Source organism: Camarhynchus parvulus, chromosome 8 (genome assembly GCF_901933205.1).
Source record: "Camarhynchus parvulus chromosome 8, STF_HiC, whole genome shotgun sequence".
Taxonomy (NCBI): domain Eukaryota; kingdom Metazoa; phylum Chordata; class Aves; order Passeriformes; family Thraupidae; genus Camarhynchus; species Camarhynchus parvulus.
In genome coordinates this window covers 18245985-18318073 of record NC_044578.1, presented here as the reverse complement: position 1 = coordinate 18318073, position 72089 = coordinate 18245985, and the positions used below count along the sequence as shown (strand labels likewise).

The 72089-nt window shown below is 39.3% G+C and overlaps 1 protein-coding gene across 1 annotated transcript; it reads left to right on the top strand.

Annotated features, from left to right (window-relative positions):
* Positions 1–26372: 26372 nt before the first annotated feature.
* Positions 26373–71706, top strand: PLPPR5 (phospholipid phosphatase related 5). Its single transcript, XM_030953162.1, has 6 exons — positions 26373–26663; positions 47878–48010; positions 50238–50488; positions 59277–59453; positions 60943–61062; positions 69515–71706. Exons 1-6 carry the CDS (start codon positions 26433–26435, stop codon positions 69545–69547), a joined length of 945 nt encoding a protein of 314 aa, XP_030809022.1. The 5' UTR covers positions 26373–26432; the 3' UTR covers positions 69548–71706.
* The last annotated feature ends 383 nt before the right edge of the window (positions 71707–72089 follow it).

Sequence of the window (72089 nt, the reverse complement as noted above, 5' to 3'; positions counted from 1 at the left end):
GCATGTTTTTTAAGAGCATCTTTAATAAGAGAGAGAACAAGTATTTCACTCTGTTCATCCAAGCAGAACGAGCTATGATATGTCGCTAATGCAGAGTGCATGGGCACATAAACCCAAGCATGCTTCCTGCTCTACTGTCTGCTCTTATCTGTGTGGTGGATTTTGCACAGAAACAAAAAGCACATGAGCCATTTTATTTCAGCTCTGCAGCTCCTCGTGCAGGAGCATCACAGATCTTCTTTTTCTGCTGGGAAAAAGATGATCTCCATACAATTGTATAAAGAGAAAGCACGCAGCTTATTTATTCATTCAAGTTCACAAATAGCTTAACCCTGGAGTGCAGCCAGGTTTGTGTTGGCCGCTGTCCGGCCAGCCCGAGCGGTGTCCGCGGGCCGTGTGCGGCTGCGGGGCTGGAGCCCTCTGCCGAGCGCGGCGCTGCCTGTCCTGGCCGGCTCTGTTCCCCCTCCTCCTCCTCCTCATGCCTTTTCACAGTGCAAGAACGCGCCAGCAGTGTTTTTATCCATCTTCCCCACTGTTGGTCAGGGGGATCCGTGCGTGGGGCGGGCTGAGGGCGAGGCTGAGCAAAGGGAGCCCGGACCGGGCTGCCCGAAGCGCGGTGGGCCCAGGCTGGGCTGGGGGCGAGCATGGGTGGGGAGCGTTGCCTGGGACACAACGAGGGGGACCCCAAGGCGGCCCACGTCCACCTCGAGCCCTGGCAGTCGAACAGGAATTCTGCTACGGGAGGTAGAAGTCTCCTGTCTTTTGAGCATAATTGATTAATAAAAATCAATCACCAGTGATTTGCATTGCTCCTTACTTAGCTGTGAGGGACTGTCAGTCATGTGTGCATAATCCTGTTTCAGTTGGCACCAACAATTCCTGCTGGGATTTTCCACTGCATCGACACAGTGCATTCAGAAGTGACTATGCATCAAACTTGCTCAGTCAAAAAACAGACTCGAATATTTGGCTTTTTTTTTTCATTTTCCCAGTAAGTTCATATAATGTAGAAGCAGTCACATGCTGTTAGAGCTTTTCATGCTTATCCCATTATTCCTCTTACTCCTGGCAGCAGCTGTGTGTGGGCAGACGGCCACTGAGAGCAGCCTCTCACCATGCTGCTCATCGTCCTGACTCTCCCCAGGCCAGTGCTCTGCCATGCTCTGCCTTTGCCTTTCATTGCCTTTTTAAAGTACTTTGGGCACCTTATTTTCCTACAACACAAGCATTTAATGTCATTAAAAACGTGTCAGGTAGTTTGTTTACATGAATGCCTAATGCATATGGATACTTCCTAAAGACTCTTGTTACTTTGTCCTAGGTTCTATTAACATTGATTTAACAGGAATAACAAGCAACTGATGTTGCTAAGGATGGCAATAATTTTTAATATTTTTAATTACCTAAAATTATCTATCCTCTGCAAGAAATGAACCAGAGATTGAAATACGCAGTGAAACATTTTTTAATGCATTGGGGAATTGAATATATTATAAGAACTCACATAGATGAAGTGCTGATTAGTGTTTAGGAAGACTAATTATAGCTAAAGATTGCTCTGCAGAGCAGAGGTTGATATGCAGCCTTGCTGTGTCTTCAGAAATCTTAGAGTGCAGGACATACAACAGACTACCTTTTTTAAATTTGGTACACATGTATTTGTACAGCTTAAAAAACACTTTTTGTATGCAGCGAGTGAGGAATTGGTATGTAAATAAGTAGCCAAAGCATCACACAGCTGTAGCAAAACTGGATACAACTTCTCTGGAAAAATGGAGTCTGATTTCTAAGGGTGTTCATCTAACAGGATGAAACTGTGCAAAGCTTGCAGGATGTAAACAGGAATGTTTCTGCTGATTTCAAGGGCTTTGTGAGTGGGGAATAAAGTGTACCAGAAGGGAATATATGGAGTGTTTTTAAAAAATTCTGTATTTTTATAGTTTTTTCAAGTAGGTTTTTCTACTAATATACAGTTCCAAACTCACAAAGGATTTTTGGATTTTAACAGAAGATGCTTTCTGCAGTAGAGCTGTTCAATTGTATATATGATGCTTTTTCATACTGAACTTGACATATATTTGCATGCACTATAGCACCAAGAATGTCTAAGCCTTGGGGCATAAATAGATCAACTACTCAGAATAGGAAGAAGTTTTTCCTTCTACAAAACAATACATTATTAGAGTTAAATGTTTTCTGGAGCAACAGTGGTTGTTCAGAAAAGTTATAAATCTAGATAGGTCTTTAGTCATTTTGTACATAGTTCTAAATTGCTATTGACAGCGAAAATTGAAAGAAATGTTGCAAATGTTGATCCACAAAATAGTTTCTTCCTTTGCACAAAATGTTCCATTGAAGACAGTTGGATAAATCTCTGAAGTATTATGATTTGGTTCAGAATATTAGTTTTATAAAAATGTAGGATACTAAATAACTGTTCAGTAATATTTATCAGTAAAAGATGGTAAAGCATATTTCATTTTCCAGCCACCAAAAATTCCCTTTCATAAAGCCTTTTTCTCTGAAAATAGAAAAGGAAACAGCAAATCCAGTAAATGCCTCAGTGGCCAAAGCATTTCTGCTGAAGTCCCAGATTTATATTGATATAGTGCTAGATGGCTGTAATGCCCTTCTGCCTAACACAGTCCCTCCCTCACTCCAAGCTAGATAGCCAGCATGGGATCCAATGAGACAGTTTAAAAAGGAAGAGCTTAAACAGCCAATAAAGTGACCAAAAATCAGCCAAATGGACATACTCCTTCTGGTGAGGATTTTATTTTTGTCTGGTTAGTAGGATAACCAAACCAGATGTACCATTTCCAGAGTTCTAGAATATAATGCTTCCCAGATTGCAGCAGGTGAAGTGAGAATTTTATTTGTGTCTCGGGTGAATGTTAAAACAACTACTTTCCTGTCTTTCTGCACATTAAGACCAAAATTCCAATTGATTTCAACAACAAAAGTAAGGTCATTAGTCCTTTCTTTCTAACAATGACAAAAAGAGATTAAAAACTGCCCTTATCAAGAACCATTAACTTCTCTTCCAGAACCTTTCAAATATCAGAATTCAAGTTGTCCTTCAATTGTCAGTGCCAGATTTCAGTGTGAGGTAGTCACTGACTGTTCAATTATTACTACTGCTGCCTACCTTGATAAAAGTGTATTCATAATACACTTTTTTTAAAGACGTGCAGTAAGATGTTAATTTATCTTTCCATCTATCTCTTCTACTGTTTTTGTTGCAATAGCTTCTGGATCTCAGGAACAGACTATACTAATGCTATACTAATGGTATTTAAAACAAAACTAGAAAATAACTCTGACTGTGGCAGTGGGGTGCATTTTCACTCTTTTTTATTATGTGGCATTTAGCATTTATTCATTTCGTTTAGGGAAGTTAGCTAGAAACCAAGTAAAAATATAACTCATAGCTGTAGCTAAACTGAAGATGGATCATGGCTATACCCATAGTTTTCAACCCTGTATGTGTGAAATTATGAGCTGTATGCTTAATTGTGTAGAAGTCATTTTAGGCTGCATCCCTCTTTGCCCACAGAGTGGTTCTCCCAGAGTATGCTAAATCTTTCAGTGGTTCATTCAAATGCATAGATGTCATTGCACAATTTCAAGTACTGCCATTGTCCCACTAGTCTTTGTTAGCTGCCTACAAGCCTTGTATTTTCTAGGGAGTGACTTGAGGTAAGAACAGTTACATGGACATTTTCTGATCTCACAACAAAGACCCAGCAGGCAGTTGTGGTGGTCACATGATTTTGACACTACTCACTAGAACTGCTTTTACACACTGATTTGCCCCCCTAGATTCTGCTTCATCCACAGTAGCCCTCCTTATTTCTTTAGCATCTGTCACATCTTTAATTGTGAAATGTCATTTCACTTTATTTACATTTATGTCCCTATTCAGGTGACCAAGTTCTTTTGGATGCTGGTATCCTCATCACAACTGCTATTTCAACAAGCTTTCCCTCTAGAGGTTCTTTTCCTTTATGCAAATACTTTTCAGGTGTTGCCTACTGTTGGGGTTTTTTAAACTACTTTATCTTAAAAGTCAGATTTTAGCAGCTGTGTCACTGCCTCACTTGATGATACTACTTAATATTATCTTCTGTGCCTGCTTAAAATCCCTTCCTTAAAATGTCTCTTATCGTAAAAAAGTCCTCTATTGAGTGACCAAGCAACCTAAACCCTGCCTTCTAAGATTAGACATTGAGTCACCTTGCAGTTTATTTAATACCATATTTCATGTATGTTCCTTCTCTGGGGTCTGGAAGAATTACATTAAAGACAAAAGAAGGCAGTCTTTCCTGGCTGGTAGCTCTTTGATCCTGTTCTTGATGAAACTTTGCAGTGACATTTATCAGCATGAAGCAGGATTAATGATTGATTCTTTTCTCCCATGATAACTTTTTGTAGCTCAGGACAAGTATTCTTTGCTCCTGCCACACCATCTTTGCTTTCCTCCAGATCAGCTTTGCTGACTTGCTCATGGATTCTTCAATGAAAATCCCCAGTCATTCACACATACCTGGTTTTTGTGCTGTAAATCTGCTTCTCCCCTTATCCTCTCTCTGCTATTTCTCTATCCCTAATTTTTGTCCTTTTCCTGTCTCTTTTATGATTTTCTGTTTAAGGCAATTCAGTGTCCTCATGACCCTGCTTAATTTCATTGCCCCTTGCTCTTATGGAGCTAGCTGCTCTTCTTTGCCTCTTGGTGTGCCTGCCAGTTTCTACTTTTTATTTCTGCACCTTGATAGCACAGTGAGCTGTCTTTTCTCTATCTTGTGTTCATCGCATGAATGGCTCCTTTTCTTTTCCATGTCTCTGTGTTTCAGATCATCATTTTCTTCAGGCATCTACAGCTCTTGAATCTTCCATGATGTGTTGTCATTTCTCCTCCTTCATGTCCTTAAAATCCCCTTTAAATACTTGATTCTATGTACCCATGGCAACAGCCACTTCAGATTCTATGACCAAAGCAAGCACTGAATTAATTCTGCAGTGCTTTTCTTGTTTACCACATCACATAAAAATGGGAGAGCTGATTTTTCTTATCTGATGACTCATAACTCTCCAGTAGAACTGATGTTTAAGCCCTTTTCTTCAGAGCTGAGTGAACAACTCCCAAAGAACAAGTAATTCAGTGAAAGTAACCTTTTTTTCTTTTTTTTTCTAGTTACCATGAAACAGAATCTATTGGAGTTTTACAAAGAGTAAATACTGAATGGTTATTTAGGGTGTTGAGCTTAGGAGTATTCTCCCACAAACCTTTAGAGAAGAAAGTCAGTGATGGGCACCACATACCTGGTATAGTGAGGGAAGAAATAGGATAGGACCAGCTTGGTTAGCAGCCATCTGTCACTCCCACAGACACTGCCTCTCGTGAATGAGTGACTGAACACATGTGAAACAATGCAGTAGGTTCAGTCTGAGGGGATGGCTTTGCAAATCCTTGCCAAATGCTAGTAGGAAGCTGCAAGCATCCCTCAGTCATAAGGACAGAGGGATAAGCTCATCACAGCACACTGAAGGATAGAGAGCACTGGCTAACATGTTAGAGCTGCCCAGCTGTTACACACATCATGTGCACGTTATCAATGGGAAAATCAGCAGTGAAATGAAGAAGTGGCTGTGATACACAGAAGGATGCTTGATTAAGCAGGTGTGTAGGTGTATACAGAGTTGATTGAACTTGTGAGATAACATTCAGGTGTGGTTTCTCATGGCAATAGTACTAGAAAGGACCTGCTTATCTGATTATACAGATTTTGAAGACTAGTTCTTTTAGCAAAAGTCTCTCCTGTAAATAAGATCCATCTTGACCATCTGTTGCCAGATGGAAGTGTTCTACTTCTGAATCACTGGCTGCAGTGACATATTTAGACAATGAACCTTTCATGGTTAGATACAAAGTGCAAACACAGATTGAGGTTCTATTTTCTGTTTACTTGGCCTAAAGTTATAGTATGGCTATATACTCCTGTGAACATGCTGTTAGATAGTTGATAGAAAACCCAGAAGTCCACACCCACCCTTAGTGATGTATCACAGTTGCTTGAATAAAAAGTACATAATTTATACCAAAAAAATGTAAAGACAACAAAGAGGTCCTATTACACTTTTATTTTGATATCTTTAAATTTGTTTGAGGAGTCTGAATGATTCAGTATATGTGATGGCCAGTGTAGGCAGTGTTTTGGTGTTCAGGCAGGCCTGGAACACAGCTCAACTCATATACCTTCACTTATAGGTCTGTACTTAAACCTCCCTGATGAAAACAAAATCGTGTTCTTCCTTTTTTTTTCTGTAACTTATTTCCCGTGACTTTTTGGGGGGTTTTTGTTTATTTTTAGTGAACAGAGAGTAGGAACTGGGAAGTTTACAATTATGCAGTAAAATTTTAAATGATTGCTGTTTTAATGAAGTACAAAGATGATTATTGTGGTTAACTTCTTTGAAGCTTAATTGTGACTTTTTGCACACATTATTATGCACAAATTAGGTTTTATGTGGAAGTTGAGAACTATCAGTGAATTTTATTACAGCAGAAATAATGCCAGGTTTTAGTCTTACATTAGCTGAGTCTATTTGGCCTGAAGGAAATAGAATGAAAAAGTGGAATCTGAAGAAATAGCATATAGAGATTTATACATCCCAGCCTCCATCAAGCTCTTCTAAATGGGGAAAAATTGATAAATTATTATGCAGCAGTGTCATAGAGACTCTCATGCTGCTGACATTGTGCACCACTTTGATCTTGGAAAAGAAGAATGATAGCTGCTCCCATCTGCAGTAGCATCACATCTTGTTGGCAATACAGAATTTGTTTAGATAGTCACATGGGGAAAGTACTTAATGTATTTTAGGATACAGTTGAAAGAAAAACAGCAGCTGAAGACTGGGAAGGAAACCATTGCAGTGTATTCATCCCAGCTCCCCAAAAACCACCATCAGAAATTCTGCAGATCAGCAGTTCAAGACAACTGGAGATCAGTGATTCTCAAGTACAAATTGTTTTTGATATACATGTGATTGTGGTGACTCTATGCTTCTTCTTTGTACTTATCGCTGAACACTAGTGGAATTGACTTTTTCTGAAAAAAATATTTGGAAATAGTGAGTTTCACAAGCTGACATATGAGCTAACTTTTAATTAATACAAGGTGGAATTGATCCTTGCAACAAAACCAATAATGTGTGATATTTATGTCTACTCATAACTAATCAACATTACTCAAAATTTGAATATTGGGCAATTAAGAGGTTAAAAAAATTAGGACAGAAATTTCAATTCTGAGTAAATTTAGGGAAACTACAGCATGGCCTCACTCTGCTAGTTTTGTTCTAATAATACTGTTGATGAGACAGAAAAAGTGCATTAATCAACTGGATAAGTTTTGTCGGCAGCTGTCTGACAGCTGATTCCAGATGATGACAGGCAGGTCAGTGTCCATTACTGACAGTGGGCCAGCTCAACATCCACTGTTGGATAGTGGCTGTGACTGATTACTCCTGGAGCTGAGATAAGGAACGCCCAAACTGGAAATAACAGAGAAAGTGTGCCTGGCCAGAAGGTACTTCAGTGACTCTAAACACAGCTGGGCACTGAGTGAGGCAGTGAACTGTGGGACAGAAGATTCTTATCAAATGTAGGTACAACCATGGATACATCCATCAAGCCTGACTCACCCACCGCCTCCACAGCACTCCAGCCGTGCCTGTGAGCAACTCTTGGCAGCAGTAATTCTAGTGTCATCAGCGTGTAATTAAAACAAATCCCTTGAAATCTGCATGATTCATTTGTGAATTATTTATTCAGAGCTTTTGGAACTGAAGACTTGGTTTCATTGGGTTTAAAACCCAACATAAATACCCCATTGCATGGCTGGTGTCATTCATACCTCCCTGGCCATTGCTAATGCACAGAGAACTGCAGCTGATTTGGCCTTGCTTTGTAAATCCTCCCCTGACTGGAGAGCAAGCTGCAGATTAAGACATAACATTCCATATATTTGAATATTTTGATTCTAAATCAGAGAGCAAAATGAAGACAAAAAGCCGTTCCATGATCTATATTATTCCAGACAGTTACACTGCACTAGCTATTCTAGTGAATTTCTGCAGAGATTCCCACAGTCAGCTGCCTGTGTGGGAAGGTGTCTGTGTAGATGCCTTCTGAGTGGCAAGGGCTTCCTGTTATTATGGTAGAGAGTTGCTGTCACATCCATGGTGGATGGGATTTTAATCTCAGCACAAGAATTTTGCTCTTTCACTCCAATGGGCTCTTTTTTATGTACAAAGCTATAGGATTAAGATTTGCCTTGATTTCACAACTGGAGTAATTTTGTGGAATTCTTTTATTGGGTAATCCGACATTAATTTTCCTGCTTGCAAAACAAGTGCATTCTTCCCTCATCTTAACAGAAAAATGACCTTGTTATTTCTGATACTGCAGCTTGTTGGGCAAAACTTAATCCTGTCGCTACAAACATAATCCCATGAATCCTCTTCTTTCTGATAACACTTTTTACTGTCTGAACTCCTGTGGGAGCTTTTGATTTGGTGTTTGACAGGCTTCCAGAGGTCCTTCTCATGTTAATCTTCAGATAATGAGTAATCTAAGAAAGAGAGGGATATAGTTTCTCTAGTTCCTAGCTTTCACCTTTCATGATAATAAGAGTGTCACTCTATGCTGTTACAACTGTTTTACAGTTTTTGAAAAACTAATTTTATTTAATTTCAAGACAGGAGAGCACAGTTTAGCTCTCAGTATCATCACAAATGATACACCCATCAGAAGGTGAGCAAAGAATGAAGAAACAAAACATTTGTGCAACATACATGGAAGCCACGGGGGAAAATACTCTGTTGGTATATATTGCACTGCTTCCAATCTGCTGGTGACATTTCCCCCCATATTTCATTTACCCTTGACATAGATGTTGCTGTGTGTTGGCAATGACTGACAGCCTGACAGATGTTACAGGGACCTTGTTGCCTGTGTATTAATACACTTGTGAGGTGGAAGGTTATTTCAAGGAAGTGGCAAAGAGAGTAAATGCCCTGGGCTTCAGAGGGAAAGAGCATCTGAGTTCATTACTAAGGTTCACCAGTTAGTGGCAGTCATGAATTTTCAGGTAGCAAAAGCAGCCAAGTGTGTCATTCCCTGCTCTAATCAGGGTGATTTGCAACTGTTCTCTCTCATGTGTCTCTCAGCTGACAGCAACCTGTTCTTGCACATTTTGTATATCATTGGTTTCACACTTTAGTTTTGAAAATACATTAAATACTGACTCCATCTGTATGATCTTTATCCAAGTTATCTTAAATACTAATTCTCCCCCAGCATCTTTACCATCAGTATGTGCTGTGTTTCTTCTGTTTCTTTTTCCTGTTATGTATATTAGAGATAAGCTCTTTCTCCTATTGGAGAGAAATGCCTCTCATGTGTTTCTCTGGAAGACCTAAAGCCTGAAGGGATCATCAGTCTTAAGTTTTCATTTTACAGTATTTTTGTAAGAGAAAAATAATTTGGAAATGTCATATATTTGGCTGAGAACAAACTCCCTAGCATTTTACATAATAGACATTAGTGTACAAAATTCTCTGTTTTATCAGTCCTATCCGCAGATGAGTTCTTTGATATTCTGTAGTTTGGTTTGATATTCAGGTTACATTACACACCAGACTCATCTCTGTTCTGTCAGTTATTCAAAGAATGCCTTTGCTGTTCACAGAGTTAGCTTCCCACTGCTCTGTCTGTCCTCTGTCCTTACACCCTGGGATCAAAACTAATATGCATGTCAGGAAAAAGAGACTTTCAGTTACTGCAGCACCAAGCTTAAAATGTAAGAGAAATCCTCTTGGAGAAAGAGAAATCAAAGTGTGAATATGTGGAATAACTTGATGAACTCTGTTCCTCCAAAGATTGTTCTGAATATACATTTCAGTATTTCCACCATGAATATGGTTCAGTATTTTTCTCTGATCATTTTTTTCAGCCTTAGCAAAGCTAAAACATCAGCTAAGGCTGATTTTTGTCAGCTTTAGATCATGTAATAATTCTTTCTGATATAAAAATGAACACTTGTTGTCTGTGAAAGCCTGAGTAGTGTTTGAAAAAGAACCTGTCCCTGGACATATGCATGGAACTGAGTGGTAGCTGGAACACAGATGAAAATCAAAAGGAAGATCTTCACTAACAGCAGTTTTCATAAGTAGAGTATCAATTACTGTAAAAATTAACTTTACATTTTTTCTCACCCCAATGACATTCAGGAGGAACAAGAGGCATGAAATGTAAGCAGTAAGTCTGAAACTCTTCAGGTGTGCACAGCAATCTAATTCTTGTGTAGCTGGGTGTCAGGGCTGTGCCTTTGTGCTCACCAGTCTGCCACCACCAGCTGCTGCAGCACATCTCAATCCAGCCAACTGCAGAGACAAAGTCGTGGACAATTTAAACAATGAGCTGACATGAGATAAAGTGGTTGGAGGAATTCTCAACCACCGTCTCAGCAAAGTGGTTCACTAATTAGTACAGGAACTGTCTTAGAGGGAATTTTGGACTGTCCTGAAGGCTTCCCCAGGCACCTCCTGCAATGCCCACAACAATTTATGTGCTTCAATGTGTTGATTATCATCTGGGCAGGAAACTCCATTTCAGAACTAAGGATATTTGAGTTAATTTTTCTGGCTGTGAAATGCAGTATTAAATAAATCCCTTGAAGTCATATTCAAACTATGAGCACAAGTACTTCCTCCTCTGTTTCCTAGTAAATTGGAAGTGATTAAAATCTAGGCATCTTTTTGCATTGAAAGTTGTTCAAAGTTTCCCAGAGCATTCTAAGAGGATGTGTCCTTGTGCATCTGAAGTACCTGAGTCAGTAGATATGCCTAGAAATTGCCCATAGAATTGACTCCCAGATCCTACCCAGAGCAGTGGCTATATTTTGTTAAAAATATTCTGCTGTTGTGGCCCTGGTCTTGCTGCCCAATTTCCACCCCCCTTACAGGAGCTGAGAGTTGGTTGTTTAGGGGTTACAGTCATAGTGCCAGGTAATGGTTGGACTTGATGTCTTAAAGATCTCTTCCAAACTTAATGATTCTATGGTCCTATGAAAACTCTGCCCTAGAAACACTAGTGCAATTGTCTCATGTTGAGGAGAGGTATAAATTGAGTTTTGATCCAAATGGCATCAGAAACACTGACAGCAGGCTTGCATCAACTGTACTAAGTGAGGATGTTCAGCCTACAGCTGCCAAGTGTGAAGCTCACCCCGGGCTCCCATGCTGCTGTTGTTCAGAGCTGCTGCCGCTCAGCCAAATGCTCTTGTCCAGAGCTCCTCCTGGAGGTGTATGCTTGCTGTCTCTTCCCAAACCAGCACAGCTGGGATTATGATGCTCTAGCCTGGCAGCGAGGCAGATGGGTGATGACGTGTGCCAGGGGTAGGCTTGTCTGGAGAGGGATCCTGTAGGTTGTTGTTAGGCATGCCCCCAGAAGAGCAGCTCGTGGGAGACAGGCTGCCCAGTGCATACAGCAGGGTACTGCCAGAGAAAATGTTTCATAGGCTGCCTAGTAACTACTTACAGAAAAAGACTTCATAGCACTAAAACAGAGCTAAGCTAGCTCCTTATCCAGAGATATTTATAGGGATGCTTGTAACATTTCAGCTATGCTCCCACAGATGGTTTCTTGATGTCTCATTCAGGCTCACTCATCTCTCTCCAAACTCATTGCAGCAACCTCTGGAAAGGCAATTGCATGTATTATGTGTGTTTATCCTGTGTAAAGAGTGTTCCAGGCTCTGACCAGTGCCTACCTCAATGCTGTGGAAAAAAAAATCTGTGATACATCTCAGGCTCTAGAGCTCATCCCCATTTGAGTGCACTGAGAGCTTTTGACACTGGCCAACACACATCTACAGTACTTACACAAAATTAACAAGAACACATTGCTCCTTTGGTGCTATTCTGGAGAAGATGGATCTTAGACCCTTTTTATTCTTGAGCTAATGGCTGAAGAGCTGACACATATTGGTCCTTAATTCTCAGAGCTTGTTCCCTTTTCTTCAACGTATTGTTAGCACTTAATAAATAATAAATAAGTGCTATGTTGGTGTCTCTTTAATGAACTGAGCCTATAGTCCCAATGTGCAGTAGCTGTGCATGCACATCTCCATGTGCAGTATTAATGGTTCTATTATGTAACTGTATAATGGAGTGTCAAGGAGTCTCTGGGACTCTTGCCTGAGAGAGGATTTGAAAGGATATGAACAGCAGAGTTTGGCCCTGGATTCATAAAAGTGAATTGATCAACAGTAGACCAGCATTTTCTATTTACTTGATAAATAAGTTCAGCCTCTAACAATCTGAGAGAAATTTCAAGAACATATGCCATATTTGCTTGCTTATGAAGCACTTTTTTTCATTGCTTTGGATAAACACAAACTGAATGCAGATAATTGCAGCTGTGTTTTATAGCACCAAAGACAGGGCTAAAAATGCCCAGAGTGGCAGGGTCACAGCTAAAGTTCTCCCAGCTCCCAGTGAGACCTGTCTGGTACATGCCTAAGTCTCACAGAATTGAGCAATCGCTCTGCTTCACATTGCAACTGACTCCCTTGTGAGAGGAGGGATGCACAATGTCAGGCTCCTCCAGCCACCTTAATGAAGGGAGCAGAGCATTGCTGGGAGCCAGGCTGTACACACAGAGCATTTTGGTTTTTTGATATTGCTGGGAAGCATCTGCTTTCTCTTCTATTTAGCCGGCTGACTCCTGGACTGCTGAGCCCCAAGCCCTGCGTGAAATATGCACATGCACAGGCAGGGCATGAGAGGGAGAAAGAGTCAGCTGCAGTTTACTAAAGCATCAGAGGAAGAAAAGGAATCAAAGATGAATTGATTCCTTCAGTCAAGGAGGGAGGCCATGGAAGAGAGAGAAGGAGATGCAAGATGCTGAAAAATGTGCTACATGCAAGAAATGGAATGAGGGAAAGGGAGTATGTGGAAAGATTAAAGATTAACTCGAGGGAGAACACAGGGACATCAGAAGGAGAGAGCATAAAAAATGGGTGAATAGTGAGACATAAATGAAGACTAGTGAGGGGAACAGCTCGGAAAAACCAGAAGAGAGCTAATGGACTATTTCAGTATCTTTTGGGAAGAGCCTAGAGGGAAGCTTTTAAAGCAGAGTTTTAAAAATTAAATAATCAGAGAAATAGTGGTTATATTGGTTATACAGGGTGTTTTAAAGGAAGAGAGCAATCTAGAGGGACTACCCAGCATTTAGAAGTTTTCTAATTCTTGAAGATTATAACTTCTCCAGAGATTTTAGTCAATTTACTATATCAGTCATGGGCTGTTTCCTAGTATCATTATATTACATCCACAGTACTTTTTCCTATAGCAGAGATTAGCAGTGAAAGTTTTTCTTTCAGGCAGTTATTGTGGTTTTTTTTAGTTTCAAGTTTAACAACAGATCCTGATTTTCTTGCAAGGGAATAGGAAAGTGGTGCAGTAGGTGAGAATAGGTGCAGTTAGGTGCAGTGCTGAGAATAAGGATTCTGTGGATCCTTAAGAACCAAAGATTCACTGTACTGAGGCTGTGCAACACAACTTCACAGCTTGGCACTTCCTTTTAGTTCTGTGTTCCTATGCTTCTGTAGAAACCTGATAGATTAAATTTTAAATTTTGAAAACCTTTAAGCTTCAATTAATGCCTCTTCACCAAAGTCCTCTTGTTTATACTTTAAGAACATGCTTAAGGTTCTTTGAAGTCAATAGAATTAGAAAAGCTCTGCCAGAAAGAGATAAAGAATTTGTTTTGTTGATGTATGCAGCATATAATTAGTAACTTTTTAAGTATAAATCTTAGTATAGATACCATTATTTGGAACAAGAATGACTGTAATCTATGTAAAAACCTAGCAAAATCTAAACTAACTTGAAGATCTTTCAAACTGGAATAAACAAGTGCACATGAACAGTGCTCTTCCCTGATGTAATGCTCACCCCTCCTTATTTTGGTACAAACCTGTGTTTTACACAGGCCCTTTCAGTTTGCTGTCAGCACATTATTATAAACAAGGCCAGCTTCTGACAGATGGACACAATATCCTGTGTTTCCTTCCCAGGTGAACATGATTTCGAGCAGCAGGCATCAGCCTCAGAGAAGCCACGTGATGTTGCCATGCTCCATATTAGTTGAGGTAGGTAAATATAGTAGATACATTGCTAAGTTCTTGGGTGTATGTTTTAAAAAAACACTCTCAGCAACTATCAATATGTTTATGTTTATGGGCTGCTCTCTGCTAGCAATCACTTGTGGCAGCTGGGAATGGTACTTTTCCTGTGCCTGTAATATTCTTTCATGAGAAGGAATGGAGTCCCTATGCCTGCAATTAAATTTTAAGTGATTGTGATGTTCTGAAGAGCCAGAACACAGGGAAGTGAAGTACCTCTGACCTGGACCCATAATTTTGGTGATTAAATCTTAATAATACTCTCTAAGCCTGCAATTATTTTTGTTCTTAAACCACTTTACATTTGAGAGTTGCATATCTTGTGGAGTCCAATAAAATATTGCTATGAAGGAGAATGTAACTTTCCATAGGCAGGTTCTACAGGGTAACTCGGTTTAGAATAGTTGTGCTTATTTATATTGGCAGAGGTTTTGTTCCTATTTATTTTAAGCCATTTCTATGTCCAAAACATTTAGATCACACAAAAAATTCCAGCAATATTTTTCTTATCCTTTAGTTCATGCTAATTATAAAGAAAAATACTGATGGTTCTTCTCAGGTTACCAGCTGACTTGGTTTGAGGGAGCCTGAGGGAAACGATTAAGCTGTATTTTCAAAAGTCTTTCCTGACTTGCATGTGCACACTGGTATCATTGGATTCTGTGGACTGCAGATGAAAGTGGAACCTCTTCAGATAAACGTCTCTTAGGCTGAGTGAGAGTGGGGCATTTGCATTCAATTTTCTGCCCAGCCACAGACTCGTGCATCTTCCTGAACACCCTCTTGGGCCTTTCTGCAGAGGCAATTAGACATTGTTATTCCTGCATTTCAGGCCATCAGCTGTTCTAGGGATTTCAGTGGTGCTTAGTGTTAGACAAGCACCACTTGAGAAGTAAAACTTGACAGTAAGTAAAACTTGTAAAGTAAAACTTGAGAAGTTTTAAGGTTTCCCTGTGAATCTAATTCCTAGACTCTGCATCTTGGTACCCATCTCCTTACCTCATATTGGTAAGTGCTTTGGATCCTGTGGGATGCACAGATCCTTCTCTGATACATTTAGAGTTATCTGATAAATGGAGAGTGGGGGATGTCATAAATTGAGGGAGAATATAGCAGCATGTCTAGCAGAAGTTTTTTATGGTATAAACATTATGACTTAAATGACCTTTCCTGGAGAAATTCTCATCCTCAATAGAGTCATGGAGCCTTTTGGCCTTTTGAGTTAAGGTGTTCAATGTTTTTTTATCAGCACATTCTGGAAGTTATTTCTGTGTGGATAGAAAATTGCTTCATTGTCTGGCATTATTTCTGAAATTATCACATAATTTCAGTAAGTTTTGTAACTTGGCAATTTATGTTCACAGTTTTCAAGTGATGTTTGTGATCCATTGTGACACAAATCACTGCAGATCCACTGGCTTTTCTTGCTTGTGCAATGTCACACTGAGACAACAGCAAGACTCATGGCCTCTGTGTCATCACATCTAATGGCATTAGGGGATCAAAAACTCTGATGATGTCATGATGAGTTTTGAACTAGGATGTGAATTGCTTAGGCAGTCTTTGTCATTACATTTGTCCAGGATGTTATAGAGATCATCTTACAAGACAGCTCTTGTGACTGACTATCCTCTTAATGCCATTCCACAAACAGGAAAAAAAATAAAATCACTGATTGTTTTAAAATCTTGCTGAATTTGGTGTATCAGTTTTCTGTCAAGGAGCATGGAAGGAAACGGTGTCAGAGTTTCCTATTCAAGTAGATTCTTCTTTTCTTTTGTGAATATAGCCAAGTTTACCGACCCAGATTCTGATCTTTGTGAAACTTATTGCCATATATTGATAAGCCTGCATTTACTGTGTTGGTCCTCTAAGGGACTCTTGGATTGAAATTACCTTTCATGGAAGCAATTCCTTCACAATTCTTTTCAGTTGCTAATTTCTATTATTCATTTTAGAAATGCTTTACAATGAAAAATATATGTACTATAATACAAATCTGTCCTGGCACTGCTAGAAAGGAATAGCCTGCTGCTAGAAACAGGGGAGGCTCTGGTTATCTGTGTAGTATTTAACTTTCAAGAACTGCAACACATTTTATTTGACAATGCCCTGAGAAATTAAACTTCCAGCCATATCTAACAGGATGACAAACATTCAAAGAGAAGAGGATTTCAACATTAATCATTCACTGAGAGCAATGCAATTGAGAGAGACCAAGCTGATGCTAATGAAAAGCACTAACAGTGCTAATGAAAGATTTCAATGTCTTCTACTGACAAGGCAGGCATTGGAAAGCTTCTGCTGCTTTGAAATGGATAAAGCATAGTAATTCAATAAATGTTCTTTATTTGTGGTCTTCCCAATCAATTTCTGAGCTTAGCTCTCGTAAGTAACATAACACCTTAGTAAGCATTTGCACCTTAGCAGGCTGTTTAAGACTTGGATAACAGAGACCCAGAAGTCTGAAATGTTCTGTGTGCAAGAGCTGTGTGGGTCACCCCAGGCAGTGCAGGAAGGGCCACCTCCCCCTCTCTGCTCATCCTCCCCTGCTAGGATAAGAATAAGAAGCAGGTACAATCTCCCCTGCTTTTCACAGTGCCTCTTTTTTTAATAAGAAATAGATCAAAGCACAAAAAGACGAGAAGAGAAAGTGTCAAGGACAGTAGGATCCAAGTCAGCTATACTCTGATGGAAACTAATTCATAAATGTTTTTTTCTGGAATTGTGTCAAAGCCTGAACATGTTCCCAAGCTTTTTGCTCTTCTCTGTAATGCAATGACTTTTTCAGCCCTGACTGAGGAATGCAGGGAGAAGGAAATCCCCGGTACCCAGTGGATGCACTGTGGTTCACCTTTCCTGCTCTCCTAGAAGGGAGGGCACAGTGATTTGTGTACCTGTAGGACATGAACTTGTAGTTGAACTTTCCTTTTTTGGGGGGTTATTTTTAGTGTGCTTAGGGATATTTTTAGACAGTGGAAGTCTTTTCTAAGAACATGTATAGCATAACTACCCCAATTAGTTTAAAAGCTTTATTACTCTATAGTTCTTTAAAGCATCCACACTGCTGGTATTTTTCTTGAAAAATGAAATTAAAAGATCGTGTAGAAGTATCTATCCATTGCATAAAACGAGTGAGATTCAGTTACTGGTGCAGAATTAAATTACTGTGTCTCAACAGCAATGAAAAGATCTCCATCCAAGATTTTTTCTATCTTTGGGGTAGATTATATGATAAAATCTGCTCTACATCCCTATTTACATTATCCTTATTTCTGGAGCTGATAGTTGCAAATATTATAAATTGAGATATAAACTGGAGAGTGCATGATTAAAACCTGTCTGGATGATATGTATTGTTTAAAGTTGTATATAATACAACATACCTGGCTTTCCCTAAGCTTACTGTTGACTTGGGCTGAGTAATTAATGTCAAGGACAGCTAGGAAAAATCTGATATTTTTCTCATTTCTATGGGTTTACTTTTTTTTTTGTTTTACTAGCTGAACGTTTAATTGCTCTAATGGAATTAAATACTGGATATTAGGATGCCTAGTAAGCTAAATAATTTACTTAAATCCAATTTGGATGCTGTCTAGTCACTGTAGAAGCAGCATTCAGCATGATAGGTATTGGCATTGCTACATGAAGAAAATTTTAAAGCCATAAAAATTATGTGTCCTAAGGTAGTTGTATATTTTTAGCAACTATCCACTCAATTTCCCAAAGTTAATTTTTGTGCCAGCTTAGGGAAAATAGGATTCTGCAGTCTTTATGTTCTGTTCTCAGGTCTCCTAGTGATTTTAATTTCTCTAAATCAGCAGAATTCCTATAGGAGGGGGGAGAAAGACCAAACACTAATAATATTTTAATGCCTTTCTATTTCAGAGCTAGTTGTGTACCACATTTACAGCTTTACCACATAGCAGTCACTTCAAAGGAAATGAGCCTTATTTGCCTCTAAAAATTATAGTTTCTGGCAATATGAAGAGTATAAAAACTGCATGATGCTTTAATGGCATAAAAGTAATAATTAGGCAATAATTAGGCAGTAATTATAACAAAAATTATATATGAATTTTAGTTCTGGTAGATATTGCTTAATCTTTGCCCAAAATAAATCCGGAAGACATTTCATGTTCCTTGGTTCTGTCCCAGTGATTCAGCCCTCTTCCCCCTCTATCACCTGCCAGGCCTGTGCAGAGCCAGGCCTGTGCAGACTCAAACCCTCCTCACACTGTCCTGCTGCCACATTGGTCACCAGCTGCCTGCATGAGCTGTTGAGCTGCTACCTTTTAATCCTTATGCTCTGGCAGGAGCCTCCAGAATCCCCCACTTATTGCATTTTCCCACAAGAAACCTGTAATTTCAGCTTCTGATGTTCTTGCCAACTTTGCAAATGTACCCTTGCACAAATCCCTTGCTCTCCACCTTTCTTTTTCTAATATTTTTCCCCCATGATCACTTGCCACTTCTTTCTTTTAGTACAGTCAGTTGTCTGTAGTTAAGCTGGCCAGCTGGATGAATAAGACACTGAATGAGGAAGGATTTTCAGCAGCAGTGATGAAAGTAAAGAGTTGTGTATTAACCAAGCAAGCATATATTTTGTTACATAATAATTTGACAGTGTTCCCTGTTATATCAGTGGTAGACATATTCTGATCTAATAATTTTCTTATCCTTTAGCCCAACAATTTGTTAAACAGAATATTTTTAAATGAGGAGAGCAATCTTATGTGAGTTAATTTAACAGGGCTTGAAAGCTTTGGCTATTAATAATTCACAGTGCCAAGTTACCACAAAGAATCTTCAAAAGCTGGTTTAACCAATTATTTTATTATTATTACATCTCTTTAGTTTTCCAACTGTTACTTTCAGTTCAGGCTTCACTTCTGAAAGCTGGAAAGGCTGTTGCCTTCTCTCAGAAGTGACTTCTTGATGCTTTAGTTTCTTCCTTGCTGCCTTCATTAGTCTTTTGCTGATGCTTGACAGCTTGACAATACAGTTTTTGCCTGGAAGGTAATTATGATGAGAAACTATAATTAGGTCAAAGGCATAATCTCTTAGATTATTTTTTTAAGAACGAATTTTGTAACAGGTATTATGTAGCACTTTACTGGAGCACATACGTACATATAAATATATAGATATATACACACAGAGTACTGTCTCTTTAGAAAGCGGAAAATTAAGAGGTATCTTTCTTGCTACCCCTTTAGGTAAGTGGATGGGCAGCTTCAATTTGTATCAATTAAGCAATTTAGAGGAAATATGATTTTATTCTTAGATATGAATTACAATAATCAAGTGAATTGCAATAATTTCTGTGAACCACCATTAGAACAGATTGTAACAATTAAGACTAAAGACAGCAAATCGCTGGGTTGGAGTAAATCAAATGTAATTCCCAGAACCACAGAAAATTTTAGGTTCAAAGTAGGGCTGACCTCACTTTTTGGTAAGGTTCTTAGAGCCTGGTAAATGAAGTTTTGAATATATCTGCAAGGACAGAAACACCTTGATAGGAGGAAAGTATCTGCATAATGATTGATGGAAATGAATGCTTCATGCAGGAATTGTTTTTAGGAATCCAGTCATTTGGAGAAACACACAAATTTCAGTGTGAGCATGCCTATGCCTTAAAAATGTTTGTCTTTTTAGTCTTGCTCTGAGCTTAGCCTTGCAGCCAAAAGGATAGTGCAGAGGGGATATCTGTAGAAGGTTTCTTAAAGTGCAGAGGGGTCTGTCCTGCAGGGGGCATGAAAAGTGCGACTTTAGGAAACGAACCAGTGCAGGAAATTCCTGTGAGATGTATCCTCAGTGGCCTGGTGATTGTGTCATTCATGGCAGAATCCCAGGGTTTACAAATGCTTTGTGTCTTTGTAGCTGACTTTTGTCACTTGGGTTTTCCGCTTTCTTGAGTTTTCTGGCTTTGCTGCATCCTCATGAACAAGCTACAAAAAAAAAGGGCATTTTTCAGAGGCACATGTGTAAAACATGAATGTAACATGAATGTCTTGTGAATGGCTTGGTGTCAAATGAAATGTAAGATACACATTTCTTGGATCTCCATGGATCATGAATGTGGAGGGGGGATACATGAGGGTACCAAAGAGCAGGTCTGATGAGTATGATGAACTGGACTTAAGTATTTTTAATATTTAAATTTTTCAAAGTAATCTAAGAAAATAATTAGCACTATCTCTAGTTTTCTTCAACAATTACCTGGATACTGTTTGTAATTCTGTTTGGTAAATTCTGTGGCTTGGGATTTTTTTTTCCCTTTTCTCCATTGAACCACTGCCTATATATCCTGAACTTGCTCTTTTTATGCTTTTGATTGTAATTTTATGAAGTAATGGATAATGTTCAGCTCAGGAATGGGATTTCAGGTGTAATGCTAATGAGAAATGTCTGGTATAATTTGTAAGAACATAAGTCCTTCTTCGGCACAACTGTGTGTGAGCTTACCCAGCAGAAACAGTTACAGAGGAAGTGTGGGACTCCTGCCAGCATGAGCTGCATACATTAAACTACAACCAGAGCTGGAAGCATTCTGTGACTTTGGTGCATAATTTATTATATTAGTCCATTTGTCCTTCCCTTCTGAAAGAAAGCCAATAAGTGGGTTAATTTAATCTTACGTCCAGCCTTGTGCTTGAAAGTGAAGTCTTGTATACCTTCCCTGTCCAGGATACAACTGCTAGGGGCCAAGCTGGGGTAAGAAAAGAGGGAACTCTGCAAGTTTTACCCTGTAACTGCCACTGAGGAATCATCAGATGTGAAAGGAAGACCTCAGAGTTCCATGCAGAGTCCCATGCCAAAGTGACAGTCTAATTTCTGTACACACTTTCCGATGGTTTTACGGCTCCCCTCATTAGTATCGCAAAATATTTTATTCTCCAGTCCTGGAATTAGCAAAGGATAGTGATAGCAAGGATGCAAAGCTAAAAATTAGTCATAATTCTGTTAAAGTGTGGAACTTAAAAATGAGAGGGTGGGTTCATCCAGGTATAGACCAGCAAAGCTGGCCACTAAAGCAGCCAGCCTGTGAGTAGATAAGCACTGATTCATCGCACAAGTTTTCCTGCAAATGAACAAGGTCTCCTTCAGTTAAAACAGAAGTTTATCTCCATCTCCCTGGTAACTTTAGCTGTTGTTCATAGATCCTTGAGCAATGTCTTTATAGTATCTGTAAAAACACTGGGGGCTTCTAGGGTCCATTTTCTATAGGCAGTTAAACTGGGTGAGAGCATAACGTACCCCAAAAAGGTCTTGATGAGCTCACCATTTCCTTCCTTCACAGTTTGGGTTTTCAGCTTGATGAGATCTTTATTCTGACAACATAGGAACTTCGAGGAGTGGGCAAACATTTACTTTCAGTGTATCCCCTTAATGACAGTACAGATCCTTGGTCAATAAATTATCTTAATTAGTCCGACTATTTATAATAAAAAAGTAGAAAGGAGAAGGCAAACTACAGTGCATTAAACGGTCATATTCAAATGAGTGAAATTAATTCAGTAATATGTAAAGAGAGTTTTTGAACTGGTCTGTAGAACCTTCAGGCATTGTTCAAATGTCTGAACTAATTTCAGTTTATGTACAAAACCAGCTGTACTAATACATACAGTGTCCTACGCAGGGTAGGTCTGTGTGATTTTTCTTTTTCCCCACTTGAATACTGCACCATGAATAGGCTTGTGCTATGTCAAATACTGTGCAGTAATCTGCTATGTCATTATTTCATGGAATCATTAATTACCTTGGGAGGTGGCTTTTTTCATTACAATAAATTACAAGAATTCTGGGTGAATGAGATGAGGTAGCTTATTTACATATTCTGAGGCTAGTCATATGATTTTTATTGAGCCAATTATGCCAAAGATTGCCAAGTTTACAGTCAGTTTGTATAGCATTGCAGTTACCAAAAATGTGTCTATCAATGAAATAAATTTGTAGCAGTGGTTGTAATTTTCTGAGTGGTAGGCTTTTTCCTAAATTTATCTCAGGAAAGATTAAACAATTATTATTTGAGCTTTCAAGTACCAGTGATTTATTTCATTTCACACTGACAAAATTGTGTCTGTGGATTTTTATTATAAATAGTGGTAGATATGCTAACACAGGCTTTAATTCTGAGGATGTACAGGCCTTAGGTACATGATGTCCCACTGGTATCCCAAGACTCCGTTATAACCTATGAAGAACTATACTTCTTAATTTGAATACAGAAAACAGTTTAAAAAAGATTAATTATATTACTGATGTAAATACTGACTAGGCAACTAATGTGCCGTGACTGCTGCTCATTATATCAAACTCAATCATTTCATTGCTGCCTTGTCCTCCTCCTCATTTGTTTCATCTCCATCTGCTCACTCTCTCATATTACTTGCACTGCATCATATGAGGTACCCAAGCTTACTGGGCAAAATGTTGTCTTCTAGGAAAAATATGGTCCAGTTCTACAAAATACTGCACTATAAATACAATAGTAATGCTTATGCTGCTACTAATTTGACCATTTTTCTCCCTGTTTGAGTCTTGGAAAGTATAATTCCTATTTTGGAGCTAGTTTATCTATGTGTCAGTGAAAGTTAAGAGCGGAATTGATGACATCTCACTACAGCTCTTTAAAAGAAGGGTGCTAGTCTAAGCTAGTCATCAAAGCTGGTGTCATTACTCTTACAAGTGGTATCATAAGAGGCTGGTATTTCTTAGGATGCAATGAATGACATTTTCAGAAGATGATTCATACTGCCCTAATGTAGTAGAGCTTAGTCACCTAACGGAGTTGTCTCTGTAAACTGTATGCTAAGACCATAGGAAAAACTTAAATTTGGTGCCTAACTTGTTTGAATCATACTGGAAGTGTTCTGGGTGAGCCCCCATTTTTGATTCTGGGATGATGCTGCTCCAGCTGCTAGTAAATTTTTTTATCTTGCATTATCATGGTTCTACAAGCATAAATTTTTGCAGTAAATGTCCTGGGTTTTAGGACTTAGATCACAGCATATCATTAAACAATTTACTGTATCAATTAAAATGTCCTTTTAGTTGTCTCTTAAAAATATCTGTAGAGATTTTTTTTTGTTCATTCTGTCTTTTCCCTACTGCTGTGCCATCAACACAAAGGCAATATTCCTCTCAGAAAGGGCTGGGTTAGTGTTTCAGTGTAGCAGTGTGGAGATCTAACAGTGAAAGTCATGGGGCTTCAAGCATCTGACACTCTGATAAAGCATGAAAGAGGTAAACAGGAAAGATAAAAATAGTGGGATGATTTGATATCAATTCTTATTTTCCTTCCTATTGAGAAGGCTTTGTTGGGTTGGCTCTGTTTCTTTACTGCCATTTGCCAGAGCAATGTTTTATAACTAGAAAATACAATAAGCAGTGGTGATGTAAGCACATGAAAGGTTAGTGGATTTGGTTTGGAATTGGAAACACCTCTTTGTAATAAAGGTCATTATTTCAAAATATTGCAAACTAGTGTGTCTAAGGTTTCTCTTGGTCTGCTCTGCTCTACATTGTGTCTCCTGAGCTAAAAATTCACTTAAAATTAGGTAGCAAATGAAAAGAACAAGATAAACCTATGAGGAACATCGGGGGAACTCTTGCTCTGAAATCAGTGGCACTATTCCCAAGGAAGTTAATTTCCAAACAAGTCTGTCAGTTCTCTGAGTTTCAGCTGACAATTTAATGTATGAATAGCCTTCTGAAACAAAAATCGTGGGTTCTGGGCTTTTCTCTGCCATTCTTCTGTCATGCATATCACTGTGGTTGCAGAATATATTTAGCTGGTTGCATTAGTCACTGGGGATTGTGTTCTTATGCTTCTATATGTTTGGTTTAATACATGCTTGCATATTCAACTGTGCAGACAATAAACATAATGTTCATTGTAATAAAAAGCTATCTCTGCTTATACTGGATCAGCTAACTGTGGTATATTGGTACATTTATAAACAGAAGTTGGTTTGTGATAGCAAAATGCAGGACTATTTTATCAGCTGGTTTCTGGAAAAAGATTGATTTTCCTCCATGCAAATATTTGAAAGATACATGCCACCAGCATTTCTATAGGACATACACTCAAACAGAACTGAAGAGCTGAGTCTTGTGCTAACTGCAGTCCAACTGTTGACTTTTGTCTTTGGATCAGGGCATGCATCCTAACAATGAGGGGGTCTCTATGCAATTTCTGGGATTACAATTTTTATGTGTATGGTAATGTGTATTAGACTGTGCTAAAGTAATGGGGAAAATAGAATTTGTGCTAGGCAGAATTCACCACAAGATGTCTCATGTCTCACTACAGATTTTTCACAAAGGTAGGGAGCTATCCAGCTAAGTCTGGTGAGTGCAGTGCGAATTACATGATTTAGATTCTTCTGGAGAGTGTGTTAAAAGCACTTAAAAATAGACTGGATGTGGAATCCAGACGTGACGAGTGTGTTCTTCAAGGGCTGATTAAAAATAAATGCACGGAGACTAACATCACTGAATATTGAAAAAATTCTCAAGAAAGGGAGGAAAATGAACAGTTAAAGCCAAAGCACAGCACTAGAAGGATGAGTTCTCATTATAAAACAGGGTGATCTAATCTAATTTGTTATTTTTTACCACCTTTACTATGTAAGATAAGTGGACTCTATGGCTGGAGAGTCCATTAAGAGTGGTTTTCACCCCTGTAACAATTGGGGTGGGGTGTGTACCTTTAAGGAACTGTTTTATCTGCTGGCTCTGGGGATTGAGACTAGAGCCCACACATGCGTGATTCTGTACAAGCCTTGGGCACAGCTGTCTATTCTTGTGTGTATTGCTGTATATGTATTTTTAAATAGATCTCTTTGTGTTCCTATGTGTATGACTTCTTTCAGCACTGGTGCAGACTCTTCTCTTACTTTAGGATGTTACTTGAGTGAGGATAGATTCAAGGCCAGCTACCAATTTTCTTTATGACTGTTAAATAAAAGCTTTAAGTGTTAATTGTTTTCATAGCTATCCATATACAAAAGACTACTTCAATTCCCAGTGTTGGAAGGACTGGGAGGTCAGGGTGGGTAGTTGTGGGACTGTAGGGAACTGTAGGCAACTTCTACTGTGGCTAGAAATGAGCCAGGGCACAAGCTGATTGTATAAGTCAAATGTATTTCACATATCTGATCACCCAAACAAGCAGATATGCTCAGGATAAATGCTATGTGTTGACAGTTTTTTTTTAATATAAGTAAATACACTAAACTTATTGAGTTGGGGTATGTTGAGGAATCTAATTTTAAACTTTCTGATGGACTCTTTTGTTAACATGTAGCTACAATGTATCTCCAAAACAAAACTGCCACAAAACTGCCTGGCAAGCCATAGAGCAAAAATGAAAAATTATTTTCTTGTAAAATCACAGAATCACCCAAGATCACATGGAGGTGTTTAAGGAAAGACTGGATGTGGGAGTTAGTGCCATGGTTTAGTTGACGTGGTGGTGTTAGATCATAGGTTGGATTCAATGATCTCAGAGGTTCTTTCCAACCTAACTGATGCTGTGCTTCTGATTCCATGTTGAGATCCTTCCCACCCCGGCCAATAGTGGCGATCGGCGTGCGTGCCCGGGCCCGTCCGAGCTGTGGCTGTTGGCAGTGCCGGGGCCGCTTCCTGCCGCTCCGTGAGGGGCCGGGCCGGGCCGGGCCAGGAGGGTGTGCACCTGCGGCAGCCGCCCGGCCCTGTGCACGCCCGTCGTACAGGTGTGCCTGTCGGCGCACAGAGGGACCCGCGATGGCTCCATCCCCGCAGGAGGCGAGGGATAAAGACCGGGGGGTTCCCTTCCTAATCCCGGCCGCGGGGCTGTGCCGTGGGAGCCGTCCGGAGGTCGAGCAATTGCCTTCACCGCCCGGTCCGGCGCGGCCGCTGCTCCCGGGGCGGGGCGGGGCGGGGCCGCCCCTGCCGCCGCCACGCTCCGCCCGCCCGCCGCACGAGCCGGTGCCCGCGCTGGAGCCGCTGCCGGAGCGGCGGGCCGGGCCCCCGCTGCCCTGCTCTGCCCGGGCCGCGCTCCCGCCGGGCTGACCCGCTCCCGGGCGCCACTGAGCCGCCCCCGCCCGCGGTGGATGCCGCCGGGGAGCGGGCGGAGCGCGCCGCCGGGGAGAGGGGCTGCCGCGGCCGCCGGAGCCCACGTACATGCGAGTGCCCTCTTCGCTCACCAGCATGCTTTACTTCCAGATGGTGATCATGGCAGGGACCGTGATGCTGGCTTATTACTTCGAGTACACGGACACCTTCACCGTCAACGTGCAAGGCTTCTTCTGCTACGAGGGCGCGTACCGCAAGCCCTACCCGGGCCCGGAGGACCGCAGCGCCGTGCCGCCGGTGCTCCTCTACTCGCTGACCGCAGGCGTGCCCGTGCTGGTGGTAAGCAGGGGCCGCCCGTGCCGCACTCCGGTGACTTGTTGGGCTGGACCGGGCCGGGCCGGGCGGGCCGCGGGTCCCGGCCGGAGCAGTGCCGCTGGCGGGCGGCTGCGGGCCGGGCCCGGGGGGCGGGGACCGTCCGCGCTGCCGGGACTGCGGCCCGGCCCCGGAGCCCCGGTGGGCAGCGCTGCCGCCCCCTGCCCCTGCCCCACCGTGCCCACCGCGCCTCTCAAGTTTATTTTTAGCACCGGTTTATGTAACTGCCAGTGCCTGTACCAGCCCCTGTGCGACTCCTTTTGGTAAAAAATTATCTTTTCTTTTTCGAAACGCGCGTCGCTTGCAGATAGATGGGCAACCTGAGGAAAACCTGGTTTACAGCTACCACTTACTGATGTGTCATCCGGTACTAATTAGAAAATCCCTCTGTCAGTTTTGTTTTCTAAAAGTCAACTGGTACGTGCAGGGAGCAGTTTTACTTGATTTAGTAGTCTCCATATGTCACACAGTGTGATGTGTGTGCAAACGAAACCTGTGTCTCTAATTGAACATGATCTTTCATCAATCAGTTTTAAACAGGTGTAGCTAAAAAGTGATTTATTTAATCGATTTTCTATGGGGATCTTTTTTTCGGGAAACAGCTCAGAGAAAGCTTTTTGGAAAAGCAGTGAGATTCCTTTCAAGCTGTTGAAGGTACTCTGTGTTGCCGGATAAAGAGGGCATTACCATCATTCAGTGATCCCTCACCATACTGAGGAGGAAAGACCTAGAGGGGAATATTTGACTACTGGGGATGGATTATATATAGACTCACCAGGTGCATGCACAGTTACACATACAGAAAACCCTTGTAGAGAGTTGACTTTAATCAACTGTAAGCATTAGAATAATAAAAGAATGTAATAAGAAGAGGCCTTTTGAGATAGCAATTATTTTTTTATCACACTAATTCTTTTTCAGGAAAATGTAACAAAATAGGAGTAGAAAAAGCCTCATCAGGGTGAGGCTAAGGTAATCCCAGACACAATTTCTGCTTTTGTAGCATCATGAAATTTCAGCTGGTATCAAATATAAAACCTTATGGTCAGTATCAGCCTTAGTATTGAGACTTGCTTCTCTTTTATTTTTTTTTTTCTCCCAAGGGATTAAATCTCTTCATTTGGCAAAACATGTTGTGTAGCATTTTGGCTTTGTTGAGTTCTTTTGATTCGAGAATCAGTTATTTGACCACTTTTACCTGTTTGTTCTTTTAAACCCCTAAATACTGTTGAGATTCTAAAAGGGAATTTTGTTGGGTTTTTTTCTGGTGATGTTTCTCTGATCTTGGTGTGTGATGTTTGTTTTGTTTTTAATTCTATTTCTTTTGTTTGCCTCAGGAAGTTGCAAAGAGTATGTCAGATATTCATGTTGAGCATCTCTTTTTCCTGCTGTGTGTCAGCAAGATGGATTGGTAGTTTCCATTCAATTCCTGGGTGCTAGATGATTACGTCAGAGCAATCTCCATGACATTTTGGGTTGGCAGTCTTGTAATTAGCCTTGCTAAAAAGCTAATAATAGAATTTAATGATACTTAACTGTGTTTCATCTTCCAGTCACCAGTCTTTTAGGCAGATGACATGCTTTGGGATGTCAGGGCATGGAAAACCACATTGTAGATGCCTGTGTTTCAGTTTTAAAAAAAGTATTTTTATTTCATTTGATTAAACAAAAAATTCAGCTCCTGGGAGTCTCATGAATTCTCAGCATTAAGTCTAATAATTAACTTTATTAAATAGATGGATTTTTCACTTTTTGGATAGAGTTTTGTTCTGATTTGCCTTGAGCAATCCTCTTGAACTTAGTGTTTTCCCAGGATGGCACTTACTCAGTTGTGCAGAACATGTACATTGCCTTTGCTTGTTCCTTTCATTGAAAGGAGTGGTGAAAGTAAGATTTCTTCACCAAAACAACTTGTATGTTTTCAGTTGTCGTAGGTTTCAGAGATTAGGTTCTCTTCTATTTCATTTGTTTCTTGCTATGACATTTTGGACATGCATGTTCTGTGTAATTTTGTTTCTGTAGATGAAATATAAAAATTAATCATGTAACATAGCCCTATTTTGGTCTGTAAAGTCTACATGCAAATGTAGGCTAGTGAAGGAAATAGATTTCTGTGAATGCTATTTCACCTTTTTTTTCCCACAATGAGTACTGTCCTTGAACATAGGATATTAAATAATATAATTTATGATTTTTTTAGTCTTTTTTTCCCTGCTTTTTTGGTGTATGGGGTTAATGCTCTTTCTGGAGTTTTGAGGTAGAGCAACAGAATCTTCATCTTGGTGTTCACAGCAACTGAGGTTTTCTTAAGTGATTGGACTTGTTTAATTGGAGCCATAGAGAGCTTGCTTCAAGTTAAGTTATCTTAATGTGACTCAATTAATGGCTCCATTGCACTGAGCTTGAATGAAGTTGCTCAAAAATCATAAAAAAAAGAGAGTTTTTCTAATGATTTTCCTTTCTCTATGCCTGCTAGTAGAAAACTAAAAAAGTAAAAGTACCAGTAGCAGGATCTGTCTCGATGAGCATCTCATCAGCAGTGGGTCTCTGGCTGCTGTGAGGCTGTCATGTGGCTGCTCATGCAGAACCCCTGTGCCACATCAGAGGCGCTGCAGCAGCCCTGAGTGTCAGGCCATGGGGTTGAACTGAGTGTCTGCTCACAGGGCAGCCACAGGCATGTGCAGAGACCTAAATAACAGCCTGTGTCATCTGACAGGGACGTGCTGTGAGAGCTGTGTTCATCCTGGAAATTCTCTGGTTAGTCTTTAAAATGCTGCTTCCTGCTCGTATGTTCCTACAGCCCTGGTGCAGCATTGCTGCCAGGCTTTCATTCCTGAGTCAGTCTGCCTCCTCAGCCCATCTGCCCCCATGGCATCCAGGGACAGATGCAGCTGGCTGGCAAGGCACAGGTGCTCAGGAGTGTGATCTGAGAACTGCAGTCCCAGGGCAGCAGCAGAGACTGCTTGCTCTACTGGAATGCTTGACTTTTTAATGGAGTTTTGGCTTTTTTGTTTGGGTTTTTCTCTGTGTTTAGGTTTGTTTGTTTGTTTCCTTGTTTTGTTTTGTTGGGCTTTGTTTGTTTGTTTTGATTTTATTTTTTTGTTGTTGCTCAGGATTTTGTTTTTGGTTTTTTTTGGTTTTGTGATGGCTTTTAAAAAAATTCTCTTTCAGTCAAGTGCTCTTGGGAAAGGGAAACTGACTGAAGGAAAGAAGTTTTGTGCTCTGTACTTGGGACTTACTGGGTTTGTGTATCTATAGTCTTTGGTCAAGTAATTACCATGTATTTACCAAATATTTAGTCAGCTGTGACTTGGTGGGCAGCTGGACTAGATGATTATTGTAGGTCTCTCCCAGCTGAACTATTCTATTCTAAAAATCTCATAGGTTGTGTAGGATCTAGTAAGGAGTCAAAGGAGTCACTCTGGCTGTAACAGATTTATTGTCTGCTAAGATGTCTCTGTTTAAAGCCCCTGCAGCTTCAGAGTTGCCTGGAGAAGCTGTGGCAGCTGCAGGTCAAGGCCAGGCTGGGTGGCCTTTGAGCAGCCTGGCCTATGGAAGGTGTCCCTGCCTGTGGCGGGTGGGCTCGAACTAGATGAGCTTTAAGATCCCCTCTGACCCAAACCATTCATGGGATTCATAGGTATTGCAGCAGCTGTAGGAAACTTGTAGAGGAATCCAGCAACCTTGCTGTAGGATGAGAAGAGCTGCTTTTTTTTTTCCAGCTGCTTTCCTAGCTTTTATGTAGGTTCCATGAAATGAAGACAGATTATAATGTTAGTTTTCTCTGGGTTATCTCTAGAGGGTGTAGGCACTGTTTCTTATCTCCCAAATCAATTTTGAGTGCTTCCACTGGAGAATTTTGAGAGTTCACACAGTTGCTTTTCTTTAGTCTGTTTTTAAAAAAGTGCTGAAAACAACTGCAGCTTTGCATATAATAAAATATATGGTCCCTTCCAGTGTTAGACTTCTATTTGTTGAAGGTTTCCTAGGTTATACTTTTAGGCACCAATAGTGACTTGAATGAGTAGATGTGTTTGCATCAGGAGCATTAGGCACACAAGCAGTAAAATATTTTAAAAATGGTGGAAATTCCAATCATAAGAATGGAAAAGTAGGATATTCTATGAGGGAAGACTGAGACTTGGGCAGAGGCAGTGCCCCTGTGGGCTCCCTTTTTCCCCTTTGTGAATCAGATTTGGAAGAGTAGTACTGGCTTTGTGCTCCTGTTTACTCTCCATAGCACTAATACCCTGAAATCTCTGGTATACTGAGGAATTCTCAATACATGACTTTTTTTTCTTTTATCTTTTTTTAATCTTAAAGTCAAATGTGAAGGTGACAGGAAATAGGTTCTTGATTTGAGTCTATTCAAATATGTAATAAGCATAGAACTGCTAGCTGAGGGCTCAGTGCTATTTAAGCCATTTCCCAATGTGCCAGTTCTTGCTCAGTGGGCTGGTTGCTTTTTTAAACTTGTTATGACAGATGTAGCTTGGGAAATCCACGTCAGTCTAATCCTTTAGCTTCCAGTAGACATGTTTTCTAGAACGGTGAGGCTAGTGTCTCATGTTTTCAGAATCTATAGAGTGATCAGTTCTGCATTGTTTCTTTCTGGTAGATGTTAAGAATTTTGACCTCTTTAAAATACTGTGAAGTGCACTCAAGGATTCTTTTTGTGATTCCACATGCTAATATGGATTATTTAAAATATCAAAACTGTTTAAACAATAAATGGTATAAAATGTGATGTATAAGAGCTAACGTATATGCTGACTGCCATATAAAAACCAGGAGGAGATACTGACATATTTTCATTAACATATGTAAACAGTTCAATTATGCAAATGGTATTTATTTTTATTTCCAAGTAACAAATATATGATTACAGTACATATCCATAAAATATACACTTCTATTTGTTTAGGTGAGTTCATAGCATATTTGTATTTTCTCTGCAAACCAATGAAAGACTAATTGTTTTAGGATAATACTTTTAATGTCATCAATGAAAAATATTTGTAATTTAGACATTAAGTATTGCATTCTCTCTTCTTTTTTTATTTTTAAAGTGGACTGGAGGATCTCTAGATCTGGCGCATCCCAGACAAGGGATGGATGTCAAAAATGAGACATTCCGCCTTGAGCTTAGCTTTAGTCAGTAACTTTTTCCTTTGAGGAGGAAATTTTGAATCCTGGCAGAAGAAAGACTGTAAAGTGAAAGATGCAATATAATTTTTCTTGTATCAAATTTACTGTACCCTAATACTTAAGAAAAAACAAGATCATTCTGTGAAAATTGAAAAAGAGAAGCTGCCTTTTGAAGTATCTGCACAGTTTTCCTAAGTCTGCTTTCTTCTTCGCTGTCTTGCTATCTTAATAGCTCCAGGTCTGAGTAGCTCAAGAGCAGTTGAAGAATATGCAGAGACCTGAAGGAGATGCACCACTTCGATTCCAGCACATAGATCTAAGTGATGTGACTGGACACCTCCCATCTCAGTCTTCCTTTCTGAACCTGCTAGTACCTATTTTCTTCTGACAACTGTGATTCTATGTGCTGTGGCATCAGGGACTGATCAAATTTTATCAGGCTGAGTTCTCAAAATGCTCCTGGCAGAGAAGGTTTTAGTTAACCTGCAGTTCACTGAAACTATTCTACTAGTGTGTAACTTAGTGCCATACATGAAACAGGGCTCTGGATTGTGATAGCTGGGACATCAAAATACTCAGTTGTCTGTTATAATGTGAGGAAAAGCATAATCTATAATTAAACTTCTGAAAATATTTTCTGTAAATTTGCTGTGCCTCATGCCTGAGCTTTCTTCATTCCTCATCTTAGTCAGAAAAAGCCACTAACTTCACAAATGTTCCTTCAATCTACTTTAGGCTGATTATTTTTCTACTTCATGGTTGGTACCAAATCACTTTGGCTTCTATGGACACCTTGATAGTATTGGAAAAAAAACTAAAGCATAGGGCTGTTCCACTTTTGTGAGACCCCACTGCAGCCCTGCATCCAGCTCTAGGGCTCACAGCATAAGAATAACGTGGACCTGCTGGAGGGAGTCCAGAGAAGGATCACAGAGGAGATCAAGGGGCTGGAGCATGTCTCCTATGAACACAGCGTGGGAGAGCTGAGGTTGTTCAGCTTGGAGAAGAGGAGGCTTTGAAAGGACCTTAGAACACCTTCCATTGCATGAAGGGGGCCTACAGGAAAGCTGCAGAGAGACTTTTTACGAGGGTTCATAGTCGTAGGACGAGGGTTTAAAGTGAAAGGGCGTGGATTTAGAATAGATGTTAGGAAGAAATTCTTCACTTTGAGGGTGGTCTGACACTGGAGCAGGTTGCCCAGGAAAACTGGATTCCCCATCCCTGAAATTGTTCAAGGCCAGGTTGGACTGGGACTTTGAGCAACCTGGTTGAAGAACTGGGAGACAGATGATCTTTAAGGGTTCCTTCCAACTGAGGCCATCCTATGATGCTCAGAATTGAACAGACTTTTCTCCTGGTCTGCTACTTAAAGAAGTAGTGACCTCTGTGAATCCTGAAGGAGATTAGAGTGTTTTGTCATTTCTTCCACAAAATAATCAAGGAAGCTTGATAAATAATGCAAGGATGAACAGTTGCCAGCAGCTGTGTTGCAGGGCAAAAAATCCCAAGGGTATGTAGGAAGGTATTCAAGTTTTCAGTTTTATGTACAACTTACTGAAAAAGTTAAGGAATTGCCCAGCAAGGTATGCAGTCTATTCTAATGCTCTTTTTCTGGGAACAGTGAACTTTTATTATGATATTTGAACAGCTCACGGTGCTGTTTTTGATAAGACGGTGATAGAGCAACAGAAGATTAAAGTTTTACATCCTGACTCATATGAATTGGGTAGACTAAGCAGCCTCTGAAATCAAATGGAAATGGTTTTGAGAAACTAATTAGCTAATCAAAGAAAATAATTCCAGGATTATTGATATAGGTTATATATTAAAAAGCTAAAGCTTTTTAGTTTTATGTGCCTTTCTCTTGCTGGCACATTTTTCAGCTGTTAAAACTTTACATGATTAAGGAATTTCCAGTAAACTTTGTTTACTCTGTGATCACATTGTTCTTGCAGGGCTCATTTGGTCCCTGTCATGATAGTCCTGTTTTAACCTGTGTGCCCAACTGCAATTTCTTTCCATGATAGGTTTCTTCTTCCATTCCCACGTGATTGTAGGAAAGATATAAAACCTGTTGCCTTTTTTTGTTTGTTTGTTTTTTGAAATATGCAAGTGCTGAGGACTTCAGAAAGCCACTTTTTTGGGAGGTGGAATGCCCTTGTCTGGAATGCAGGAGAAGTTTAAAGCTAAGGGACAGTTTATTTCATGCTCTTCCTTTGTGAATGGATAATTGCTTTGCAACTCTACTTAAGAATAAAAAAATAAATCACGCTGTTAGGTCTGCAGTAACTTCGTGTACCAGATGTCAGTATTGGCCTGTTGGGACACATAGCAAGACAAATACATGATTTGATAGTCTGATGCTGGTTTTATCTCAGCATTAAACCACTAATCCAACAGAGCTATAACCTGGAGAAACAATTAAAAATTCAGAACCACTGTGTGTTTTCTTGGGAATTCTTCTTTATCTGCCTGTCTTCCTGTTGTGCTGTGATGGCTTACATGAATGGTGCCTGCAGAAGTTATGTTTGTACTTGCAGTGGAATGCATTTCTGCTGTGCTTAGTATGCATGTGATTTACAAACACCAACAATATCGAGGCCATATGCTTCATCCTTTGATGGGTTCTCTGGAAGTAAAGTGGCAAGCAGATGTGAACAAGGCAGGCAGGCTTCTGTTTGCAACAGCTGAATGCCTGCTTGTCCTACAAATGATGCACTTAAACATAAGTGAGAAATTGTTAATCCAACTAATCCTGAGCGATTAAGGCGTTTGTATCATTGTTTATATTCTAAAATAGTAGGCTTGAAGTAATAATCAGTTTTTCAGCTAAACAATTCTTGCTCATTGTACATCATGCAGGATTGAGGAGATGGGTGTCCATATGATACATAATAAATGACAGCCAAAGTGGAATTATAAGTAGCTTTAGCTGTGTTTTTCAGCCTTAAAAGCATAGTGATGTTTAAAAAGCTTTATATGTGCTTGTAGCATCTCTCAGATACACTGAAGTGCATGATGGCCCAGCTTTCAACATGCATGGTTTTTTATTTTGCAGAGATGTGGTAACCTCACAGATTGCAAGTAAAAAGTCCAGCTGAAGTGGATATACCATATCTCTGTCACTCAAGAAGTTGTACATGAGACATGCTGCTTTAAGGTGGAATATCTGTTGAAAACAAAGGCCTTTGTATTTGCACATAGTACAGTGACCATGGTGTTGGACAGTGGCTAGGAAAGCAGTTGTAGCACTTGCTATCTCTGATGGGCAAACTGCCTTTACTAAGAGCACTTCTATTTACCTGTGGATCAGAATATATTTATTTTCTAGGTAAAATGCCAATAAACCTGCAATAGAAAAATTACTGTATGTATTGAGGCTTTTTAGAATCTGTTAGTGTAAAAAATTGTTCAGTACTGATTCAAAACTAACTCTCAATTCTGGATACCACTTCCTGGGGTATGAGGCACCATAAAAACTTTCCTGGTTATACAATATGAAAACTCAAGTTGTGGATTCCACTTCTCCTTGCCAGTCTGGACAACTTATTGTCTATAGTTCTGTGTGAATTGTGTAAATGTATCATAAATATCCACTGCCTGATTAATATATGTTGTATATTTATATGAAAATTTCATTTACCATATGCACTTGCTAATGTACAGCCAATTATAAATGTAGTATAGCTATGTTTTAAAAATATTATTTTTCTTTCTCTGCTGTTATTTCTTCTTGCCTCTCATCCATGTCAGGTTAAAGAGTATGTATGAAGGCATTCAGAGTTTTTAGTTTTCTAAATAATAATTAAGAAAAAAGCAGCTACCAAGAACAGAAGTCCACCTAACAGTATTCTGCTATCCAGATTTTTTTTTTCCTTTGTCTGTACAGCATATTGAAACATCTGTTGTTTTAGGTTGGTAGGTTTCATGCTGTCTCTAAAAAGAATTAGTCATGCATTTTATTTTTTATTGTTCAAATTTTGAGTAATATTTTGGGGATTTCTTCAATCAATGTATAGTTTGCCTCTTTATAAATCAAGTATTGAATATTAGAATCAGTTAGTGGAACTCAGCTTCCCAGTATAGTTATTTTGGCTAGTAATAGGGATTTCTGTGACCTGTCTGTAGCAATTTAGGGCTCAGACATGACTGAATTAATTCTGCTTAAAGATTTCTTAATCACGGGCCAGCTGAACTGCAGTAGCCAGTGACATGAACTTGCAGCCTGTGGGGAGCATGAGGTGAAGTATTTGAGCTTGACCTGCTTTATTCAAGACTTAGCCCAGGATGTGTTCATTTTTTGGGTTTTACAGAGTGTGTGCACAGGCTGTCCATGACAGGGCTGTGCTGAACAAGGGGAGCCTCACAGAGTGTGTTGGCTCGTGGTTTGAGCCTGACCACAAGGGCAGGTCTGTGCCGGAGTTCTGTGACAGTGGTCACAAGGGTTCTTGATTGAAGGAAGAGACGAGAATGTTGACTCTATGTTTAGAAGGCTTGATTTATTATTTTATGATATATATATATATATATTACATTACAACTATACTAAAAAGAAATAGCAGGAAAGGTTTCCAGAAGGCTAAGTCAAGAATAGAAAAGAAAGTATGATAACAAAGGCAGCTGGCTCCGACAGAGAGCAAGAGCCAGCTCTGCTGTGAGTGGTCACCGGATCTAAACATCTACAGGAGACCAGTCATGGATCTACCTGTTGCATTCTACAGCAGCAGATAATTATTGTTTACATCTTGTTGCTGAAACTTCTCAGCTTCAGCAGGAAAAATCCTAAGAAAGGATTTTTCATAAAAAGGATGTCTGCGACAGAGTTCAGATCTGTGCAGAGCCATGTGTGGACATGCCCAAGCTTTGGCACATATTAATAGTACTTTGATCATACTTTATGTGAGCTGGGTGTCCAGAACCTCTCCACTGCTCAGGTTCTGCTTTTCCTGTTCCTGTGAGGAAAGTCCTTGGCCTTGTTGGGTGTATCAAGGCTCTGCCATGAGGCCAGGCTGCTGCCATCATGAATTCAGAGTGCACAGACATGAGTCTGAGCATCTGAGGGCTCAGGGGAGCACTGGGGAGCTTGCATTAGGCTGTAGGCCATAAGCATGTTCCATGTGGGTGGTGTGGGGACATTCCAGCTGTTGGGATGGGCCCCTTTGCCAAGTGCTCACGCTTGACTGAAGTCAGCGCTTCAGTCGGTCACAGGGACTCTTTCCAGAGCATTTAGCAAAGGCAGATGAGATTTGTAGGCGGATTGACCTTGGGCCATGTGAGTGGTTTGGGGACATCTGCAGCTGGCAGAATGAATGTACAGAGCTGGGCTGTGAGCTCTGTCAGGCTTTGCCGTGGTAAAGGGATCTGACCACTCAAGCAGGATGGACACGTAGCCACTAATGCCTCGCTATCAAATGGTAGTTGTGAAATTAGGCTTCTCTGTAAAGCACTAGGAGATTTTGCATGAACAGTTATACCAGAGCTAGATTGTTAATTTGTTATCTTGGTATTGTTAATGAATTATCTTGATATTGATGGAGTTTAAACACATGCTTCAGTGCTATTTGAAATCACAAGGCTCCCCTGAGATGGAGTGCTGTGTGTGAATGAGTTTGGTGCTGATAGAATCTGTTTCCAGAACCGTGTTCATTTTAGTAGTCAGTACTGCAGCTTTACTCAGTCTTTCTTTTGTTTCTGAATTGTGATTATTGTGTGATTAGGAGTAGATGGAAATCATAGAGCAGAGACTATTTCTTTAAAAAACTAAGTATGTCTACATATGCAAGTGTGTATGCACAATATGTTGCCAGAAAAAGTCATGTTTACATGATTGACTTGTATCCATAGTTTAGTTCCCATGTACTTTTAACCTTGAATGCCTCAAAGAATTTATTCATTTACACCAGAATACTTAAATTGTTATCACTGAACGTGTGCAAGCACCTTTCAGCATACTTTCAACTTCTCTTTGTAGTAATTTAAATTGCTCCAATAATGATTGCGTCCAAGACTGGCTAAAAAAGCATGTGTTTGTACATTTACATAACAGTATGTATTTTATGTAATGTCCTTTATTTTCTTCACAGAAAAGACCAAAAACCTGCTATTATAAAGTCTGCCTTGAAGACAGTCAGTGTCAGAGCTTCACAAGATCTAAAAATTTTAAATAGACTCATTCATCCTTAAAACACTTCTCTCACCACTTGAGCTTTTTTCAAGATACTTGATAAAGCCAACAGCATAGTCAGTATTATTTTACAGATCTCTGCAAAGGAGATGATCCTTGTTAGGGTAAACCATTATGCACTATTTCATGAGTGGAAAGAGATACAGTCACATATTGAAGAAGAGTAGCTGGGTTTACTTCAGGCAATAGACTTTGCAATTAGTTTTGAGAATAGCATTGTATGCCTTAAAGAGCTGTTTTTATGCTCTGCTGTCTTCACAGCAAAGTATACAATCTCCCCTCTGTCTTGTAGGCATTTCCTGTACTAGGAAATTTTTGCTGAAATTTCCCACTCTTGCTACTCCTGTTTCAGCTCATTGGCTGCTGTGCCAATGAGGGCACTTGGGACTTCCTCTTAATTCAAGCACTGCATTGTGTAAACTTCTAAACAGGGTCAGACAACATAGTGTTGCCAGCTGCACATCTGCAGCCATCTGGATTTGTGGCAGGAGCAGTAAAATAGACATTGTGTAGCAGAGTTGAAAGAGTGACAAAAGTGGTGCGAATCATATTTGCAGAAAACCCACCATAGAGAAACCCACCATAAAGAAAATCCACCATATTTGATCTACAGAATATACAGTATCATTATTGAAAAGGTCCTTCTACTTGTGTATTTATCAGATAAAGATAAATGGGATATGCTACTGCTGTGCAATGTTTTGTGAGAAAGCTTGCTGGCTAATTCATTCCCATTGCATTGTTGAGCAGAGGTAAGTAATTATTAAAGCTTCTGGTGCTCATAAACAGGCCTCTACCCCCACTTGTATGACATCATTAAGATTCTGTTTCTTATAAACATCACTTCAGTATCTTAATTTATTATAATAGCATTCTTAAGGAGAAATAATTGCACACTGAAATTACAGCTTTCAGTTCTGAGGGAGGAGATGCAGGGGGAATGGTCACCAATTGTTTTGTATATGGGCTTGCTAGTTGGTTGAGGTGAGGCTAGAAGAGGCACTTCTGACCCCTTTTGGGTCCTTTCTCCCTGACCAGCATCTCTAGTGACTGTTCTGGGAATATCATGAGTTTGCCTGGTCAATGAAGCTTGAAAAGTTAACTTCTGTATTCTCTTTGACTGTGTTACTCAAGTGTCAGTGCAAGGTGCTGTCTCTACTTTTCTCTATTTGAAAGCCTCTATTTGGTCACTTGTTTCCTGGCTCTCAGAAGCACTAGAAGTGTGGATTAATACTGTCAGGGTTTGTTACTGAGTAATTTTACTGCTGGTTTTATGCTGAATGCACATATTATGTACAAGTAACCCTAATGTGAGACAGCTCAGAATAAGTTTTAGTTTTAGACCAAGTGATTCTATGCATGGGCTTTTAAAGTATTTTAAATTTATTTTTAATGACACCTGGATTCTTTGCAGTAATGCTTACAATGTAAAGACATAAAGTATATTAGAAGAATGACTTATAAGTTAATAAGTTCAGGAGTGGGCATTGTATTTTTTGACTTATCTTTCTGATTTATCTGACCTGTTAAACCTCTTCCTCAAATATTTGGTACTGCTTCTCTGTAAAATTGGATTGTCTTCTTAGTTTTATTATTCTCTTGGGACAGTATTCATATCGAAGATCTATTTCCAGACTTTGGATGAGGTGTTGCTCTTAACCTACAGTGCCATGGTTTTCTTAACTAATCCAGCTCCTGTTGAAGTTAGTGAGCTTACTACCTTGGATTTCAACTAAAAAAGGTTCATCACCTTAATGTATTTCATTTGTTGGCAATTATACTGTAGCCTAAGGTAATGGTAAAGGAAGAGGTGCTTATATAGAGACCATTATTAGTCGGAGTGGAGCTACTTGTGTAATTACAAAGAGAGCTGTTTTATTTTGAAGGTAATTTTTAATAAAAAGCTTAGAATTATTTTATTAAGCTGTCTACCTAAATGTATCATTATGAATCAAATATTAGTTGATAATAATAAACATAAGTAATAAACTAGTTGTGTGTATGTTTTGTAGGCATACACATTTTGCCACAAAAATCCAGAAAACAATTTTTGTGGAATCCTATGGGTATTAATCTTACGTACAGCATGTTTTTCTCATAGCTGTATTGAAACACAGGGTACTTGCACTGTTCCAGTGTTTGGTCCTCCATTTTCCATTGTTTGATGGCAATGGCAATTCAGTGAAAGTGGCTTTCCTTGAACTGATCTCTGTAATAATATATCTGCAAAACATTGCTGGCCTTGGATAGAAGTGAGCTAGAAGTAAGACAGTGGGAAAAGCGAGAAATACCAGTATTCTCCTTCTTCTGAGCCTCTGAGAACAGTTGGCTACAGTGATATACTGACTGTAAAACCACTACTTTGTGACTGGAATCTTTAAGAGATGCCTTTTATGTAATCAGATTTTATTCAAACAGGGATGAAAGGCTGTTTATGCTGAATTTTGCAATTGAATGTTCATCCTGGGTAGAAAAGCGCAGTTGCATCGATCACCTAAGGCTTAAAATTCAGAGAAACATTTCTGTTGGAAATGATCACTGGTATGGATGTCAGATGCATTGGTATTGTGTTTATCAAGGAATCATGTTTTCGATATGCACAGAAGGGTTAGGACACCAGTGTGCCTCAGCAGACAGAACCATGTACAGTTTTCTTGGCCAGTGAAGAAAAAAAGGGGATCACCAAGGTCAGGTCATAAAGAGCCACAGTGTTCTCCACATGTGTCACTCGAAGTCCAGTGGAAGACTTCTTGATACAGCTGAGGGCAAAGATGAACATATATGAAGTTCATCTTCTAATAGAGAAGATAAATTATAGACCTTTGAACATTTCATTTTTCCTTCACAGATGCCACAGTATTTTAAATGTTGAAGTCCTTGAGAAAAATGAAAACTTTTGATGTAGAATTATTTTTTAAACTACTTAATGAAATAATTATATTTAACAACAACCTTTTTCATGTATCCATCAGCAATCAGGAGGCTAAAATCAGTTGATATCTGAATGATACCTGGTCATATTACACCTCATTTCCCTAAGGAGGTGTGTTTGTGAAGTGTGGAGTTCAGAAACTTTACATAATGGCATCCTTGGTTTTTGTAAAAAGAAAATGAGAAAAATTGAAAAACTGTAAGAATTTCCTATGATAACCTTATCTCTGGAGTATTAGAGCCTAAAGTAACTTAACGGTTTGAGATATGAATTTATGCCTTTAGAAGGCAGTTTTGAATTAATTTTTCTCTCTTCCCCTCACCATTTACTAGGGTTTTTTTTAGATCTAGAGATTTTCTCTAGATTAACATTTTTTCTCTGGTTTTTTGATGTTATTTTTTAAAATTAGAAAAGCTTGATTGATTGGCAAAAATTCTCATGAATGTCTCTTGTCTACTAGCTATTGCAATGTGTTCAGCAAGAATACTTATGTCAGTATTGTAAAGCTGCCAGCATTTGGATAGTTTTAAAGCCAGGTGCCAGACGCTTGCTTGGCCCCCAGACTGCCACACTGGCGTTCCTGAGCGTGTTCCTCACATCCTGGCCATTTCTAGTCGCCTGGAGAGCTGCAGTGCGGAGCAGCTGCATGTTCTTCATCTCACAGTGGTATGAAAGGTTCAGCAGCCGTGAGCAGGAGCTGCAATGGCAAACACGGCAGGTGGAGAGGGCAGAATGCAAAGCTCGGTGTGGAGGGCAGCGCAGCAGGGCAGGCAGGAGCTGCAGTGGCAAACACATCGGGTGGAGAGGGCTGAATGCTGTGCTCAGTGTGCAGGGCAGCCCAGCAGGGCAGGCACGCTGCCTGGGCTGTGTGCTCAGTGCTCAATCCCAGAGCATCGAGTGCCATGCAAGGCCCTGCTCTCATGTGCCACCAGTTGCCCTCTGGTGCTGGCACAAGGCTTTCTTGTAGTTACTCTGGGAACTGCAGGACCTGGTAACTCTTTCTCTAAATGACCTTTTACACGACCAACCTTTGCTCTGGCATTGTGCAATTTCAGCCCTGGTGCTGCTCTGCAGGGGCTTTGCCCATCAGACACCACACGTGGGCTCCAGAGGAGATGCCATTGGCACACATGATCATTTGCTTGGTTAAGGAAAAAAGGAAGCTCTTAAGTGACTCTGTACTTCAAAATATTTCATTTTTTTTTCCTCTCATGTGGTAATGCATGAAGGTAATTCAGTGAATTATGAAGTTGTCCATGTCTCTGTGATTATGTTCTCATGTGGTTCATTTCTGGATTCTTGCTTATAAATGCTTGGCTACCGTGTGCCTCTTGCTTTCAAATACCAGTAAAGTCGTTGTGTAGAGAGCAGCCTTTACCCTTGTGACATACTGAGTATGTCTACAATGTATTAAAAAGGGAAATAAAGAATATTTGTTCCTATCAAAAGCAACATTACTTTTTAGTACCATATAGCCTTACTCCACACTACAGAGAACTAAGTAATGCAGATAATATTTCACTATTAGATATGTAATCTTTTACTGTTGTTTTTCTTTTGTAAGTGGACATGACCAAATATATTGAATTTTAGTATTTTTCTCAAAAAAATATGGGGAGTATATATTTAAAACAAAATTTACAGGTTGAAAAAGGCTGAGTATTTCAAAATCTTTCTTTAGAAAAGCAGTTTTCTTCTTTACATTTTTTCTGTTGACTTTCAGAAGCTGCTATGCAGTAGGGTCCTATATCCTCATGTTAAATGCAAGAGAGGATATTTTCTATTTAATCAATACCACACAGATTTATCTAGGATTTATTTTTTCATTTTCTGCAGAACTACTGGTCATTTGTTACTATAGAAAATGTACTTCTCTGAAAATTGACCAGGGCATTTGCTGTCAGTTTAAGCAAGCAAGAAGCAATGAGAACAAGAAAAACACAAAGAAAATGGCCTCAAGGGGAAGCTCTGCATAATGAGCTTGAAATTGCTACTGCTGGAAATACTGTTGCTGCTTTTCCTGCCAGGGCTGTCACCTCACTCAACAATTTTAGCTTCAAGTGGAGAGCAGAGCTTTACTTTGAGCATCACTAAAGGCCAAGGTTTATGCTGCTGGATTTCCCAAACTGAGGCCACTGTGCTCATTGGTACATGGATGGCATTTTTAAAGAGAAAATAGGCCAGGAATAGCCCATGGTCTCAAAAGTTAAAAAGACAAGGTAAAGAGCAGGAATAACAAAGCATATAGAAGCCATATTTTTAGAAGAGATCTGCACCACACTAAGTGGGAACTCATAAGTTAAATGGATAGGGAGGCCATGCAATTTAATTGATAACAATTTTCCTAGAGATATATAAATCATTCCCAAGATTTTTAGCTCCATTTCCTTCTTGCCTGATAAGGAAGAACAAGGAAATTGATTCTAGAGAGAAGAGCAGAGCTATGGACTGCCTGAGATGCTCATTCCCCCAAGGTTGTTTCTTGAAGATGGTCTCATAGAAGCCTTTGTTACTGTTCAAGTCAGGCCTAAATGGGAGAAACACAATGAATGAAATGAAGTCAGAAGAGAAACTACAATGTACAGTATTGTAAAATGTTCTTAACTTGATGAGTTGAGCACATGGATGAATATTTAGTGGCCTTTTTAATGCAGTAACCACTTTTCAGTGTTACTCATCTATCTAAGTGGTTGCTGTAGTTACAGCATAACCCTGAGAATTGGCAGAGAGGGAATCGTGTATTCTGTGATAGTCCCTAGACTGTGTGAAATATTTCTTGAACATCTGTGTAGCCTAAAGTAGGTGCTGGAAAGGTCTATGACTGTATATACAGAAATTTAATCCCAACTAGAGATTATCAATCTTACATTTCAAGATTTATCTCGTTTAAACATATTAATGTACCTTCAGATATCTTGTAATGCAAGTGAATATTTAAGTCTCACTTAAGTCCTGGGACTTTATAGGGAGTTATGTGAAATATATGAAAATGTAGGTCACAAAGTAAACCTTATTATTATTTTAAGAAGTGCAGATTTATGGTCATTTATTAATATAGGTCCTGGCTGTTGTAAAGCATAGGAGACACTAGGGGAGGTTTGTTTATGGAGTCAGTTTACTGGAAAATCAACAATGTCAGAGCTGCTCTAGCTCTAATATTTGGAATGAGTCAGGCTTGACATTTCAAGTTGAAAAGAACGCAGAATTTAGAACCAAGTTAAGAATATACTGGATGGAAGGACAAATTAGATTTTTAAATTGACATGCAGTGCTAAAACTAGGCACTGCTTGCCTGTATTCAGAAAAATGACTAATACAGAGAAAACCTGGACTTGGGAGGAGGGAATCAGTGTACAGAATGTGTGCAAAATGCTATAAGAATCCTGAGAAGAAAACAAGGAAAGGCACAATCAGGTAATATATTAATATAGAGTTAAAGAGGTGAAACAAGAAGAAATATTAATTTTAGATCACATCCCTCTCAGATTCTGTTCCTGGCTGTCAAATGGATTATCACATCACAGACAGGATATGATTGCCATGGAGATGGTTTCAAGAATTTCTGTAATTTAATTTTTGCTGGGTTAATATTTTTATATGCTTTATATTTTTATATGCTTCCATAAGAGTAAATGATCATCCTTGTCTTGCTCCATGTTGCAACACTTATGTACACTGTTTTTAGTTTATACATGCGTCCTTCAGAATACTGGAGAGCCTGCACTTTGTACTGTTAGATTTCAGACGAAAATTGTTCTTTTCCTTATAATTTACATGCTGTAGCTGTATATCAAAATGGAAGGATGGCCTTAGGGAAGGATGGCCTCCCCTGCTTTTAAAAATTGTTAAAATATCTGTGAGCTAAGAATTTTAATACATACCTTTGGGAAATTTGTACAGTGATCTGAAGTAGTATGACCTTGGTAGAATAAGGTAAAATATGCTTCTAATATCCTCTCTTTTTCATTGCAATTGTATTTCAGTACCTGAACTTGTGTAGTTTTGTCCAGACGTTTATGTTGTCAGAATATTCAGATTCTCCATTGCAATTTTTCACTGCCAGTTTTGGAATATTCCGAAAACTTTTTGCCCCAAGACTTAGAGAAGTAGTATGCAAATAATTCTGTTAAATAAAATGTCATTTGTTGGCTGGTTACAACTGGCATATGCAGTGGAAGGGGTAATGGTGGCTCCTGTGCCAGCAGGAATACAGAAATTGCTCTTTCCAGGAATATACCAGGCATGCAAATTGCTGTAAAGTGCAGGGGGGATATTGCTTTCCTTTTCCTCTGCCCTGTAGAGCTGATTATTGCCAGTGATGCTGGAGAGAAGAAGGGGAAGGAATTGCACTGGGAAGAATTTCTCCTGGGATTTATTGAGATTGAAAAGGATTTTTCTTCCATTTCTGAAACATCAATAGGCTGATTATTGAGATGAGCAGTGCTTGTGCTGAAGGATGGAGGAAGGAGAACAGCTTTAGCTGAGCTGCCAGTACAGAAAAATAAAGAAGTTGTATTTATTGCCAAATTCTAGAAGGGTTCTCGAAGCAAATCCATGGAAGCATAGAGATGAATGCCTTGTGTGCTCAATGACTCTTAATGCTACTGACAGCAGAGCACTGGGCCTTCTGTCGCAGAAGTTTTGTCTTTAGCCAAACTCCACATCCTTCTGACCCTTGAACCTACGTGCCCACCTTTAGAGTATGCTTGTTCAGCTAAGAACTTGAATGCTGCTATTCTTGGAACAGAGGGTTTTCTTCATACAGGTCACCATCAAAGACGGGAAATGCTACAGGGAAAATCTCTTGGCAGCAGCCAAGGTCTAGATGCAGCTGATGAAGACATAGCTGGAAGTGAGAATCTCCTTTCCTATAACTGAACATGCAGTTCTCTCTTCAGTAAACGCCAGCTTCCCTACCAGGCAAGAAGACAACCTTTATTCTTAGATCAGCAGATTCCGTCTCTGCTCAGAGCTGGAGAGTTGAGCTTGCTGGCACTCTGAGTGCTCTTGCAAAAGGTTGAGTACTGTATCTCACAGATGCTTCCTTTGTGCTGAATTCTGCTGTTTCCTGGAGTTTCAAAATCTGCGAAAATTTTACTGAAATCTTTTGAGTTTGGTAGAAAGAACTAAAAGCAGAATCTGACTCTATTCAGGTTGCCTAGTCCTTGAGAGGAAAGAAAAGCATTCCGTGACTCACAGTAAAAGTATTAGTGTTTCTGTTCTCACCTTTATGAATCACATTAAAACTGATATTTTTGGTATGGTTTTTTCATGAGAGCTATAGGGATCACTGGGTTGAATTCTCCTCATAATTTGGATTATCTTGAATTCAAGGTTGAATTATTTTTCATGTATACTGATCATTTACTAATTATAGTTGAAGAAATTCTACTTCACTGGGCTGGAAATTTGCTTGCATCACAACAGAGAGAGGATATTTGTTAGTTCAGGTATTGAAATTTCTGTTTTATCTAAAAATTCCACTAGGATCTGAAGCCAGTCTAAAGTAATAGATAATGACTGTTTTGGTGACAAATTAAATTTTGCTTTTTACATACTTGTCTCCAGACTTACTTTTGTTACTTTTTCCACATTATTTATAAGTAGCACTTTCCTCCACAATTTAGCCCAACGGTATCTGCAGAATCTACAAACAGCTAAGGAATGTCATTAATTGCATCATTCCTGTTGACAACAAAATGTGTACGTGAGCCAGTACCCACAGATTTTTTTATTTAATTTTTAGAACTATTCAGACCTATTGTGATACATGAAAATATTTATATTTTCCTGTTCGGGCAAAGATTTAGAAAAACCTCAGCAATTAATCGGATTGATGGCATTATTGGTTGTATTTGTGGAGTATTAAGATTTCACTTTGGTAGCCTTCATTCTGGTTGATCAAAGTGTGATCTACCTGTCAATAAGCTTTAAGTTTTTCATGTAGAGGAGTGGAAGGGCCTTGCCTGTGAGTCCCACAGTGAATCAGGGTTAGAATCCGGTGGTCATTGTTTGACCCTTCTGCTCTGCTTTTAAATTATTCCTGCCATAAAGCTTCATATCATATATCTGCTTAAAGTCTTGGCTTTGGCTATCAAGTCTCAATCCATAATTGTAGTGAATAAATCAAAGGTCATGCTTTGTTGTACAGGTAAATACATAACCTAGAGAAGATATTTTACGTTCAGAATACATTTTCTCTCATTTGGTGATTTTTATGTTTTTTTGCTAACCATAATGTGAATGATATATAGACATGAGAACTTTATTTATTTTGGTGGAGTGTGTATCAAACTGGCCATTCTTAATGTTATAACATCAGTGGTCACGCTTTGTCCTTCATTGAGGAACAGAGCTAAAGCCAGACTTGATAAATTTAGCTAGCAAAATGTGAATTGAACCCTGTTAAGTACCTCCTGGCAAACCAAACCTCTGATGTGAACAGGAGTTCTGTTATGATTTTTTCCCCCTTTCTCTCTATCATACTCCAAAATTTAAAGCTCAACCCTGCAAAGTGCTGGGTGTAAGTGAATGCCATGTGGGAACTGAAATGTTCAGCATCTTGCAGGATTAGGCCTTTACTCTGGTCCAGATCTTGTGCATTATGTGATCTGTTGTTCTTGAACGAATAGATCTTTCTCTTTCCCCTCATCCTGAAAACTAGGTTATGTTATGTTGACTACAAATCCTGGTTGTAATAATTTATTCTCTTTTAATGCAAATAAAGTAAAGCAAGCCATAAGGCATATTGCCCTCATAAGAAGATTAATGTACAGAACTTGATTCACTTATGCCATCTTTCATGCTGGTTTGGACTTGTTTCTTTCAGATGAGATGTCTGTCTCTGTAATATTAGTGTATTTTACTTGCTGTAATCTGATGCACCATTTCTCTCCCCTTTTTTCTCCTCCCCTAAGATTATCGTTGGAGAAACTGCAGTCTTTTGTCTACAGTTAGCTACAAAGGATTTTGAAAACCAAGAGAAAACAATATTAACTGGAGACTGTTGTTACATAAATCCACTGGTGCGCAGGACCATCCGATTCCTTGGTATGAGCAAAATTACTGCTTTCATTTTCTGAATGATGAGAGTGATCAATTATGTGTTAATTTTGACCTGGAGAAAATATTCAGATAACCATATAAAATTTCATGTGTAATCTTAACTCAGGTGCAGTTTTCCTTTTAGGTAGCAAATGAAGCTTTTTGGAAGTTTGGATTAGAAAACAACTGCAGAAACAGCAGCAAAAGTAGAAAGAACTGGGACCACTAGGGGGGAAAAACAACCAGCAGGCCTGAAGTGGGATGAAGTAGAGAAAGGTGGTATCCTTGTGCTATATCTACAGCTGATAGTAAACACACACACACACACCCCAAAGTTGAGGACATTGGGATATAAATGTGTGTTTGAAGCCAAGCCAATTTAGCTGCTTTCTTAGCCTGGATATTGTATTATAGTCTCTAGCAGAAAACTGTGCAAAATCCATGCTACATTGGTTTTAGCTGAAACTCCCCCATTGACTTTAGTAGCTATGAGATGTCATCTTTTCTATTTAGTTCATTCTAAATATGTTGGGAGGGAGAAGTCCCACCATTCAAAATGTATATTGGACATTTCCAGATGCTGCTCTTTAATACATGTAGGGATGCCATAGCAGGGCTCAACTCTGCTGTTTGCTTCTCTCTCATGACTGCATCTGAAGGAAACAGCTGGAGGAATGAAGCCTTGGGGCAGTTAATCCTGCTGTGTGCCCCAGTCTCAGGGGGAGGGAGGGCATGTGCAGCTGTGTCTGTGTTTGCAGTGTTTGTGTAACAACTGTGCCTGCCTTCCCAGAGTGTGATTGCTCCCTGTAAAGAGGCTGTCTTATAGAGGTCTGGAGGAGGTGCAGAGTGAAGATGGGGAGCTCCTCCCACTCCACTTCCTCTCTGTGTAATCAGTGCCTGAGTTTTCTTCCCACTAAGTGGTCCCTTCTTTCGTCACAGAAGCAAAAAAAAAATTTGGTAGGGGTGGCAAGAGTGGACAAAAACTCTCTGCTGTTCCAGCACATGAAGCATTGCTGCCCATTATGCTCCCCCAGAGTGATGTGTCCAGCTGTGTTGTGCAGTGCACGCCCTCAGGACTGGCTGAAAGGCCCTTCTGTGAAGTGACATGGCCAGGCACAATATGCTGCTCACCAGAGTCTAGCATCTTGGAGGAAATAGCATTAGTGTGACATTGCTGACCAGCCAGGATCCCAGAAATCAGCCTTGGTCCTCTAGCTTTGCTAAGAAGAATCCTGACCTTTATAACTCTATGTTTCTGTGGAATTGTCTGCTGAGATGTTGATTCTTTAAAGTCCTCATAGTGCACCATGAAACTGGGATTTTCCAGAGCTCACCCTATATTCCCAGTGAATTGGAGTATGGCAAAGGTAAGGTGATTTGCCCATAGAAATACAGGGGGAAATCTATAGCTCAGGTGGAATTGGAACAAGCATCCACTGGCTTTGCCTGCCGGTCAGGCTGCTGTGTTTGCATGTTCTTCCAGAGCTCATTTTCTATTTACAAAAGGATAGAGAGGGACCTCAGAATGGCAGAAATCTGTTTTCTTTTAAGTAATCAGATACATGCATTTACATTCTAATGAATGAGTACATGTACTTAATGCTTTGCTGATATGTCTGACTAAAAAAACTCTTTAGCATAAGTAGTTCCTCAAATATATAAATCTTTAGCTCGCTGTGTTGATACTGTAATTAATATGCCATGCATAGAGATTTACCCAGTAGCAGGCAGATGAAGACAACTGGTGCATGGCAATATTGAATTATTCAGTACTTTAGATTCTTTACAGCTGCAAGGGGGAAAAAAAAAAGTTTTTCCAGTGTGTGTTATGACTTCACAAGTTACTTCTCCATCAGGATCTGACCTTGGTTTTCAAGCAGATTTATCAGGTGAAGAATTTCCCTCTGTCACTTCTGTTTAGTGAACATGGGCAAAAGTTAGGTACCAGTAAAGCCAGCTACCCCAAACAGGGCATATGCATGGCTGTGGGGCCTAGGAAAGCAGGTTACTTGAACAAGGAGTGAGTGTTCCTATGAAAGATGGGAGAGCCATCAGGTGTGTGGATCCGTTGCCGTGTTGCTGCTGCAGTTTTGTAGGAAAATACCATCTCCATGGTCTTTAGGGTGCAGTACATGGGAGGAGTTTTCATGTTCTTGAATGGAAGAAGCTGGTCTATTGCTGTGATGAATACTGTAAATTGTCAGGAAATTTAACTCTTTGTTTCCCTCTTTAGGAATTTATGCATTTGGACTGTTTGCTACGGACATCTTTGTAAATGCTGGACAAGTAGTAACAGGGAATCTTGCACCCCATTTTCTTGCACTTTGTAAACCCAACTATACAGCACTTGGATGTAAACAGTACACCCAGTTCATCAGTAGCGTACATGCCTGTACTGGAAATCCAGACCTTATCATGAAAGCCAGAAAGACTTTCCCATCCAAAGAAGCAGCACTAAGCATATATGCAGCTATGTATCTGGCTGTAAGTATATTATCTAATATCACTATATTTTTGAGGGCAAATGACTGGCACTGTGAGGGGGAGGAGGGAGGAATGGGCAGAAGGTAAGGCCCAAAACTGGCTGATTTTCTGCATGCAAGCCTTCTGTGAGTTACTGTGAGGATGATTCATTGGGCTTAATTCTGACAAGGTGTAGTGGTTTCTGAACCTTGAAAACCAAGACAATGCTAAGAGAGGACAAGTTGTTCCATAAAGGTTATAATCTATGGATTTAGGATACCCAGTTCCTTGGTTTACTTTTCCCCCATTTCCAGGGTATGTGGGACATTCCTTTGCTGGGTGCTAAGGAGTCAGGGAAGGGATTTCCTCTGACTGGTAGTGTTAGCTCTCTGTGTTTTAACCCAGTGCGGATCAGTAGAATCACACATGGCCCATGTTCTTTGGTGAGGTGAAACAGAAGGGTGAGCTATATGTATGTCTGATCTCTGCATGTTTCTTAATATCCCTGAGTCTCTTTTGGTACCAGAATTGGTATTTTTGGTACCTCATACAAAGTCAGTTTGGCTCTTACTATGCAGTAAAGTGGGCTACAAGGCAATCCATCCTTTTTTCCCCTCACTCCTCTCTTTTACAGGGAGTGATGAGCAGCACTGGGGTAAAACCTGGTGTTGACTGCCTGGATCAGAGCTGTTGTATGGGTTGGGGAGAGGAAGAGTCACTGTTTAGTCTCACTCAAGTAACTCTGGCTTAGTTTGGAGTACATATCATTCTAGTCTTAAGCAGGGGTAAGCACATCTTGTTCCTTTGCTGGGGACAAGTTCTCCCCAGCACATGCCTATGGGAGTGTTTTACCTGACCGGTGCTGGTTATCACAGCCCTCTGCAGCCCTTTGGATGAGCCCAGGGCTGCCTTCACAGGGCCAGTGGGAAACTAGGCAGATGTGTGGAGCTTTGTGGTCATTGCAGGAGTCAGCCCTTGTGTTCCCTCAGTATTTGAGCAGTGGCCTGCCCATAGGTGTGTGTGTGTGTGTGTGTGTGTGTGTGTGTATGTATGCACATGTAGATATACATGTGTGTGAGTGTGTATTGCTTTTGAGCACATACCAGTTGAGCCAACTTTTAATTCCTGACTGATCTGGAAGCTGATACTTGACAACATGGCAAAGATCTCAGCCTCAGTATGTGAACTCAGTGCTTCTACACAGGGTTTTAGAACCAGTTGCTTAAAATCTGTAGCACTGATGGTAACATTTACCAGGTTCCTTGTGAGAAATGTCTGTTTAAGAGATGTTGATCATCAGTTAGCACAGGCAAGTGTTTGCAAATACGAGATGAACAATAACATTCTAATTTGAGGCAAATACAAGTCTTCTGCTAGTAATGTCTTTATTTGGGGAGATATCTGAGGATGAAACACTGTAAATTTGATGCAAGCTATTTTAAAAAATACTCAAAATTTTTTGTTTTAATTGCTCCTATATTTCTTATCCATCTGCAAAGTTGAATTTCTGCTGTTGCCAAGACTCAGAGTAACTAGGAAAGCAGGTATTCAGCTGCTGCAAAGCAGAAAGTAAAATAGTATTAATACATTTTTAAAACAAAACGCAGACATCAGTAATGTTTAATACCTAATATAAGTGGCTTTTGACATGAGGGAAGAATACTTTATGCAAACCTTGTCTGTGGTCAATATACAGTTAGCAATATAAAAAATTAAAGCTGCTGAGATCCATTTCATTACTATTTGCTCTTTCAGTAACTATAGAAATTAATATATCCTGTGTCATTACTCTACTCCTGCATGGTGCTTGATACTGCTATCATTTAACTAAAGCACTATTAACTACTCTCAGGACTTCTGAGTTCCTGTAGTAGATCCTTGTTACAGTGTTGTCAGGTTCATTTTTTGGGTTTTTTTCCCTTAAATCCTAAGCATGACTGAAGCGAAAAATACTGTTTATTACACTCCAAGAGAAAAAAAAATTCAATGTTCCAATATTTGGGGTCATGTCCTTACACTGCCATGATGTTTGTCAGGATATTTGGCCCTAAATAACAATTTTCTCATCACTGTTCACTGGAGTAGAAGGTTTATAACAGTAGCCTAGTCTTTCTGTGAGCCATGCCACAACAGTTATTGAGAGCATGGACATAAAGACCTCCATATATTACTCACTTTTTCATTTGCATACAATCTTTGGTACAATATGTGCTTTCTTTTTGGTTAACAGAGATTTTGGAGCGAGGGAGAGATTGTTATGGAATCGTCCCTGGTTATTTCAGCCAGCTGGGCACAAAACAAAACCAACCTAAAGGAAAAAAAAAACACTCAAGAGCTGGCCCAAGGGTCCTTGCTCTCCAAGATGGTGAAGTAAATGCTTTTAGACTTGTGTGATTTCACCATCAACCAATTTAGAAACAAAGCCTATGCTTTATCTAATAATTCCACTATCTCGTTCCATTTAAGTGCAGCCACATCCTTATCACCTAGCATCTGTGCATATTGTCTTGTTAACAATAGCTTCTTTTTTCTAAGTTCTGAGTCTTCCATTTTCCCCCTTTTCCCCCTTTTGAGAGTGGGTGGCTGCTATGGTAACTCAGAATTCCCTTGAAAGTACAGTCGTTTTCAAACAGTTGTTGTGCTAGTATTTTGAGCTTTGTAATGTTTGCCTCCATTACTTCCAGTGTCTATCAAGAGAGATTTAGCAATGGAAATATTGAATGGCAGTGCTGTGGTTAGGTGTTTTCTCTACCCTGCTCCAAACACAGATGCATTGCCTTTCTTCTTCAGACTTCCAGGTTTATTCTTTCCAATGTACGAGTGTTTTCAAAATGAACTACTGTAAATCTGTTCTGAAACTCTAATTAATCAGGCTGGTGCCCTGGTTTTTTCCTTAGGTGTCTGTGCTGGTCTCATTGGAGATCTTTTGTTTGTTTGTTTTTGGTTGAGTTGGGTTAATAAGTTGACTGTGTCTACTTTCATGTCTTACCAGCCTTGCAATTTACCCTTTCTCAGAGGAAACAATATTTGCTACACAGGCAAACACTGCAGCTTTATTAAACAGTATATAATTGTATAAGACACGTTTTGATACACATAAGCTGACATAGCCTGGACAATCAGAGGTAAGTTTTGAAGCAGCCAAGTATGCACATACTTGGGGTGTTTTCCACAATTGAGACAGGAAGTGGAAGTTACGAGTCTTTTTTTTCTTAGGGTTTCAAAGTGATATATGAAGATTTAGTCAGCCTAATCCCATAGATTTAAATTTAAGCTTTGTGACTAGTAGTTATCCTTTGGTAGTGCAGACCTAGGGGATTGGTCATGGCTAGCTGTAGTTTAAGGGAAATTTTAATTCTGTGAAGTTTTGCCCTTTTTTTGTTGTTTTTATTGCATTGCACAGAAGCAGCTGGGTAGGGTAGTGTTTGAACTTTGTGTTACTGCACACATTTCAGGCTTGCTTTGGATTTGTAATGATAGAGGAACAGGCTTCATGTCTTGATAGCTGACACAGCCCTTAAGTCTGTAGGCAGCTTTTGTTACTTTGTGCTCTGAACCCTTGGCCTCAACTATGACTTCAGACAGGCCTAGCAGATTGTAAAGCCTACCAATAATTTTTTTCTTCTCTGCAGAGCTTTTAGTTGGCCCATGATCATGTTTTCTGCAAGACTCTTGCTCCTGGCGTTTTGCTGCATTGATTTTGCTGTTCAGTGTATTTATAAGTCACTGGGAAAAGACAAGACAGTCTGGGTAACAGTGCTGGCAGCATGGTGACATTCTCTTCAGTGTCGCTCCTTGATCCAGTTGTAGGTGTAGTCTCCCCTGTCCTTTGTCTTAAAGTGCCTGTTAGATTCCAGCTAAATGGGCAGCCGGTGAAGGCATGATAGGCTTCTCAGACAGACTGAAGGGAGTGTTCAGGAGGAAAAGGACTAGCAGAGCCACCTCACTGAATTGACTTTGTTGTCCATTTCTTGCTAGAAAATGAAAAGGTTCTTCTGGCTGCCTTTCAGGAACGCTGCTAGGAATGTGGAATTTCTTTTCAGTATCTGGTGCAGCAAGTATCCCTTAATGCTGATAATAACACATATGTCATGAGCTTCACAAATTGAGTGCATTGGTTTCTTTCAGACCAAATAATGAAATAATATTACCATTTGATACAGGAATTTGTCTAAAGACCTGTATAAATTTCATGTCAGTCAGCTCTTCATTACAATTCAGATCCTCAAGAAAACAGCCTTTGTAATAGGTGTCTTATGGTCTTGGTACAGAGAAAGATGCCTCTTACCTTCTCCAGTTGTTTTGCAGTTACAGTTGTGGGGAGCTTATAGTGGGAAAATTAATAGTAAGGTCCAGAATTCTGGAGCTTTCTTTCCCTTTTGCCAAGCCAGCCCCTGACTTTGAAAGCTAATTTTGGTCTAACATCATAAATAATTAGATCAAAACATATAGAGAAAGCTGGAGGAGGCTTCAGAAACACTACTAGAAACCTTCAGTGGACAGTTGCAGAAGGACCCAGATGATTTGAGAATATGACTTTGGTTTGCACTAGAAATAGTTTGACCCATTAGTTATTACCAAAGGAAGCTTAAAAGATTTTGGATTTTCAAACTGAATTCTAACTAAACACTGAACCTGTTTATATACTACAACAGCCCACTATTTCTTCAGCTTTTAGATGAGAGTGTCTCTTTTCTTGTAGGGCTGATGAATATTGAAAATTCATTGGGTGGAACATTTATAACATTACTTATATTACTTAAATAGTTCAAAATATTTTCTTTAATTCTAGCCCATTGTAAAAGCAAACAAAAACATGAGATAATTTATGTTTGAAGTGCTGCCTGGGATGGATGGATGCCTGTGCAATGGTTTCTTCCTCATTCTTCTTGTTGCCTTTAGTCATTATTCAGTGCGCACTGATGGACTGGTCTTTGTCAGTCTCCCAGGCCATCTAAATCAGGGAGAAACAAATAGCAGACGCAGAAGGGATCTTCTTACCTGTATCCCCTGGCCCCAGGCTGATGAGATCAGCAAGGAAAATTATCTTCCCTCCTGACTGGAGCACCCAGCCTGATGTGTGGCTCCAATGTAACTAAAATGGGATTCTGAGACCTGTTGTACCTGTGTTTGTGTGCATAGGTGTTGGTGTGGGTGGGCCTGAAGATAGCTGGAAGATGCCTAGAAAGAGCTTGCAGCCTAGCCCAGGAATCCACTTTGTCCTGCACTTTACATACAGCTCCTGTTCTTTTCTTAACATGTTTTGGAATTATTTTATTCGTGCTAGATTTAGGACAAACTTCACATGAGGCTTGCAGCCTGACACTTTTGAAGTACTTTCCCAGTACAAGCTAAATGCCAAGGCTGTGATTGTTCCTTTCACTGTGACCTGAGCCAGTCACATCAAAACTTCACAGGTCGCTTGCTTTGTCTTTGGTGGTGATGGTGATAATTTCTTTCAAATTCATATTTTCAAACCTGCTTCAGTTAAAGGTTTTATTTCAATTTATGAGGTTCTCTTACAGCTTCACTGCCAGTATCTTGAAGACTGAAGGTCAAATGTTTGTGTTTCTCTAAAAATATAGTAAGTGCTGTTATATTGTGCAATCAGGTAACAATCCACCTCCTTACATGACTCTCTGCCTGTGTCTGCTTACTGGTGACAGCTCTATATCTTTTAATACTAAAATCTTATTTCAGGAAAAAGGAACAGCGATAACGGAAGTTCTTTGAGAGAAGATTCACTACAGTTCTGATGTTGCAGGAGAATGTGCAGCCTGCTGTATAAATTCTAACTTCTGATCAATCCTTGACCTTATATACAAAATCTCTGCTGTTGGTCTTGCTGTTGACTAATGTAAAAGTTTTCTTTCATTAGAAAATTCCTCCCCAGTTTTTGTTCTTAAAAGGAATGGAGATGAAGTTGTTCAGTTAACATCTTTATCCCTGTAAAAAGTTACACTGTCATTCCTTCCTACTAATGTTTTAAATCACTGAGCTATTTTCCTTTGTTGATACTGCATTTAATATTTATTAAAAAGTGGGTGAAACATCCTGTTATCTTTTCAGGTTGTTTATTCTTTGTCAATTACTGAGTGTGCTGGTTTATAGTTTTTCCAGCAGAATCAAGAAGAAAACAGCTGCTTAATTGTATTTTATTCTTAGTGTAAATCAGGTAGTTGACTGTTAATATATTATACTAGAGCTTCAAGGGACCAAGTTTAAAAATGGGTATCTATGAATCCTGCCTTGGAGGAGGCTATATTGGCTATATAGAATTTTGCAAATACAGACTTTTTGTCTCATTCTTTCAGGAAAGTTTGGCCTGCTTTTATTGATTCTGTTATATTGTAATATAATGCTGTTCCTTGTGTGAGTAGTACCTGTTCTTTAAAGAAAACATAGATATGATACCTATGCTGGCAGAACCCTCAGTTTATTTGGGATAATAAGCTGGGCATGGCAAACAGGACTGCTCATAGAAGGAGGGGACTTGGCAAATGGAGGTCTCTGCTCATGTGAGGCACAGCATGAATCTGTGGTTGTTTTTCCTCAGTGCTTTGAGTTGAGATTTGAAGGACATGCTTGGTTGTAAGAACATTCAGAGAATTTTATGCAGAACATTTTTTGGGTTCAGCTTTGTATTAAAAATGTTGAAATTTGATTGAAATATTGCAGAATCAAGTGTTTGTGCTATAATGTGTTTTGTCTTATTAAAAATTGAGATAATCTTCTTGGGCAATGACCACTTGTTATAGATAACTGAAATATGTCATCATGACCTGCCTTAAGCAAATTTTTCCTTCTCAGTAGTCATTCCAATTTAATATAACACAATACAGAATTAAATGCAGGGTAGCTTCCTGCTAACTCCCCTGTGTCAACTTCACCCAAGCTGTATTTAAAATTCGATTTTCTTATTGTGTATTAAAAATAATCCAGTGTTTTTCCTAGCACCAGCTGTCCTGACATGTAGTGTGAATGTGGATAATGGTGGTAGTATCCAGTAGAACAATGAGACTCATTAAAATAGATGGTTGCTGAATTAATTCAGTGTGCAGTACTCTGTCTATAGCTTGGAGAAAATCAGTGGGGCTAAAAAGCTGAATATTAAAGTTGCAGTTCTATTATCACCTTCCTGCATGGTAAGAGTAGCTCACTGAAGACAGCCTGCAAAAGTACAAGGAGCTAAGATAAAAGAAGAATCAGAAAAAAAACCAACCTGTTTCTGAAATGGTCTAAGGAAGAAGAGAGGAGAATTCAGACAAACCTTTGCTTTGTCTGAATTAGTGGAAATCTTTCTACTAGTTTCCTGTTCATCATATAAAGTACACTGAAGGTTTGTGTGTTGCACTTCTCTGATGTTACTTTAAGACCATGCTTTGTTTCATGCTCTAAGCCATGGATCTTTCTCTAGTGTTTTCAACAGATTTACTGTTAGGTGTTACTTGTTTTAGACAAGCACTGTCCACTACTTCTTCGCTTAAGTTATTGTGACTATCAGCACACTTTCTAAACTGCTTCTTGGCTGGATTATTGCAGCACTTTGTAAACTGCTTCCCTGGTAAATTCCACCAAAGTTTCAGACAGTACAAAAAATCCCCAAACAAACCCAAAGGACTGCCCATTTGTTGGCCAGAGAAGTAGTACTGGTTCTTCAATGCAGACTCATCTGTTTTCCTTTGCAGTCCAAAGTGATGGCATTACAAATTTGGAATTTCCAGTGAAACCCCATAGGAAATACTGACATTCTTCTGTTCAAAAACTTAAATCCTGTTTAAAATTTGAAGATTTAGGGTTTCAGTGGTTTTATTACAGAAACATTTTCTGCAGAGTAGAAACTTTTTTGTCAAAAATCTTACTAATTGAAGTATAATTTTTTTTTTTGAGGATGGGGAGGAGGGGTGTTGCAAGTGGTCTTAATGCCAGGATAAGAGAATGGAAAGTCAAATATTTGGTATTAATTTCTTCTATTGGCTCATCAGAGCTTGGGAAGTGCTGCGTTAAACTTGATAGTCACTAATGCACTCTTAGGGCAGAAGAGCTGCTCTGTTATCAGGCACTGCTTTTAATTCAGTAGTATTGCACAGGGAGAATTAAACTGCAGCAGGACAAATGGATTTCTCAGGCTGATGCATAAAACCTGCAGCATTTAGATTGGTTTGTGTGAAGCACGGGGTTGTATTAGTTCAGCACTGGTTGAATATTCACTGGTTGACACTATATTTATGAAAGTAGATGCTGGCATTTAGTTCAATTTTCACTGCTCTTTAACACTTTTTTTACCTTTTCACTCCTTTTTGACAAATCAGTAATTAGTCCTGTAAAGAAGTGGGGTATAAGGAAGAAAGGCTTTTGCTAATAAAAACAAGGTCTTTATGTATTCCCTTTCTTACTCTGCCTGGCAGCTTGTAATAGTACTAGTAGTACTTCAGGGTAAATATTTTTTCTGTTACTGTCAACACTACCCAGTGAAAAATCAGTCTCTTTACTTCTATGCATTAATAAATAAATACATAGACTGAGAGTAATTGGATAGGATTTTCCAATTTGCCTGTCTTTCTGTAGGCATTTCAGGTTCATGTAAAATGCAGCTTTGCTGTATGGTCTGATTCTTTTTCTATATCCCTAGGAAAGGGTTGTGATGACTTTATCTACTAGTCTACCTCCTAGTTTCTTTACACCCTCCCCCTCTCCAGAAAAAAGCACCAAATACACATAGTCTATTCAAATAAAATATAAAGCTTTTATTCACCAATTAGTGGGAGACATCCATCAGTCTTACACTTTCTTCCTTTCTAATTTTCAGATGTATATCACCAACACAGTGAAAGCCAGAGGAACAAGGCTTGCAAAACCTGTTCTGTGTTTGGGTTTAATGTGCTTGGCCTTCCTTACTGGAATCAACAGAGTAGCAGAATATCGAAATCACTGGTCAGATGTAATAGCAGGATTTGTAATTGGAATATCTATAGCAGTATTTTTGGTAAGTGTGTATCTGTGTCACTTCTGTTTGAAAAAAATCAATGTATAAGTTTGTATCTCTAAAAAAGCCTTCAGATAACTAAATAAGAGAAGACATGTTTCTTAGTTTTTTTTAATTAGTCATCTGTTTCCTTAGTAGTATTTACATACACTCAGAAATGTGAAGTCAAAAAAGGACTGATTCAGTTCTCTCTTGACTTCCATATAAATCAGATTGTAGTATTTTAAACAGTAATTTATGCAGCAAGGCCCACATGCAGGAAGCATATATTCCTCAGAATAACACATAGTTATGATTTCATGGATAAAGTATTAAATTCGATATAGTGGTACCCACACTGATCAGAGAATAGGTAGCATTTGTTTTTCTGGCTTTACAATAACTCTAATGAATTTATTTCATAGTGTTAGTGCTTCATAGAGTCAGGTTTATGTTGTAATTTCATATTATTCTGTTTCAGAAAATCTTTGTTTAGCCTTTTCCTTTTCTGGAACTGTGTTCCAAAACCAGATAGTTAATTGCAGTTGCCAGTGACTACTGTCTGTGTCAGAAAACTATTTCTAATCTATTAATCACCTTTGCTAATATCTGCAGTGCAAGACTGTAGAATAGAACAGTCACTGCTGTGTAATGCCTGTAGGTTTGCCTGCCTGGCAGCTTGCAATAGTACTAAATACACCTTTGATGTTTTTCCCTATGAAAACTCTTTTGAGCTTGACTCTTGGATCACAGGGTCTTGGTCTCAAGATCTTGGATCTGAAAGCATGGCTTGGCTGAGAACCCTCCCAGGGATGGCTGGGGTGGGTATTTTCACTCCTCTAGACATGCAAGGGTACTGCAAGTTTCCTTTAAAATACATCTGCTTGCATTTCCAAATGTTCCCTTCCACACAAGGTGTCCACTAGCATGAAATCACATTTAGTTGTGTTTTGTAGAAAATGCAGTTGGCAAACACTACTGCTCAGCTGAGTGCTGTAATTAGTAGAAGCACAAACTGTTACACAGCACGTTATGAGTCCCTGTGTGGGAATGTGCTGCCCTGAGCAGATTTGAAGTTACATTCAGACTTGGGCATGGTCCTTGCCTTCTTATTCCCTTTCTTACTCTTCATTTGAGAAAGTCTTTGCTGGTCAAAACTGGCCTTCCCAGGAGTTAAAGGTTAATGCCACGTGATGCTCCAAGACATCTCTTCATGAGATTGATAATAATTGGTGTTCTATTGTGCAGCTTCAGTAATGAATTTTCTTCTAGATAAGAGGTTTCTTTGGTTCTCAAATGATGCATGTACCAATTAATCGCTTGAAAGTCGTTTTTCTTGAAATATTAATTAAGAATTTTCTGTAAAACATGAACTTCACATTTCAGCGTTTCTGCTGTAAAGCTGTGACTAAAGCTGGTGTCATTTCTGCCTAATGATAATTGTCAGGATCAAAGCTTGAAAAAATGAGTTGTTCCTTAGGTATTCTGTTTATCTTCAAATCCCTTCTAGGTTGTTTGTGTGGTAAATAACTTCAGAGGACGTCAGCCAGAACATGAACATTCTCATCTGGATAATCTGACCCAGATGCCCATGATCAGCATACCCAGAGTAGAAAGCCCTTTAGAAAAGGTAATGTCTGACTTTTTAAAAACCAGTTAAATAAAACACTGCTTTCCTGAAAGGATGATCATAAACTATCCTGACAAGAGTGCCAAGGCAATTGGATTTAAAATGATGTCAGTGTTTCTTAACAGTGAAAGAGAAAGAAGGAAAGACTTAAATTCAGTGACACCCCTTGGGAGACTCTTCATGTTGTCATTTCAGTGCCATAGCTGCTGCTAAGCCCATGGAGTCAGGATGAGTAGATCTGAGACCCTCTCCCCTTGTGCTCCTCAAGTAAATGTGATTAATACTTTGCCTGATAGTCCACAGAACATAGAAAGTTCTTAGAATTCTTAGAAAGAAGATCTAACCCCTGGCCCAAGGGGCTTTGTAATTCAGGTACAAGTGGCATTTGTCATGTTTGTGTGTGGCACGTCCTGAGCCTGGTGCAGAGTGTGGGATGCAGTCCCTTCTGGGTCACCTGTGGGGCTCCTGTCATCAGACACGTGCTAGCCCCAGGACAGGGCACCCACTTGGAAGTGAGAGGAGCAATGGGCCATACAATAACTGCACTAACCCCATGATCTCTTGTCAGAGCACATGGGATTTTAGACTAGAACATGCTAGTGAGAGTCTCCTGGGTATGCCAAGACTTTTTGCTTGAGTATCACAATAAAATTTATTTTAGTTTACTGTGATAACCATTTATATTTTTTGAAGATGATGTTGTACTATATGTTAGGTAAAATTGTCTGACTCATTTTTGAGCAAAAAACTACTGAAATAGATAACATAACCAAATACAGAAAATATTTTTAGACAGTTTTACCAAGTGGAAACTTTGAACTAGTAATGCAAACTTTAAAGGAAGGTTAACTTTTTCTATGACTAGAAATTAAAATCTATAGAGTTATTCCCATATTTAAAGATAGTAAACAATTTACACTGGGTAGGGCACCAAAAGTATTTTTCTGTGGTATTATTTTAATTCCAGATTAATTCTGATAATTTTTTTTCTTGTTCAACATAAGAAAGGTTTCCCAATCTGTCTTACTCACTTGAATGTGGAGGAAGTTATTCTTTAGTAAGAATTGCTGCTAGTCCTGGGTTTTTTATTCCTTTCCTTGAAGGGAAAGAAGATTTCTTTTCAGAATGGTCTAACATGCCTTTTTTGAACCAAATATGTCTAAGCTACTTCTGCTGATATCTTGTCATAAGGAGGTCAGAGTCTCATTTGCTTGAACAAGCATTTAGATGATGAATGTGTATCTTCAAAATAATCCATTCAGTAAACTTTCTGTAAAATGTCAAAACAAAACAAGCTGTCAGCTGGCTTGGAACATACCACATTAATAAGAACATGTTTTATTTACATGCTGGGCTCTCATGCAATAGAAGCCATTTCTGTGGCTCAAAAGCCATCATAGGTTAATACATATATGTTCTCTGGATATTGACATTTTAAATTTTTTTCCTGGGGATAAAGACTTCATGTTAACTTCATGTTTCTGCCTGGTTTGGGAACCTCTCACTTATGATCGACAGTGTTCTTTTCCTGAGATTTGGCCTAGTTTGAGATGCTGTGGGGAAAGCTGTGGGAGAGTGTGGGAGGATGGTGGCAGGAGTAGTGTTTGCTCTGCTGGAGGATAACCACTGCCATTTGGGAGCTGCCCAGGACTCTATTACATGAATGAGCTTCTTTCCTTCTGAGCCCATATTCTTATGGCAGTAACTGTTGGCTGTCATGCAACTTCTCTCTAGAGATTAGTTTTAATTAAACTGGGGACTGACTGCAAAGTGATACCACTTGCTGAGGTCCCATCTTTGTCTGTGTTGCAAAGTGTTTCTCCTTTTCAGACAGAGAGGATGGGATGCAAGGACAATAAGGTGAAGACTTTGCTAATTGCTTGGAAATGCTTTCTTCTGTTTCCACTTCCAGAAAGTTTAAAATTGAATTAGCAAATAATTGATGAAGAAGTTACTTCCATCTGAGTGCTTTAGGTTTTGAGTTTCTATGGATATTTTTACCTTTTTTTAAATGTAACTTTTTTGTTTAATCTAAAGTTTTAGATAGAAGACTGACCCTGTTAAATAAAAGGAATTAAGAACAGTACTTCAGGGAACTAAGGTCTAAATTAAGTTAGGTATTCTCAATTAACTACCATTGCTACAAGAATTCTTGAATTAGTCTTTGCTTTTTAGGTCCCTTCTTATTTAACATCATTTGTTCTCCTCAGGAGAGAGAGTGATGTTAAATAATTTGTGTGCTATTTGCCTTTTCCTCCTTTAGACACATGACTTACTTTTCACTACATTTCAGTGAGGACTATTCCAGTTAAATATTCTGAATGCTCATAGACTTAGATTTTTCTTATTTTAAAACTTTTTTTCCTTATTTTCAGTTCTACAAGTTTCTGTACCAATATTAAAGATAGGATACTGTCAGAAATTAGCTGCAGGGAGTAGCACAAATCCCAACTGCCTGAAGGTATCAAAGGCTAAGGCAGTGCAACCTGGAAGCAATGCAGCTACGTGACTGGTACTAAAAGCCAGTAACTTTAGGTATCTGGGATCAAGCAATTCAAAAGTCCTGCCTTAAAGAGTGACTTCATTAGAAATGCCAGATAGGACCCTACTTGTTGCTATTTTGTAATAAATTCACCTGTAAATGAGTAAGCAGATGATGCATCATACAGCCCTGGAAGCACATTACTTTGCTATTTCCAGGTCTGCTACTTGCTATTCCAATGCTTTTTCCATGGAGAACAAATGCTCCTGGCATGCGCTCTGTGCTGCTGCTGTCTGAGTTCTGTTGGAGGTCTAGCTACATTTGAAGTGCACTTAAATAGGCATAAGTTCTTGTGATACTCTGAATTGAGCTGCTGCTGCTTGGTGACAAGGTTAGATCACTGTTTGCATGGCACTTCTGTTGCATTGTGGTGCATGCAGATGATTTAGCTGTTCTGCACGGGTGCCCATGCAGTCAAATAAGCTGTAGTTACAGTGTCTCCTTGAGTGATCCTTGCCAGAGCCTGCTCAGCAGTGCAGACAGTGCTTTTACCTTAACTATAATCATCCTCAGAATTAATGAAAAGAATGAAAGCCAAGAAACCTCACCACTCACCCATCTGCTTCGTTTTCTCTTCTGTGTCTGACCTTCTTCTCTCTTACAAGACAGTTGGTGTTTCAGTTAGCTGGCAGTCTCCTGCAGAGAGGAAGCTCTCATCCTAACACAGTCAAGACTAGAGAGTTCTGTTCTTTTTCAGGAATTACTGAGAAATGGGGATATTCTGGGTAGTACCTGAAAGAGTTTGGAGGTTCAGCTTTATCCAAGTGCAGTCACAAATTATGTTTCCTGTTTCAGGAGAGACTGACATTTTTTCATGCAAAAGTCACCTGAAATTGGCCAGAGCTTACAGAGATCTCCTACCCATCGTAGTAGCTTATGACTCTGCTAGTCTTATTTATTTTTTATAAATATTCTAGCTTTGAAAAGATCAAATTCAAATACAACATGGAGCATTTCAGGACTAATGGAGGCGGTAGATAGAATACTGAGATAGAAGGTTTCAGAAGGAAGCATTGGGTTAGGAGATGCACCATGGTTCATCTCCTGTGAGGATGAGATAATTACTGTGTGTGATTATCAGTGCTTTCTGTAGCTGTTCAGTACTACTTCTTTGCACAGTGGGTTCTTGGCAATGCTGTCTTAGACAGCTAAACTGCATTTATTCCCCAAGGTTCTGCTTGGCATTCCTTCATACTGCTACTTCTGTCAGCGGTGCCCAAACCTTCGCAAACACAGTCGCTGTTCTTTGTTCAATGAAGTTTCTTATACTGCCATGTAGGACTGACTATCCAGCATGACTGAACTCAGAAGAGAGAGATTACATGCTCTCTCCTTCTGCCATTTCCAAATTTTAATGGTCATAAGGACTTGGAATTCCTCTCGCAATATGTGACATTCTTATTTCCCATCAGTTTTTAGTGACTATCAGGGTTAACTGTCTTAAGAAATCTTCTTGAGTTTGACACAGTAATTATTGTTCTATTGTGTATGTGCCAAAGATAATGATGGTGATAAAACATTATAGTAAGTGTAGATGTTGCAATGAATTCTGCTAGTGTTTTTAAGACTGGGCAAGATTTCTTCTTCAGAATTTAAGGATTTAAGGAGTATTTTTTTTATTTACTCCATCTTGATTACTCATGAGACACAGAACAGCTTCTTCACAATGTCAGAAAATTCTAGTTCTCAATGTTACTGCTTTTTTCTCAGTCTTAAGCATGTTGGTACCAAGTCTTCAAATGTTGTGTGCCCTGGTGTGCACACAGCACCATGGCTTAGGGAGCCTGGCCTGCTCCCTGCAGCTCTCCAGGGAGATCACCTCTCACTGAACTCACAGCTAAAAGCAAAACACAAAGATGCTTTAGCTCACCATACTATGGGCAGATGTGGGAGAGGGTTGTGTCCATTTCTGCTGCTTCAAAATATTTTAATTGAGAGGTCTCCAAATACTGTAGCACTTCTGTCCAAAAGCATTCATAGGTGTCCGTACTTTTTTCTCCAGGGCGGTTTGATGAGAGCCCATGTGCTTACATCAGCTTATAGGCAGTTGTTGGCGTAATCATTCTCTCTTGATAATACAGTCCATTAAAGGAGATACAATGCAACACTGCTTCACACGCATACCACAAGCGCACACCCAGGACAGTCAGCTCATAAAAAATCATAAGCAGTTTTGTTTCGGTGTCAAAAGATTTGAATTTGTATTCATGTCCTACTCTTCTGCTGAAATCTGCTTCTGGGGGATTATACAAGAATTGTTTCTGATTAAATGCAAACGGTGATCACTACATCTAATGCTCAGATAAACGGATACTTAGACATGGGAAGTGGAACAATATATTCAGTTATGTGACCTCCTCCAACGTGCATGTTGTAGGTGTTACAGAATCGAGGCATTAGCCACAGCCAAGAAGATGCTTTGCAAGGAGCCTCCCTCAAAGCGCGCATCCTTAGGCTGTTCTCGTGGCTGTGGGGGCCGGAGCGTGGCGAGCCCCTTGCTCTAAGGCAATAAGGCAGTAACACCCCTTGCTCTGAGGCAATAAGGCAGTAACAGCCCTTGCTCTAAGGCAATAAGGCAGTAGCAGCCCTTGCTCTAAGGCAAGAAGGCAATAACGTATGTGTGTGGCGCCGTACTGCCACAGCGCCTGGCATGGCCCTGCCCTGCCTGCCTTCTGTGCAGCGTGTGGGGCACTAACACCTGTTCCGAAACTCACTGCTCCAGTAAAAGCAGATAATGCACTCTGCTGACTCAGAGAGCTGCATGATAACATTATTATTATTGCTTGATCAATTATCATTTGCCTAAGGTACTACAGTAGTATTTTTCTATTTAACAAACTCTACTGTGGGAAAAATTACAAACATTTTTACAAAGTCCTGTTTTCAAAAAGGGAAGAATCTTCTTTTTAGGATGATGACTATTTTTGAATGTTTCTAACTGTATTGATAAGAGCAAAGTAAAAAAAAAGCTAAAAATATGTAGTATATATAATGAAAACTGCAAATCACAAGAAGTTTAATGTATTTTTTCAATGCTTTGACCTGATAGCATTGCTTATCAACAGAAATTAATTAAAACTTAACAGAAGCTATACAGTTGTGGATCATTTTCCCCAGAAACCTGCACTCAAGGCTTAGCCCTTGGCTTTATCTTTTTTGTTAGTGGTGTGAGAGTGCAGTTATGATGCATGCTTTGCTCACCAGCCTGGTACTGTCCTCTTAAAATGGATGGTACAAATGCTGGTCTGCCTGCCTGTGAGACTGCTGCCATTGAGCAGACTCTCAGCATTTCTGATTCTTTTGGGAACTTTAGGGAAAAAAATTCCCATGGAATTGGAGAAGCTGAGGTCTCATGCGTGGTTTTTTGCTTGTCTTCCTGCATCTGTGTGAATCTGTTTGCTGAAAGTAATTAGTATCTCACTCTGACCCTTGTCACAGCAAATCTAACCAGAATTAAAAGAGTTGAAATGTAGTTATTTCAGAGGGATGCTGATTGTTTGGTTTTTTTCTGCAGAGTGTCAGCAAGGCTTATTTGTAGTTTTGCTTGAGATGGTAGTATGAAAAAGCACGAGTAAGCAGACAGCTGCATGAATCTGTATCAGTGATTCTTGCCATCAGCAAGTGATTAGTTTTGACCTAGTTATGCATCACCCTGCTGAGTCCATTAGAAATGAATTGAGAGGCCTTCAGTAGGTCCAAATCAATAGGTCCACGATCAGCAGCTTCGCAGTTCTCTTTGAGGGTTTATTGAGGAAGGAGGATTTTCTTCTGTGTTATTATATCCCATGCTCTGCATGTCTTCCCAGGATAGTGACCTGCTCATTTTGGAAGTATAGCTGGCAGGAGTGTGAACCACATTTTCCTTTCCCTAAATAATCATTATCCACTCTTGAATTAATGCCACATGAAAGAGCATTTGGTTCTCTGCATCACAGACAAATGTGTGTCACTTAGAGACAGGGATGGCACATAGCAGGACTTGAAAGAATTGATTGAAATAAAGAGAAATTCTTTTTTTCCCTCCAATTCCTCATTTTTAAACCATCTTATGAAAAAAGTGAATAATTTTAGACTGAGAATAGTTTTAAGTTGACAGAATGACTTCTGAGGTCTAAATAAAGAAAATAAATGCTATGAAGAAAACGTCATCATAGCCTCACAGCAACTCCAGAGTCATTGAGTTTGCCCACTGTATTGTATATTCAAAACAGAATTTAGCCAGCCAAATAAAATGGAGTTGAGTTTTTTTCTAATTGGCGAAGTCTAATTTTGCATTTCTTCTGCAGAATAAAAATCTGCAACCAATAACACTTGTTACTATTTTTTACTGAAAATGTTTTCATAGAAAGTTGTACTTTTTTTTCCCTAAAAAAGTTTTTTTTTTTGCTTTTTGAAAATCTGGCCATGGTTTAATAATTGTTGTTTATTTAAAATACATAAATTCTGGTTTTGGGAAGAATATACATAAGATGCTTGCTGTTAAGTAGTATTCTTTTATGAAAGCTGTCATGAAATACAGCAAGAACATTGCTAGAGCTAAAATGCATTTTGTAGGGGAGGTGGAAGAGAGCTTCTCCCCCTGGACGCAGTACAGATATGGCACAGTGAGAGAGGGAGCAGAGCTGCCAGCCTGGCTTGGAGATGAAGGCATAAGGGACAGGTCTCCAATCAAAGCATTTCTAATTTCCTCTCTATAATGTGAAAAAGCAAGGATATATGCCTATCTCCCCCTGCTCAGACTGATAGACAAATATTCAGGCAGTTTAAAGAAGAACTTAGAAATAGAAACTTACATGGTGGACATTGTTTCTCTCCAGCATTTTTATGCTGTGTGATAAGAGATTTTCTGAAAGACTTCCCTTAAGCAAAAACTGGGAGGTCCCACTCTCCCCAGGGTCTCCACATTCCCCTCCTCTTCAGCGCACATCTCCTCTCTTTTGAATTTAATCTGCCCCAGGAGGCAAAGTGATGAAAAAAAATTTGCAGTGCTTTGCTTGGTGTTTTACCCTCTATGCATTTTTGTGATTGGAAACAAACACATGGCTTAACATCAAGGTTCCCTTTACTAATTTCACCATTTGATGTTTTGTGAAAAATGGTGGCAGTCAAGGGTGCAGTGTGCCCAAAGGGAAACACACTTCCTCTGGATCCTGCACTTCACTCTGTGGTTGCTTTCCCCTTCAGGTGTTTGCAGAGTCACTTGCTTAGGTTTGAGTATGAAAAAGTTGCCAAGCTCTTTGGAATGCTGCACATGGATTGATTGTGTTCCAATACGCATCTCAGTGTTCCTAAGAATTGTCCCACTGAAGGAAAGAGGAGAATGTTCTTAGATTGCAACTGGACACTGGTGATTCTGAAAAAAAAATTTTTATATGAGTTCTTAACTGCCAAATGCCACTTGATTTCAAGCATTTTGCGACTTGATTCAGTGCCATTGAGCTCATGGGGAGAATTTAATCTTTACAATTTTAATATTAATTTTTTATTTACACTGAAATAGAGTGTTATAATCTGTCAGAAACTGTCATTTTAATTTCTAGGAATTTTGTTTTCGATTATGAATAACATAGCAATAAAAGTACAGCTAACTCAATTATTCACATGTAGTTTAAAATTAAACTTAATTTAAAACAAACAAAAGCCATCTGAAATTAAAATATAATAGAACCATCACATATAATTACTTTGTTCAGCATACTTCCCTATCCAGTCTTTCAGCAGTTAAGAATTGCTATGGGAGTGAGTGAGAGCACTGCAGTGAAAATCTGTTTTATTTACATCATCCTTCAATAGTCTCCAAGTACAAGGCTGCCCTTCAAACACAGGAGGCAAAAGTTTTGACAATGGTGACTGCTGTCTGTCTGTGTGGTTTTGTGGTTTTTATCTGTTTGTTTTTCCTTTAACTTGTAGAACCACATCACGGCCTTTGCAGAAGTCACATGATGTTGATGCTGATGTATATTCACTCCACTGGACTTCATCTCTTTTCACAGCCCACACATGATATTTGCAGTGTATCAAAAATAAGAAATTTTTAGAAGTCCTATTTCTGACTTGATTTTTACATCACTAAAATGATACCAACATTTTGAAGAATTCTTAAATATTAGAATGTCACTTTACTTTCTAGAAAATATTAACTGTTTACTTTTATGATGGAATGGGACAAACTGAGCACTAATTATCTGACATTACCCTCTATTTTGGCTTCTCATTGTTTTCAATGGTTCATGTACCTATTCCAACAGTACTTTGTATTTTGATTTAACTTTGATTTTTAAAATCTACATTTTTAATTCAGCATGAACTTGTTTCCATTTGAGGCAATTTCAGTGCATAAAAACTAGACAAATATTATGTTCTGTATGAAAATGCTGTTTGCACATTGTATTACGCTGTATTCCATGTAAGATATCATTCAAACAGTATGTTATATGTAAGACTGGTGCTTCTGCTTTTGAAGAAAAAAATGCCAATTTTTACTGTAATAAGTATTGTATCATAATTAAAAGTTTATTTATTTGGATATTTTCCTGACATAATTGTAGTTGAATTGTTGTTTTGTAGTTCTTGAATGTCTTGGATGACATATATGTATCTAGGTTAAAAGAAGTGAAAATAATTTAGAGAGTTTGATCTTTGATATATTCTTTATTACTAATGATACCCCATGAAAGGTTAAGGGCTCTGTTCTTAGCTTAGCATATCTGGTGGGAAGCCGTGCTATTCATAAATCATTTAAACAAATTACTCAAGGCAGCCTGCGTCTTGTCGTGATTGTTGTACTCCCTGATACTATGCTGGGAGAATGGGCGCTAAGATAAGAAGAGGATCACCAGCTTAGTGAGGAAAGTTCATCTGAGTTTCTACTCTCCATTTTCATGGAAGACTCATGGAAAAACCAAAATGGCTCAATTAATTTTTTTTCAGCCTAAGTGACCAGGACAAGCAGAATTTCTCTCTACAAAGCTTTTTATCTCTGTGTTTGAGGCTCATATTCTTAAAAAAAAAAGAAAAAAAATCCTCTGCCAGCCTGCATGGTGTTGACAAATTGATTTTTCTTCAACATCAGCCAATGTTACCATATCTCTGTTATTGCTGTGAATATTCAGATTAAGTTCCCCCTTTGGAACAGTCTTGCTGAGTATTCATAGTGAAGTTGTCCTATAAAAATTGAGCACCAAATGCATCTGAATATTGTAAATACTGAAGATGTTCTTAACATGTGCCAGACAGTGTCCCTCTGGCAAGAGCTGATAAAATGCTATCACTATAGAAACATTGAGAATACAATTGGTCATTGCAGGCTGTTGAGCATTTTAGGCCTTAAATTTTCCAGAGTTCAGTGTATTTCCTGTGCATTAATCATTGTTAGAGTATGTTTGAAACACAAGGATGTAGAATCAGGTATATTTTTTCTATGATGAATTTTAATGCAGTCTCACATAGTCATCAGGTAATGCCTGCTTTTACTTTATGTTTTAACCTCTGCTTTCACTAAAATACAACTACCTAAAGAGTGCTTGGCAAACAGGGCAAGGCCAAGTTGTCTCTGAGTGCAATACAGCATACGCCATGAAGTCATTGTGCTAAGCTGAGAATTAAGAGATTGAAGAAATATATCTGTGGGGAGAAAAGACCTAGAATAGAGTCCTTAGCTACAGCTAGGTTATTTAGGTGATTGCAAATCCACCTTTATTAGACTATCAACTGTGTTTACAAAATTGTAGTAGATCCAAAGTTTGTATCACCGTGTTAAACTCACCCTGCTCTTAGTCTAGCTAGTTAGGTTCCAAGGTACTAATGATTTCTCTGTGTGCAGATTTAAATGAAATGTTCACTCATTTTTGCATGGTAGCAAATCTGCATTTTTTATATCTGATTTATAAGATTACCAAGAGATTCTTTTATGTTAAAAGAGATGACTCTTTTTCAGTGTACTGTATATCATCAGCTCGTAACTGGTCTCTTTCTCAGGATCTTTCCCAGTCAAATATTTGGGTTAAAATTATCATACTATCTCTGTGAACCAGCAGTGAGAAAACAAAAAGAGAGACACTCTGCTGTATAATGTATTTTTAAATAAAATAATTTTTCATTCATATGTAGTGTATTTTTTTAGGTGTCTGCTTTACATATATTTTGGTTGATGATGTGCATATAATGAAATTGTGATTTTATGTGAATTGCATTTGATGACATATTCTCACTCACAATTAACCAGGAATCCCCACAGTTAAGGGCCTACCCTTAGAAGTAGTTCTGGTGAACTTGAAAAGCATGAGAGGAAGAGCTGTGTTGCAGAGTCTGCAGCCTGTTGGGAAAGGACTCTCCCCAGAATGTGGACCCGCCAAGCTCCAGACACTGCTTTGACTGATTTTCAGAAGTTGCCCTCCCACATCTGTAGCTCTCCACTGCCCTGAAGTTTGGGCCTTAGCTCTTCCATTCTGGACTCAAAAAGGCTGTGAGTAGGAACAGTTTGCCA

Coding starts and splice junctions, on each gene's coding strand:
- PLPPR5 (XM_030953162.1), top strand. CDS start 26,433: ATGCGAGTGCCCTCTTCGCTCACCAGCATGCTTTACTTCCAGATGGTG. Junction 48,011..50,237: donor CAGGACCATCCGATTCCTTG/GTATGAGCAAAA, acceptor TTCCCTCTTTAG/GAATTTATGCATTTGGACTG. Junction 59,454..60,942: donor TATCTATAGCAGTATTTTTG/GTAAGTGTGTAT, acceptor AATCCCTTCTAG/GTTGTTTGTGTGGTAAATAA.